We start from the raw sequence: 72,089 nt of genomic DNA, 5'->3' as shown, positions 1-72,089 counted from the left end.
AACTCCTGTCTCCAACTCTCCTGGGGCCTTCCTGTTGTCAGGCAACCTAAGTGGTTCACATTTTACAAGTGCAGGCGTTTCCGGGTCGCTTCATCTTCATTACCAAAGATGCTCGTATCACAGATTACTTTACTTTATAGCAGATACGGCACTATTTAAATACCTTTTTTTTTTAATTATACGTACCTATTAACCAAGCAGTTGCGTAGAATAAGTTCGCCGCGCGGTAACAAGTTATTCTACGTAAGTGCTGAAAACGACAATGTAGCGTTTTACTAATTGGTGTAAAACAACCTGTAGACTCTGTAGACTTACACAACATAAGTAGTTAAGTTGTGTTGTGATTGTCACCTCAACTTCAGATGGTTTGAACTTTCAAGCAAATAACTCATTACGTAAAATAATTACTATAGGTATTAACGATAACAGTGAAATCATGTGTATCTATTAAAAGTAATACCTAGAGTCGAACCAAGCTAACTCTGAATGGCATTTGCAATCACAAAGTGTGACAATGTCATCATTAATGTCAAATTTCTATGAAAATATCACGTATATATTTATTTATTTATTTATTTATTTAATCTTTATTGCACAAAAGAAAACCTTATAGTACAAAAGGCGGACTTAATGCCATAAGGCATTCTCTACCAGTCAACCTTAAGGCTAAGCAGAGAGATTGTGAGCGGTGCTACAATTACAACAGCAAAAACAATCAATAAATTACGAATAACATATTAATTACGTATACAAATATACTATGATATATATGTACATGTATATATTATATACCTATATATTATATACCTATATATATATATATATATATATATATATATATATATATATATTTTCACATTGATCAATTCAAATCAGTGCAAAGTTAGCTTAGACAGATTATACCTAGTTATAAATGCTACCGACGCGACGAAACCCTAGTTCGGGCCAAACTAAAACTATTCCAAGTGCGGCCCTAGACCTATTTAAGCAAAAAATATGTGTTCTTGGTCTAAAATTGGTTCATCCTAACACACCTGGAGCCTAAATAAAAGAGAATTTGCCCAGTAATATTACAATGTCCATTTTTAGGGTTCCGTACCTCAAAAGGAAAAAAACGGAACCCTTATAGGATCACTCGTGCTTCTGTCTGTCCGCCTGTCACAGCCTATTTTCTCGGAAACTACTGGACCAATTAAGTTGAAATTTGGTACACGTATGTAAATTAGAGACCCAAAGACGGACATGTAACGTAAACAAATGAATTTTAAACATGGGGGCAACTTTTGGGGGGTAAATGAGAAAGTTAAAAAATAAAGCTTTTCAAACTATATCGTGTTATATATCAAATGAAAGAGCTCATTTTGAAAATTTTAAATATATATATTTTTTATACTTTTAAAATAAATAGGTTAGAAGTTTGACCATTCCCCCCCCCCCTTTATTTCCGAAACTACTGGGTCAACCATTTTTTTAAAAATACACAAAATAGTTCTTTACCTATAGATGACAGGAAAACCTATTAGAAATGTGCAGTCAAGCGTGAGTCGGACTTAATGTACGGAACCCTTGGAACGCGAGTCCGACTCGCACTTGGCCGGTTTTTTTTTAGTGGTGTATCTCATTTTGTTTCATCTAATCTACGCTCTCACCTAATTGCCAATACGACGGCTAAGAGCATCTATTTACTTGCGGCGTCTTTCGATTACGTGCGGCGCGCGATGCGGTGCCTTGTGATATTGAAATCTCAGATCTATAACTTGTAGCAATGGAAATTTATAACTAGGTAAAGTAGCCAATAGCCATTTTAAGATATTGGTTAGTGGCCTGACTTGGTGCCATTCATTTATTACGTAAGACGATTTTGCCAGTTTTTGACTCCCTCCCACACCTTGTAAGAGAAAATATTAAGACTGAAAAATTGTATTTATGATGGGTTTTAACAGTGGCACTTGTGCGTTGCCGACCCTGTAAAAGCCTACATAATTCTGTGAGCAACGAAAATGGAATTATCTACATTTAAAACCCTCGTTTAAAACTTTTGTACAACCTGTGCCCACTGCCTTTGCATTTGCACGTGTTGAATTCTCCGATACCGCCGGAGTGACATAATTGAATATCTCGTAAAGTAAAACTGAACACTATTGACGGAGTTATCTGGCGATAAAGTGCTCTGCACTCAGTTTGCAATATTTTATTAACTTTTGTACCGAAACTCGATATCCTGTCCTTTATTACATACATTATGTTGCATTGACAGCGCAAACTTACAACAAGTCAGATGTTTGTTACATTTTAACATATTTAAAATTTTATTTTTTTATGCAGGCTAAACATAAATTTTCAGTATCACATTAATATCGTCAACATATCAACTGAAAGACGTAATGTGCTCCAAGGAGTTATGAGCGGAACGCGCTTCCCCCGCCCTGTACCCGTTTCTTCACCTCGAAAATACGCAGAAGTCGCAGAACTCGAGATCATAATTATATACTGTCCATTCTAGGCATCGTTATACTAGTAGTTTCTTATTTTAATCGATAAAACGAACTATGATAAATTTTAAACATTAACACAACGTTTCTTCGTTTGAACTCTATAATAACACAAAGTAAAACACAGAACTTTATTCATTAGTCATTACAGTACACGCTGACTGAACTCTTGCAAAATCCACCTCCATTACACACCGATAGAAATCGCTTTAGCCTCATTCGTTGGATTTTATTCTGGACTCTTCCCTAATCCTTGGCTTGCAGTTAAAATGCATATGTCGGATTTAAGCCCGAGCCCCTCGGGGAAATTTTTTATTCTCTATTTGATAGCGGACAGCAAAAACCCAAACACATTTCTGCTGGCGCAAGCTGAATTTCCCGATATTTTCGTAAGAACAGAATTTAATATTCCGATTCTAATAGTTATGTACGAGTGCGGGTATATGCTATATGAGAATTGCCGTAACATTTTATTCTGACGTCGTATTGTGAATTGAAGGATCCTTGAATATGGATAACATTATTCAATTTAGGTTTATAAATCAGGTTATTTTTCTTTCTCATGTGCTATAAAAAGTTTAAACTTATGATAATTGGAGTTGCGATATTTCCAGGTTGTGAAGCTTAATATTTTTTTTATATTAAGAGGCAAACGAGCAGACGAATCGCCTTACTTACTTACTGCTGTGGCGCAGCGACCCGAAGTGTATCTTGGCCTCCGAAACCAAAGACCGCCATGCTTCTCTGTCCAAAGCCGTTTCTGTCCAGACGACGGCGGCGCCGAGTTCGCTAAGGACTACGACGCTAGGGAGAGAATCACCTAATGGTAAGCAATTACCGTCGCCTATGGACACCTGTCACCTCAGAGGGGTTACAAGTGTGTTGTTAGAACACAGGGGCGGGGTTAGAACAATAAAAAAACCGACTGAAGACAGATACGGATTAAATGTAATGATACCCACATTAAAATCCGTTTAGATATTTAGACTGCAGGTTGTACCAAAAAACAGATAAAAAAGATAAAAAAGTGACATTCATACTTTCATGGATGGGATAAATGTATAAAATTCCGGGTATATTTTACTCAAACGACGACTTTCCGTTACCTTCGACAATTACCGGTCTCCACAATGCTCGCAATGACTTCTTTCTTTGCTAGCCCCAGGTACGACTTTGTGATGGAAATAGACTTTTAAAAGTACAAGAAGTGCCTTTGCTAAGTCCTGTAAAACAGGGCTTAGAACAGTAAATTGTTTTTGTGCCCGGGGGCGGTTTGCCGCGTCTGGTCTTATAGGTTTGTGGATGTTTGATGCGACGCACTGTGTTTTTAAATCGCTTAGGTATATACAGCTCCTTATTAGCAGCCAACTTGTGATATGTTAAAGCCATTTCAGTTACGAGTAAATACTGTAGGTGGCGTACATATAATATAATTATCTTGTTATACCTACAAAAAGTAGGTCTCAGTATTTTGCAATTTAGCGTTTAATCCAGGGACCCTTACCGATATAACTAAAAATAAGTTCAAAAACTAAAACCCGACTACTGCAAATCGCGCTCTAAAACATATGAAACAAGATAGAATTCGTATCTGAAATTATCAAACAAGAAATATTATAAACTAGCTGTGCCTGCGGCTCCGCCCGCGTGGAATACGGTCTGTGTCAGTAAGCTGCTAATTTCTAATCCTAATTTCTCTCCCTCTTCCCTGTAGGCGGAACTTGAAGTAAAGTTGACAGATGGATAATTATGCTAGAGGACTGTAGTCCAGATAAAATATTTTACAGTTAGGTACCACTAAATAAAGCTACACTCCAAAATCAATAGGTTTTTTCGCCCTTATTAAAATTTTACACGTGATTTAAACGACAGAGTAGTAGGTGTATATCGGACGATACAGTAAGGTATACGCGCGCGAGCGACGACGAAGCGGCCTGCCTGGCTAGAGCGCCACTCACCGTGGTGTTCTTCAGACTCCTGAGGAAGACCACGTGCCCCTTGTAGCCTCAATGCGTTGCGAGACTTTCGCGAATGATTCGATTTTTTTCGGGAAGACATGGAAATGCGTACAAAATGCGAGTCCCAAATCGTTTGGCTCCGCAAACGCGCGACCAGTGGCGGATTAAGATATTTTGATGCCCTAAGCATTTCTAGACCATGGTGCCCCCTCTCCTTAGGGTCATCAAGATTACATTGAATTATTTTGGTAAATGTGACGTTCATTGCCGCATTACAGCTGAGAATGGAAATCAGTCACATCATTTTATCACGAAAATTGACAGTGCTGCAGCAGTAACGTTGCAACAGAATAATGCTGCTGCAGTCGCCACACAAATGTCACCTTTAACACATCTTAGAAAGTTATTGAAGACGCGAGCGAAGCGAGCGCGAAAATTTTTCGATATAAAAAACGCAATTTGATAGAAAGTTGTATATTTTTACTTTTAGTATGGAAATCAGTCACATCATTTTATAGTTATTGAAAACGCGAGCGAAGCGAGCGCGAAAATTTTTCGATATAAAAAACACAATCTGATAGACAGTTGTACATTTTAACTTTTAGTATGGAAATCAGTCACATCATTGTATAGTTATTGAAAACGCGAGCGAAGCGAGCGCGAAAATTTTTCGATATGAAAAACACAATTTGATAGACAGTTGTACATTTTTACTTTTATTATGGAAATCAGTCACATCATTTTATCACGAAAATTGACAGTGCTGCAGCAGTAACGTTGCAACAGAGTAATGGTGCTGCAGTCGCCGCCCGAATGTCACCTTTACCATATCTTAAAATGTTTTTGAAAACGCGAGCGAAGCAAGCGCGAAATTTTTTCGATATAAAAAACACAATTTGGTAGACAGTTGTACATTTTTACTTTTCGTCCCAACCAGGCGCGAATCCAGGATTTCATACAGAGAAGAGATGGGACAGTTTTTTATCAGCCTAGCTTCGCATAGGGCTCGATATTTAAGGGTCTCAGCGAGGTTGTTTGATGCAAGAGAGATGAAAAGATGCAAGAAAGCAGAGCTTGGAATTGACCAAGTGAATTGAATTGGCGAAGTGTGAGCAAGGCAGAAGGCCCAGCTGCGAAAGAGGAAAGCTTGGATTTGGATCCACGCCCAAGTGTAATTAAGGCAGAAGATCAACTTTGCCGTAAGGCAGAAGACCTCGCATAAGACCTTACGCCGAACTGCAAAAGAGTGGCTTGAAATCGAATCTATGCATGTAATCACGACTCTTCTACTGCTCGCTCTTCGGCTTCACTCGAAAGCGCTACTTGATAGGATGCTTTTAGTTTTCGGCTTTCACGGGGCCCCTTATAACACTTTGACAGTTAGGTCTCAGGATCGCGGCTAAGGAGCAACTCGGCTTGGCCGACAAATCTGGCGCGCAAGAGAGCAAAATTCGCTGTTAAATCGGTAACCTATGTCGAAAAAATCGGCTGGCCGCAAGCCCGAAAGCAAGATATTTTTCCATGACTTTAAGGGCCTCCGCGTAAGGTCAAATCGGAAGCCTACGTTGGAGATGTTCTTACGTACTCTCTTACGTGATCCCTACGACCCTTCGTTATTAGATGGGTACTTGTACACGTATAAAAGTTTCATGTAGGTACCTACTCCACGACGACTGCAATGCTGATGCAGCCTGCGCGTTTTATTGCCTACGGTTTTGGTGCCCCCTAGACGTGGTGCCCTAATCAAGTGCTTATTTTGCTTAAAAGGGTTAATCCGGCACTCCAAATGACAGAGGTCAATGTTTTTTTTTTCAAAGTACCCACCTTCGTGGCCATTATTAAGTGCTGTATACGTATGAATATGGATGCGATATAATTACGATTAGGTATAATCCGTATAATTCATGACGGAGAAAATTAATAATTTTAAATAATTATGCAATTATACGCGTGTTGATATGTGTGTTTATTTTACTCAACTCAAACTCATTTTTAGTTTTCTTGATTACTTAATATTTACTCAGTTCCCCAAAAGATGGCACTGTGCAATGAGGGGCCATTAATTTACTGCCGTTTAATTTTGTTTTATTATTAAATCAACATAATTATTCAATTAAATTTGTTGATATCCGTACCCTCTCTTCTAAACTTAGAGTTAATTTGGCAAAATCCTTCCTCGGTGGCTTATTCATGTCAACACGTATTAAATTCAGCGCCAACTGTTAGTTTACCAGGGTATTCTATAGTGGTAGCACATATTTGAAAAAAGTTTGCCCCTCCTTCCTAAGTAGCGCCATAAGATTCAGGGGCAAACTTAAGTCAATAGAGTGTTGTGGCTACCCCCCCTTTTAGGGGTTGAATTTTTATAGCCTATAACCTGGCCGGGGATGTTCTTGACAGGTTAGTAAAGTTTGAATCAAAATTCGTTCAGCCGTTTTCACGTGATGCGCGTTCAAATAAACAGACAAACAGATAAACAGATAAACAGACAAACAGACAAAAATTCTAAAAACTGTTGGAACGTGTTCTGTTATCGATTCTAAGTATCCCCAGTCAACTTTTTTTCGAATATCTTCCATGTACAGACTTTCGACCCTCTTCAGCTTTATTATATGTATAGAAGATAGATATTATCATTTTTTTAATAAAAAAATACATCGTAATATAATTTACTATTTTTTTTTATATATGTACAGAGATATTCAAAGGATCGCCGTGCTCATATGCCACGATTATAAACTTTAAGGTAAAGTGGCATCCTCCCGATTCTTTTAGTATGAGGGCGCCGTAGGCGCCCAGCTTACAGCGAGCCTCGTACGTCGGGCTACGCCCGACTTTTTTAGTATGAGGGCGCCTTCGGCGCCCGGCTTTGGAACGCGTGAAGCGTGCTTCGTACGTCGGGTTACGCCCGATTCTTTTAGTATGAGAGCGCCGAAGGCGCCCGGCTTTGGAACGCGTACAACGAACCTCGTACGTCGGGCTACGCCCGACTCCTTTAGTATGAGGGCGCCGAGGGCGCCCGGCTTTGGAATGCGTACAGCGAGCCTCGTACGTCGGGCTACGCCCGACAATTCAGTATGAGGGCGCCGAAGGCGCCCGGCTTTGGAACGCGTACAGCGAGCCTCGTACGTCGGGCTACGCCCGACTCTTTTAGTATGAGGGCGCCGAAGGCGCACGGCTTTGGAACGCGTACAGCGTGCCTCGTACGTCGGGCTACGCCAGACTCTTTTAGTATGAGGCGCCTGGCGCCCCGCTTTGGAACGCGTACAGTGTGCCTCGTACGTTTGGCTACGTTTGACTCTATTAGTATGAAGGCGCAGAAGGCGCCCGGCTCTGGACTGCGTACAGCGCGCCACGTACATCGGGCTACGCCTGACCCTTTTAGTGTGGGGGCGTCTTTTGGACCGAGTCCGTTGCGTCACATAGGTACGTTTCAGTAAGCTTCGCCTGACCACCGCAAAGGCGTTTTTTTTGTCCTGCAATATTTTACGAGGTGAATATACAGTGAAACCTGGTTAAGTGGGACCTGGATAAGTGAGAAACCTCTATAGCTGGGACTCATGGTGCGGTCCCGACACTTTTGCACTAAATTACCTCTGTTAGTGAGATAAAACGAACCTCTATAACTGGGATTAGTTGTTGTGATTTTATAATCACATTTACCTCTATAATTGAGACAGAGAGTGTATTTTACCTCTTTTACTGAGACTATATTTATAAGATTACATTTTCCTAATTGTTTTTTAGAATTTTATAGGAATTGACCTCTGTATCTGAGATAACGTCAATCTTAGACCTCTCTAACTTGGACTTTATTGATCAATTTCCGTATTCTTACTAACTCTTAGTCTATCCACAAATTCCGCATTTGCTTAATTGTGTCTAAACGACTTCAAGTTTCATTTAGTTACTTTATGTAGTTAAAACTATCGAAACGAAAGCTGAAATCTTGATAAGTAACACGAATAAACAAATTTTAATTTAATAAAGTTCTAAGACTCAATGAAGTCCGTATCAAATTTAATTTAATTTTAAAATATCTATCCTTTGGAGAATGATTCGAAATAAATTCAAAGAAATAAGATAGATGTAGAAATATTTAAACAGACTTATAAATATTTAGGGACAAGGATTATGTTACCTTATTTATTTTTAAAGATAATTACAAAAAAATACCTTATTAACCACCTCTATAACTGAAATATACTCTATTCTCACCTCTATTAATGGAACCCTCTGTAAATGATATAGAAATTTATTTGTACCTGGCTAACTGAGAGCCTGGGTAAGTGGAATACCTCTTTAAGTGAGACAAATCTGCTCGTCCCTTGAAGTCTCACTTATCCAGGTTTCACTGTATATGTGTACTAAGCAACTTTTACTATGGGACCAAACCCGATCTCGTAATAAAGTTGGCTGTTTCATACATTTTGGCTGCTCTGGATTTCTATACCTACTCACGTTATAAAATATTGCAGGTCATTGAAAAAACACCATGTATATAGCGGCCAAAGATTTGCAAAAACCTTCTTGTATCGCCGTAGTCGCGTAACACGCGGATAGAATCCAGAGCGCTTGTAGATTCGTAGTTCGAATTACCTACCCGATAAATTAATGCTTTATCGGGTGCATGCAAGCAAAACCGGGTGCAAAAGCTAACAATATGTATATATTTGAAATGTGCTAATTGAGCTCTTTCAAATGATATACAACACGTCATCATTGCTTATTTTTATTTTTTTTGGTTCGTGACTTTATGACCTCTAGAGGGCGCCGTGTTAATTTTTTTGTGACGTCATATAGCCTATAACCAGCGGACGATTAAGACGATTCGAATTACACATCGTTTGTCAAATTATAATGAGTAGGTACTTTAGAAGTTATGAGGGAACAGATGAACATACATACATAAATACATACCCACATACATACCGGTCAAAATCATAACCCTCCTTTTCCGTTGCCGTAGTCGGGTAAAAATCTAAATAACAAATAACATTCGCAACATTTCTCTGATATTCTAGAATTATATTTAGGTAAAGACAATGAGTTATCAGATTAGCTACTTAATTGAAATGACGCAGCCCTATTGAGTTTGGCTTGTAAAAGTCATTATATTTATTAATCGGTAGATAATGACTTTGATGTATGTAAAATATGGTAGTCCGTAGTGAATTAAAAGTCCGACTCGTGCCAATGAAATTATCGAAATGTACCGAATATTATTTGTATTTACCAGCACAATCATTTGGAAGATATATGGAGAGAAAATCGGCTTAAAGCCAGCAAACAATAAACAATACCTATACACAATATATACAATACATACATACAATATATTTATTGTATTAAATAAAAATGGTAAAAGAAATTTGTTACTGTTACCTAGTGTAAAATATTGTTCCAACTGTTTTGAACAATATGCAAATATTACAAAAATGTTAGCGGCACTAATCATGAAAAATTTAAGAGAAAGTTTGGATTAGGTAGGGTTTCTACATTTTACCCATACCTGTAAAATGTCTACCGTGTTAAAAGTTGAATGTCCTATTCATCTTTTATGTTTAATAAAATATACTGAACTTGGTTTCAATATAATTAATGAATGAAAACTCTTTTTTCTCAGTCATGGACAGTATGGAACTACATATTTCTTTTAAAACAGACAGAAATTAATTAAACGTCAAACAGCAGCTCTATCATTCTTATTTCTGGTAAAATATTGTTTAACAGTTCATCAAAAAGCACAGTACGTAGGGTTCAAAGGAAGCTACTATCGCCTTTTAGCTTTAAAGTGTATCTCGAGGAGTTTCCGTCGGTTCGGTACATCCCGGACGAGCGCATCCAAGGCGGCGGCGTTTTGTAATTAGCCAACGTCGTACGTAAGGCGGACTACGTGTAGTACGTGTTAGTACCTTGCCGCTTTCAAACCTGTATTTGGAAAATTAAACGGCATGCAAACATGTTAACTACATTTCAGCGAACTCGGTGGCTTTGAAAATCCATTAGACGCTAGGGTTAGTTAGAAATGATTACAGTTGTAGCGCATAATTATTTTCCATCGTATTTTCAAGGAATCGTACGAACGTGTCTTGCTATTTCAGTCAGTCTCGGTAGAAAAAGTACTGAGGTTGACTAAAGTAGCATGACAAATACGCACGTTTCCGTGAAAGTACGATGGAAAACAATAATGCACTACATCTGTATCGTCCGGTCTTACCTATAATGTATTTTTATTATCCTTTCTTTTTCTTATATATGTATTATAATAAATATCATATTTTCTAAGCCGTAATGTATATAATGCCTAATTCTATATACGTTTAAAAAAAAGGTATTTCTTTGCAATTGTTTCTTGTATTCGTAAACTTTTCCTGGTACGTACTAGTAAATTTATTGCAGACAATAAGAAGGAAACTGGAAAGTATCTCGCCTAAAGCCGACGAAGTAGGTAGTTTCTGTAAGCTAGTACATATTTGGCCGCGTAAAATATCTTGTAAACTTAAATGTTAACCGCTTCAATGACGAATTAAGAGATTTCAAGCGATTTGTGTTTATCAGTTTAAGTAGGTAGGTACGTAACTAAACAAAACTGTGATTTTTTTAAATTCCATTAAAACGGAGTCAGCGTTTTAATGTAATTTAATAATCACAGTTTGCTGAATAACAGCATTGTAACTTTCACGCAATTTATGTTTAAATAGAGATGTCTGTAAAAAATAATCTGCACCATTAAGCATGCTGGTATTGATCAAAAACTTAAAAATTGCTACAGGGTCGTGATTACTAACGTCATTTATGTAGATCATGTCTTTGGCATGCCACTACTATCAAGTCAACGTTCGCTCGATAAGGGTCGTGTTGTTATTAATTGCGTTAATGCACCCAGTCTCAAGTTTCCCTGCAATCAGACACCATGCTTCAGGATGTGGTCATCTTCGGAATATTTCGGGAACTATTCTGTAGAGAATTTATCAAGTAGATAGATCGAATTACTGCCACCCCAATAACTAGTTTTCTACGTCATATATTTTATAAAATTTTTACAAAATATGAATTGTTTAAAAAGAAAATGCGTTTTTGCTGCATCCGCTAAAATGTAAAATATGAAGATACACTTTTACTTTACAGCAATAAAAAACCAGTGAAATTTCTTATTTCCCGAGAGTAAAATGCCAACCAAATAATAATATTATACTTACACCGTAACTAGTCAAACCCGTTCCTTGTGGCTTTCGTTGCAAAAGTGGCCATAATGCTCGCAGCATTACAACGCTGGAAGCCTATGGGCAGCCTTTTCACCAGAATATATAAAATCTAAGAAAACACTGATAAGTAGGTACATATGTATAAAAAGTAGCTCCGCTGAAATTATACCCTCGAGATTACGATATCAAAGAAGCCATTCGGACACAACAGGAAATTGGGTGAAGGCATTCAATTTCCCCCTCACAATAAGCATGTCAATATTGAATGAGTAATTGACACCAATATGGCGATACCAGATCTCAAATTCAATATTATTTAGCTGTTCTATGTAATATTGGGCGAAATTAATGAATTATGCTATAGATATTGCATTTCATCGACTACTGATATGCTATGCTATAAGGTACCTACATATATAGTTTATGCGACTGAAAAAAAATGTTTTATTTAGGTACAAGGCGGCGTGTTGTCCCCTTTGTTATTTTCCATTTTCATTAACTCTATCACTTCTAAACTTTCTTCTCACTATCACCTTTATGCCGACGACCTTCAGATTTACTCGCAGGGTGTTACTGGAGATCTACCGTCTATGATCAGTAAGGTAAATGGCGACTTAGAGAGCATCTCGAATTGGAGTCGTAGTTTTGGCCTTAAAGTTAACCCAGCAAAGGCAGCCATTGTAATTGGTAGCCCAAAACTGCTTCCCCGAATTGACTTTGCTGACGTTCCTTCTATTTACTTTAATGGCGTTCTGATTCCATACTCGCAACAAGTAAAGAACCTTGGCATCATCATCGACAGTACTCTATCATGGGGACCTCAAGTGGGCGAGGTCAGCAGGAAGATGTTCGCGGCAGTAGGCTCACTTAGAAGATTACGGAACTTCCTTCCCATCCCCACCGAAATTGCACTCGCACAAACTCTTCTCCTCCCCATTCTGGATTATGCTGACGTGGCTTATCTCGATCTCACTGAGGAGCAACTTAATAAGCTTGAGCGTATCCAAAATGTCTGCAGTCGGTTTATATTTGGGTTACGCAAATATGACCATGTATCTCACTTCCGTTCACAGCTCAAGTGGCTCCCTATCCGTCTTCGTCGTAACTTTCGCGTTTTGTCCCTTCTATATTCTTTTCAACCCTGCAACTCCCCGCTATCTCAAAAATCGCTTCAGTTATCTCTGTTCCGCTAGGTCCGCCCAGAAGTTAATTATTTCTGTCCCCACTTCCGCTTCAAAATTCTATAATAATTCCTATACTTTTCAAGCTGTTCGACTTTGGAATTCTCTGCCTCTTGACCTAAGGTGCGCTCAGTCTCCTAACTCTTTTAAGAGAGTACTTAAACTCCATTTCTTATCTCTTCCTTAATACTTTTATCTGGTTACTCTTTCTCTATGGCTGGCACTGCTATATTATATTTTATTATATATGTATTTATTTATGTATGTATATGAAGTATGTATATGTATTTTTATTTTGTTTATTTTTATTTGCATGGTAATTTGTCTGTTTTCGATGTATTTAGTGATAGGTTTCTTTCATTGCATTTGCAACACCTACTGACATATGTAAATTTATTAATTTCCACTACCCAAAGGTTGTCTGGAAGAGATCGCTTTTTAGCGATAAGACCGCCTGTTGTTTACCTCTGCTTGTATTTCTGTTTTCTTTTGTATTGTCTTCTTTTATTGAGGTGTGCAATAAAGAGTATTTGTATTGTATTGTACAATCAACATTTTTAGAGCACCGTACAAAACTTTGTTCACGGTGCTCTTATTTGAGCTAATTTTGCATTATCTGATAACATGATAAGTTTTCCTGTCACTTATTCATTGGATACAATGCCTCAATGAGGACTTTTTAGTGAGGGACTTGAAACTTCGTAAAAAGGCATGTTATTAAAATGAATTTCACCGTGAGACTTTTCAATTTCAAAGTGGAAGTATCACCATAAACATCAAAAGAGATGTGTAGGGTACCTTTCACAGTAGTACCGGTTAGTACTTTTTAGGGACGAACCACCGTCAGTCAAGCAGCTGCCTTTATGAAGTTTTTTTTTGTATAGTTATGTGGGTGGTAATATAAATAAATAGCCGCAATCGATATAACCTGTTTTAAAAACTTAGGAAAACATTATCACAAGTGTTCAAAAATACGTTTGTAAAGTAGCTGTCAAACAAATAAAGACCAAATTTAACAAGAATTTATTATAACGCAAAATGAACTACCTAAAGGCATTATCCTAACCCGAGTCATTTCCTTTCTTAAGACTAAAATCTGGTCTTAATGTTGCCTTTTCAGCCTATTGTGCGCGCACAGAAGGCTCAATTCATACTGGTTTTACCGGCTTTCAGCAAACTCGAGAAACTAGAAGCTTTTAACTGTAAAGAGATGGAATTGTTGCGTGTAAAGGAGCATGGGATGAACACATTTTAAACACCTTCCCCCTCCATCCATTCGTCTTGGCGCTATTCCGGTTGCATCCTTGAGGAGCCCGGAGTCCATTTAGTAACCTAATTTAAAACATGGCGCACTAGTTTTACCAAAGTAACTGCAAATCTTTCAACCCAGAGTTATTGGGATTTGTTTCCTCACAATGTTGTTTTTTACAGAAAAGCATCTGTCGTCGTAAAACGTTCGCTAAAATGTATTATGAGAAATTTCATAGTAGTACGTCAGTCTGTCAAATGTGCTTGGTGCAACCCGCACCCTGCAGCAGGGTAAATATTACATTATATACTTATGGACAAATTTAAAGGAACGCAGAAAAAAGGTTCGGTTACTGGATTACAGCACTTATAGTAATTTCAAAATTACTAGGTGATTATACTTTTTTTTGCGTTCCTGTAAATTTGTCCATGAGTGTATTTCGAATATACCTGCCCAAGTAACACAAAAGTAGCTGAATATTGTTTGAATAATAGAGCATTCCGTACTGTATGCTGAATAAGGTAGCTGTATAACGTCTGTATAAGCGCTTATACAGACGTTATACAGAAGGTTTGGGCGCAAAGTGGGCTAGCCCACGCCGCTTATTACTGAATAACAGTAATGTAATACATAGCTGTATAAGTGTATGCCCACACATTGAATCGCTGAATAACACTTGTATAGAGGCTGTCAAAAGCTTCTATACCGCTTTTAAACCAAAGTTATCCAGCTTTGTATAGAATGACTCAGTTAGTCACACGTTATGCAGCTTTTGGTTCAAAAGTGCATTGTTACAGAAAATATATTCAGCTATTTGTGTATGATTTGTCTTCCATTTTAATTTGTGAACTCGTGTCAAAGTGTAGTGTCTGAAGTGAATACAAAATAAGGAGGACATTACCCATATATTGATTTGATGTTTACATAATATCAATTTCATTGCGCATGCGACTTTACTGTTAATATATATATACATTTTATTTAAAATTTTAAAGCGCCGCGTAAATAATGCACTGTTTAGAAAGTAAATATAGAAAATGTAGTACTCCACTTTTAAATTTGTAATTTTTTTGCGGTGTTTAGATGTTTTAGTGTTGTTGTGTGTTAACAAGTTATGCTACGATAAAACTAGTTTTATAAATGAATATAAATGGGTTTTTCAGTTCATTTTAAATTCCTATTTAATTTTAGAGGTTAGAATATGAGCAACCGTAATGGCGTTCGACTGTGCTGAATATAAGCTGCTGCCACAGCTATTATGTGCTAAATTTCTGAATAGGCATTCACATTATTCGCTTTACTAAGCTACATGTTAGATAAGAATGGTTTTAGAACAACAAGTTTTGAATAACATCAGTATAATAGTAATTGTTTTCGCAATCTTAAAGCATATTAGGGTTCTATACACAAATGGTAAAAACCACATAGATCCTCACTAGTTTGATGAGAAACATTATAGGTATGTAACACGGGCAATATTCAATCCTACTTCCTACTAATATTATAAACGCGATATAATATTTAAGTTATATGATAAATCTGGGGGCACGGCAGACTACACAGTTATTTTTTCCGTTATCAGTTCCGACAAATATGTAGTAGGTAAAGGTATACGCAAAGATGTACGAAGTGAGTACGAAGATGTGTATAGTATGAGTATGGTGTGGTTACGAGTATGGTATGAATATGAATATGGTATAGGTGCGAAGGTGCGGGTATATTAGTACGGGTATCACGGGTATGAGTACAAGTAGTTTGGTATGGGCAGTATTGTTTAGGTATGAGTACGAGTATAGTGTGGGATGGGTATGAGTAGACCCACTTGAAACCTAAAAATCAAATGAGTTCAAAATCGATTGATCGATTGTGGAGAATCGATTTCGCTATATTTTAATGGGGGTGATTATTTAAATTTTCTCATACCCAGTCGAGTCTACAAGTTTTTAATGCAACAATATCAATAACTAGCATTTGCCACCTTGTTTGCCAACTAGCAACAACCTTAAATGGCCATTGGTAAACTTTATCTCGTTGCAGTAAGGTATGCAAATGGTCAGTTAACAGTGTTTACGATGGTAGCTAGCAATTGTTTTACGTCATTAAAACGATAATGCATCTTGTGTAAAATAACCAATCGAAGAGAATTGTTAAGAAAACTAAACCTCGATTTTTTAAATAATGGTTGGATTAAAGAATAAATACGCAAGATGCGTTCAAAATAAAATAAAAACACGCTCAAGCTCAAAGCAAACAGGCTCAAGTAGCACTGTTGACCGTGTATAAACTTATAAAGCTACGGAACCCTCTCCATCGCGCATTTGTTGATACTAAGCAGTAGTTTGAATAGCGCTGGTCATTACGTTCATTTTGCAGCTTTTAGCAAGAATAGATAGTATATGTGTACTAAAATCGCTATAACTTAAGTATAAGTGTTGATTTAGTATTTATTATTCAGACGTTATGTCTATAAAAGCCATAACTAACCCATATATGCAGCTACTGAATAACAAATAATATGTGGATTTCATTACAGCTTCCAGTAATAGCGTCCACCTTTAATCAAAAACTAGCATTAAAACAGAAACTGCAACCGCTTTTATACAGTTGAAAGTCTTCACCGACGCTTCTTTTCAGCATTTAGTAGCCACTATCACATTTTTCTTAATATTGTCTGCTTAATATCTCACGACACAAAATATATACAGCTAATTGCTGCTAATGCTGCTATTATGCAGCTTTTAGTAACCACAAATGCTTTAAGCTGAATAATGTCTGACTAACTGTGTAAGAAATAAGTATTATTCAGCTTTAATATGCAAAACCGATACTATGCAAAAATTATTCAGCATTTATTGGTATATAGGCCCCACTAGGCCCACATATTTTCTTATTCCGAATTTAGTAATTTCCACCGCTTATACACAAAATTTATACAATCTTAATTTGAATAAGATGACAATTTTACTCTATTATCCTGCTTGTGTGTTACTTGGGTAATTACCTAGGTTCTGGCAAACTGATTGTTAAAATACAAGCTGGGATTACGACTGGCAGGTTGTATTCGTTTGACGAAGTTAGTGCATTTAACCAAACCAACTCAATATAAATGCATCGTTTCATTGCAGAGTGTCCATGACAATATTTCGGCTGTGTTGTCAGAACAATATCTTTAGGCACCAAGTCAAGTCAAGTCCAAATATTCCTTATTCAAGTAGGCCTAGCAACGAGCACATTTACGTTACCTAATATTTTATGCAAAAAAAATCTTATGTTAAGTTTTATGTCGTCTAATAACGTTAAATTTTTATCGTGCAACTGTAGGTAGGTAGGTAGAAAACTTTAAATTTGCGATCCTATCTAAGAGGACACAAACAACATTACGTCCCTATTCCTCGTAATCGCGTCTCCTAGCGGCACATTGTTCCACCTTTATCACGTCTAAATTACGTTTCGGCTTGGCGCTCTACTAGTGATGTAGGATTATGAGGATTATGAGAATTATTCGGTTTTCGTGGACTCTTCTTTTCCATGGGAATATTTTTAAGGTACTTACGCATTAGTAAATAACAAAAATTGATACTACTTGGTACTAGGTAGGTAAGTATTAAAAATAATACATGAATTACTAATAAAATCAGTTCAGTTATTATTAACTATTACATATACCTACTAACAGTTCTAGAGTGCGGCTAAACTAATGCAACCAATTGACAATCGACCGAGTGTAGAAACGCGACTATAGGATATGAAATTCGTATGAAAATACGTTTAAAACAGCGTCTCACTTTCGCTGCAAACTCTGCGAGGTATGTTCAGATAGTAAAAAGTCTTGTTATGGATATGAACAGTCACAGCATGTTGACAGCAAATTAATTACTATCTGAATAGGCCTCCATGTATAGTTAGCTTAGGGGGGTTTTACAGCTGCTTATTAAAGTAACAAAACCCTATTTGTCTGATTTTATTATATTTTGAAGGGAATACCACATCCATATATTTCCAGGAAGTTCGGAGTTGAATTCACTAGGTTACCGAGGAATAACTGCAAATGTTAAATTATCCCATTTCATTTTGAGCCCGAAATATTCTGTGAATCTGCACATCACTACACATCTCCCTTTTCTTCCGTGTTTTACTCAGAAAGACCTATGATCATGAGACCCACGAACAAATTTAGATCCTTTTGATGTCATGCTCGTGTTCCCTACTTTTAGTTTTTAAAGTAGAATTTTGTGTAAATTCAGGGGGAGCATGAGGAAAACGATTTTCAAAGTAGAGGCGAAGCGACAGAAATAAATATTACCTAAGTATGTATAAATATTCTGTTAAAAAGAAAAGTTTTACGACCTCCTACCCTAGTCGGTAGTGAAGCTGCCTACGAAGCAGGGGATAGTTCAAATTCTGGTAACGCCATTTATTTGTGCGTTTATTACAAATATTGATTGTACCTAGAGATGGGTAGGGGTGAGTAATACTGAGTATTTACTCGGTATTTACCCAAAGCACCCGATAAATACCCGTATTTACTCATTTAGGTGGGTAAAAACGATTTCTTATAAAATATTCAAAAAGTGAGATTTAAGAACAAAATTGTATTTTATTGAAGAGTGCTAACGTGTAATAACAATATCTATAAAATAAAATAAAAAGCATATAGGACGCTTAATTTAGGAAAAAAAGGTAATTATTAGTGAGAGGCAAATTGTGATAATGCATAGTTAACAATTATGTTTTAAATAAGAAGGAATTTACTTTAAAAATATGGTATATAAATTCTATCGATGTTCTAGATAACTGCATGTCGCGCAAAAGTGCGTGTTTACGCGGCACTTACGACCTTTTATTAAGGGTTTTTTTAAAGAGAACTCAAAAATGGCTCAACCGATGATGTTCAAAATATTGTTTTTTGTACTCTATTATACGGCTAATCTCCCGATATGTTTTCATATTTTTTTCTGAACTTTGGTTCGAAAGTTATAGAGAGATAAACATTATTTTGGCCTTTCGAAACGGTTTTTTGCCAAAAATATTCAATTTATCCAAAAATGTTCTTAGAAACATTCCAGTTATTGTTAGAGACCCATTTAATGATGTGCAACATGTTGGTGGTTTTTGAGATATTTTTTGTGACAATTAGTTACATGTATGGAGTGCCTCTTTTAAAAATAAATTTTTTTACAATTTTGAGTACTTAATCCAGTAGCGGCTTACAAAATACACCTATATTTCAAATTTATATGCCCCTTTCAGCACTCTAAATAGTTTATACCCACCAATTTGGGTATAAACGAGTAAATACGGGTATATTGAGTAAATACTGAGTATTTACTCGGTATTTACCCGTGAGTATTTACTCACTACCCATCTCTAATTGTACCTGATTCGAAATAGCTTACGAACCACCAGTAGTGTTGTGTTCGCTACAGAAGTATTACGCGCGCTAATTTTAGAATAAACCTTAAGTATTTATTATCTACCTACTTGTTAGATTTATTGTAAATCCCATTTGACACATGTTTGGTGGCCTAGGTATAAGGCAAATATCTAGTGTCTCATTACCCGCAATTTCTGTCGTCCTTACTGTGGCCTGTAACATGAGCAAAAAATTAAACTGTAAGCTGTACTCCTCATACTGACCAACATTTGTTCAGCGACTTTTAAAAATAACTTGTGGTTTGATTTTTATAAGGTACACTTTAAAGTTTATTCTAAGACGCAATGTATTGCGAATTTTGTTATGTTTAAGACGTGACAAGCAACGTCAATCCTTCGTCAATCACAATGATATGGCGTGGCGATGGCGTCCATTGAAGATAATATTTATTATGTATGAAAAATAGGGAGTCTAAATACTTCATAATTTTTAAAAGTTGTTGAAAAGTGTCACCGTTTGAGGAGTACAATCTATGTTTTAATTATTTGCTCATGTTACAGGCCATACCCGGTAGATAAAATACTCACCCCGTCACTATATGACTTCGAGGTACCTAGCTAGCGTACCGCTTGTGTAGTCGTGAAGAGGTATTAGTTACTTCGAGGCAGCGTACTCCAATTCTTAGATTTACATAGTTCGCTTATGAAACTCAGGGAACTTATAAGGATGCAAAATATGAAAACTCTAGAGAGAAAAGCAAAACTCTTTAACATAGTTATGAAAAAAAAACGTTACATAGCGTTTCCCTTATCACGAGTTAAGAAGACAGAGACAAGGATCAAAACGCTTAACCGCACTCTCATTTTAGCTTGTTCCTTAAGCAAATAGCTAATCCTCCCAACACTGTGTCGGGAAGATTTTATTTTTTTATAAGATGAAGGAACAAATGAAACTGCCAAGTGTGTACCGTTCCTGCACAATAAAGGATACGGGATACAGCATCAATATCAGAAACGAAAAATACAATAAAATTATACATTTTACGTTTTAACGTTCAAAGGCAAATTATTTACCTTTATCGTAATACATAAAATAAAATAAAGTTCTTTAATACCTATGCCTATGTTTAAGTCATACATTTCTTTGTGATTGACTCTTGAAAAGAGTGAAAATTATCATACCTATATCTAAAGAAATGTTAAAATGCATATATGGTTCTTAATCCACATGCAAATATTTATACGAAACTTTAACCGCTCGATGTTTAGTAATTTTGGCCATGAAACCATAAAGACAAGAATCTCTGTTCTCAGGAGGAATGTCCTGGCACCATAACAACCTACAATTTGCACAATTTACTTCGGGAATCCGTGCGAAACGGCATGAAAAGAAAGTTGTTTCGAACAATTTCCCAATTGGTACAACTCCAGAGATAATTTAAATTCTGTAAAGAAAAATAGGTTCTTTCCTAATTTTTACTGATCCACTTAAAAGTATTGCTTCGGTTGACTTTTCTAATAACAGAAACTTGTCATTTATTTGATTTAATTTATTCTAACGCAATAATAATCATAATCACACTAGGCGGGCCCGCGGCTCCGCTCGCGTAAATGAAATAAAGAGTTTGTCTTATGTTTCGTTAATTACCGACATTATTATGTACCTATTCAACCCTGCCAGTGTTCATAACTCTGTGATAGGGACTTCTTATTTGTAACCGTTATTTGGATAACTTAATTCGCAAATTTCTCAATAAATGATGTCATTTAATAAGATAAAATGATGGCAAGATTATATTTTTTTAAATTATTATTTATTTTTATAAGCCCAGTCCAGTCAGCAAAAATGTTCATTAGATTAATTTCCGCCTTAAGACAAATTCGGACGACCACCGCCCATATATCGCCTTTTCATACAAACGTAGGTAGTTCCCATTTTTCTTTCTGGACATAACAATACTTACTACGGTGACGCAACGATCCAAAAAGAGTCCTGGGCTCCGATACCAGATCACGCCATCTTTCTCGGTCTTGCGATAGCTCTCGCCAGTCGCTCTGGCCGAGGTTGAGCAGGTCTTGAGCAACGACGTCGTTTCTGCGGTACCTAGGACGTCCAATCGGGTGTCTCCCATTTCGTTGTCCCAAGTACGCTCTCTTCACGGCAAGATCCTCTCCCATTCTCTCTGTGTCCGAGCCACTGAAGCTAAGCCGCTTTGGTCTCTCCAATATATCGGAACACATCCTTATTTCTATGGCAACAAAGTTATATTACGATATATTTGGCTACTTTAGCCTGATCTATTTCATACTGACTGTACATTGGCTTCATGAATGTGTAGTTGCCATTAGATATATATCGTAGCCACCAAGGTCGCTCAAAAATATCTGAACATGCACTTTAAAGTTACATTATAATTTACATTGTTCAGACTTCAGATATTTGTGAATACCTCATCCACTCCGATATATCTGATGGTGACTTTCAGCAAGAAGAAAAATCTTACCTGGTCGAGTCGTATCGTATTACGCGAGAAAACAGTTTCCAAATTGATTAAGTATACCTATCTCTAAAGTCATCCCTTGAACTGATGGACTTCATATTAACGTATCCACTTTGTATTTCTGGCCTATCTCGGCAGCCCGTTCCCCGGACGAATGGCAATGTTTGCCGAAGTCGAATTTCTTTTTGACTTGATTGACTGTGAATTCAAATTGACTCCGAATAATATAACTCAAAATAAATTTAAAACAACAAAATACAAATTATTAATAATATGATAATATTAATTTGATTGATGTCATATTTGGCATAAGTCACTCGTATGGGCGTACACTAAGGTTGAGGTTGACATCACTTTTTATATTACTTCGTATAAAAACACGTAGGAATAACTGTATACCAACATGACAAACATAATTTAGATTACTTTACACCGAAACGAAACGAACCGAGAGTTGCCGAGAAATAGCCGATGTTCATACAATAAAGATTGTTATGAAAATTTCTTTTCCTTTTTGTAAATTAAATACGCATCGAAAGCGGTAGTTTTTACGTTCTAGTTCTATTCCCATATTTAGATAATTAATTTGAACAGTTTTTTCTTATCATACGTGCGTCGTATTCGAGAAACGTGTCAAAAACTTTTTTAGAAATTTGTAAGGCGCCATCTCGCTTCTTCCCTCGTTTTTTATCCCGTTCTGGTTTTTCAATTTTATATATATGATATTGATTAATGAATGTTGCATGATGTTCGGACCCGGGTATGTCCTTAAACTACGTCTAAAAGAGAGGTATGGGCACTGTGAATGACATCTCGCTTTGTGTGGTCGGGCACAGCGCAGCGGATGTCATTCCAGATCTAGAGCAGAGCTCAACTTACAGAAAACCGCAGTCCAATAGCACTAGACCCTACTCATAGTGTTGTGTTCCTGCCGGTGAGTAAGGTTGCCAGAGCTCAACGTGGGAGTGTTAAACGCACATGTAACACCTCTGGAGTTGCAGGCGTCCATAGGCTACGGAGACTGTTTCCATCAGGTGGACCGTAAGCTTGTTTGCCTCCGACGTAGTATAAAAATAAATGATAATATGTTATACATATACGCATTGCCCAAAATACCTCAACACGCCTTGCTGATCGAGTCAGGTTCAGATATTTATTGTGAGCAATTACATGACGTGTCATGGTATTAATTATCAATCAACCATAAGCCAATAATAAACACTACAAAACAGAGATAAAAAATTAGGACCATTTTATATATTATATCTGAATTCTGAAGGTGTTTTTGTTGATGGAGTAAGTGGCAAATTTTGTTTAACCCTCGTGGCCTGAAACTCTCGCAACGCTCAAGATTTCAGTTTTCGAACGTCTCTCTACGCTCGTGGTTCAATTTTGGAATCTTTCGCTTGCTCGGGTATCAGTATTAGCACTAGAGGTTAAACAACAACTATGCCCGTTGTAAATACTATTTCTTGCGACAATCTGGTATGCAGTCGTAGGTAATTGAAATAATTTATCTGTTGTCCTGCAGGTAATATAGGATATATTAGCGGCAATATGCAATGTTAATTCAGAGTCCATACATAACTTCAAGAAGCAATTGAGGTACTGTAATTATTATTTTGTAAAAATGTCGTGCCATTAAGCAATAAATAGGTACAATCAAGTTCAATGATAAAAATACATATAGGTATAATGCCATAAAATATTTACACACATGGTCTTAATAACAAAAAAAAAAACCGCAGAAAAAAAACTAAAAGGATATAAAAAAACCGGCACTAACACGAAACGAGTCGACCAACAAAAACAATAGCGCACTGAAAAGAAAAAAATAATAATTTTGTCTTCAATAACGCAAGTAAATACATATGAACTATGTATATACATACTTCTGAAATCAATCACACAAATCTGCGTATTTATATATTTACAATCTGTTATTTTTGGAGTCGGTGCAGGTGATTCACTAAGGTGCTCACGTTTGTTTGAGGCTGGCACCGACTCCAAAAATAACAGATTGTAAATATATAAATACGCAGATTTGTGTGATTGATTTCAGAAGTATGTATATACATAGTTCATAGGTATTTACTTGCGTTATTGAAGACAAAATTATTATATTTTTCTTTTCAGTGCGCTATTGTTTTTGTTGGTCGACTCGTTTCGTGTTAGTGCCGGTTTTTTTATATCCTTTTAGTTTTTTTTCGGCGGTTTTTTTTTTTGTTAAAAAGTTTTTATTTTATAATTTTCTGTGGCTATAATTTATACAAATTATTACATGCTTAATTTTTGATTACTTTTAAAATAGCTACCTACCTTGCTTTAGCTATTAACTGTTATATTAATAATCCTACTTTAACTATTATTTTGTTTTGTAATATAAATAAATTACCCCTATTTTCCCACCCTTAGGGTAGGATTTTTTTCCAAGTTTTTATTATTATTACGACTACTCTGTAAAAAGTTATGCGTGGTCATACGTTACAATCGGTGAGTGAAAAAATCAATCATCCCCTATTTTCCTTCCCTTAAGGTTGGATTTTTTTTTCCAAATTTATATGGGACCAACTTCGGGGTATACCCTTTCTAATAAAAAAATAATTATCAAAATCGAACATCTCTGTAAAAAGTTATGCGTGGTCATACATAAAAAAAAAAAAAAAATATACGCGTCGACTTGAGAACCTCCTCCGTTTTTTTCGTCGGTTGAAAATAGGACAATATGGAATTGTACAAGACATGTTACATATTTGCCGTGACTTATTTTTCAAAAGTATTTTTCTATAAAAAGACACATCAAGGTTGTTTTTCTAATGCTAAAAAAACGAACTAAGTCTAATGCCGTTATTCATAAACGTCTGTCAAATTTAACAAACTGTTGTTAATCGACTGTCCCTATCCGTCATTTTGACACTTCTGTTTGTTAGAAACGTTAGAAAGAAATACAATTTAACAGAGGTTTTTAAATAAGGAGGCTGGCCATTAAACTTCCACGCCTAGTTTTATTTTTTTTAATTTTCCACCCTTTTTACAGACACGAATTCCTGGCCAGACTCTAACTATTAATTTTATTCTGGCAAAAGGTCGTCGTAGGGAACTTGAGCGAGAAGTTGGTCCAGGTTTTGGACTACGGCCGTGCTCAGAGACTGACAGATGGACGGGCCCACGTCTGCCACTATCTCTCGCCACATTTCGTTTAGGAACCGGTTCACTTGGTCACCTGTAAAATGTAAGAGGATTATTATTAATAAACAAAGCGCCAAAAAGACAATAAAAGGGTAACCTACCTTTAAGTCGGTCATCAGCGACTAAATATTTTTTTTTTAATTAATTCATTTATTCATATAAACAATTACAACCTTACATATATACAATAAATGCGCCAAACTGGAGTAACCAGTTTGTTGGCGCGCCGCACTCAACTCTTACTTAATATTAAGGTAAATGTTTACAATCGTGACTTATTATGCTATTGTTAGTATTTTATTTAAAAAACTTCAGGCATTGTATCGAATTCGTTAAATTTTCTACAACTGAAAAACGCTTGAGTCGGAATTAAATTTTTGTGACTCAACATAATCACACACCTACCATACCTACATACCTACTTAATTAGTAGACATGTAAATGAATATTCTAAAGCATGTTTACAAATACAACCTCACTGTAAACAACTTACTAAATTATAGGTACAAAGAATAGCTGTTAGAAGAATGTTTTAACAGAGTGTGTATTCAATTATGTTGTTTTCGCAAATAAATTCTTGTATGAAAACGCAATGTTTGATGTACACAACAGTTGATGCCTGCTGAATAAAACCACCATGCTTTGTTTGCACCGCCGCCAGTCAACACTAATCGTTGAAACCAGAGACATGAAAATAATATAGACAATATGCTTAACTTTGAAAACCACCGTAGTCCTAAGATTGCTTCTATATTTTTAGTTGTACTGAATGAGTGCCCGGTATTAAATTACCGAAACTATAGTTGAATTTCTTGTCGTTGTAGGTAATAGTTAGCACTGGGAGATGTGTCTGCTGTACATGTTCACCCCTTATTCTCCGTTTAACGACATCTGGGGATAGATATGGTAGAGTCTGGCTACTGAAATATTACACAAATGTTTGGCGGGAAATTAAAAAAAAAATCGGCTGGTCACACTTTGTGTAGTAGGAATTATAGTTATGATACTAGAAAATATTTTTGATTTTCTGTGCACACCTAAGGTACCTAAGTACCCTAAGGATATAAGTTAAATATACGTAGACGTGCACTCAAAGTCAGCTCACATAATTTCTACCACTATGTAAAGTACAGTCAACGATAAACACATATGTTTACACTTTCTCACCATATACCATTGTAACAAGGCGAAAAATGAAATATAGTGTAAATAAGACCTAGCTCGATAATACCGTAATATTAATCCATCACCAAAAATATTACATAAGTTCTATACCAAATATGCTAAATGCTAAGTATCAAAATATTTATAGAGCCCCAACCTCCTAATTTGTTTACATTTGTTTAGGACTTATAAACATTGCAGTTTTTCGTTATACAACGCTACACGTCGACTTCGCACATTGTCGTTATTATTTACGAGCTTAAATTATAGTTTGCGGATCTCACTCAGTATACACATTATTAATATTATGTAAAATAAACCCCTTATAAACCGCAAACAATTTGAATGAATGACATAAATTGACAACTGACTTTTAGATTATTTTTTAAATCATACACAATTGGTGATACAACAACGAAATATCTGTCAACAATTTTTGGCTAGCCAGACTCTATCTTACAAATTAGAGTAGAGATAGTACACACTCGACTCACATGACACTCGGACTCGTATGACAGTTAAATAGATATGGATATGGTTTTTAGATGTGAAGCAAAGCTAAAAGGATAAAAAATCAACACCCTTTGTAAAGAGAATCCTTCTCATTGTTACGCGTCCCCTATTATGTATATCCTATAGGAGGCTGGTGCATTCCCTATTCTTGCCAGTCCTTATTATTTGCACGCTTAATCCCTTGCAATATCTATCGCCAATTAACTAAACTCACATGCTAGCTTGTTGTTTTGTTCATCAATTCGCCCACTTTGTTCATAAATCGTCCAATTTTACTGTTATCGGGTTTCAAATGTTCCCGAGGCGACTATGAATCATAAATCTCGGAGCCCTTTTTTTTTTACCGAAAACCGATTTTTTGGCTATTTATCACATGATGGGACCAAGTAACTTTTGTAATATTGTTATGATTAATTTCACGTTTTGCTTGTATTTTCTATTGAGGTTTATTGACTCTTTGACCGCAGTGCAGTGAACGAATTCGAGATGTTTAACGGCAAGGTGACCATTTGGAACAATTTATAAAGAATAGCATGTCATTGGCGGACTGTTGAACTTAAAAACAAATAAATAAATATTGAACAATTTTAGTCCTACGACCACAGGTAAGTTCAACACGGCTTGGGCTAAGGGTTAGGTACTTACCAGACGACGTTACATAAATAATATCATATATTATGTAGGTAATATAAAATAATTTTTTTTTGGAATTTGATTGGCTGGTTTGAGTTTTTGATGTCTACCCCTAACTTTTTCATAGAGTTTTCGTCGGATTGTTACACAAATATAGTCTGTTTTGACATTTTGCTGATACATCAGTTGTCCGCGAGCAACGCCAGAGTAACTTGCGTCGAAATGTCGGAAATAAAGGTACTTAAACAAATTTACTTCGCGTTAGACTCTCTACAAAAAAAAATTAAGTACGATTCCCACTGACCGGGCGGAGTAGGAGCGCATTTCACATTTGGACGGCCGCAAGCTGGTCGGCTCCTGGCGGACGCGGACGGCTCCGGATGGACTCTATCGCTTCTGCCATACATAATGTATAAGCACATTAAAAATGCGCTCTGCCGCGGCTCGACTCCAGCCGGTCGGTGGGAAACGTACATTAATATGTCGGACTTGCAAATAAACCTTTCGCGTGGCAAACTCCCAAAGCGAAATTGTCTGCATAATATACCTATTTGAAATTAAGTTAATTGACAGAAAGTTATATTTCCAACAACTCAAAAATTATGTATGCTCCCTGAAGAGTTAAGTAGGTACTTTGCACCACACCAGCTCGGAAAGGCTTACTTTTGATTTGATTTCATTTTGTTAGATGTTTTACAGTTGGTATTTTCCTTGCGTTGGTGTGATGAAAAATTTTGTGTTTCACTCGGTGGCAAAATTTGTTTAACCCTCGTGCCTTGAAACTCTCGCAACGCTCAAGATTCCACTTCTCGAACCACTCGCTACGCTCGTGGTTCAATTTTGGAATCTTTCGCTTAGTCGGGTATCAATATTAGCACGAGAGGTTAAACAACAATTTTGCCCCCTTGTAAAACAAATAACTATTTAATGATTGAAATGAGTGGCTATCGCGCGAAAATGCGTATGAACATAGCTTTAAATCAAAGTAGAATTATATTAAATATTCTAAAAAAGCGGTGGCAGTAAGTTACAGTGGCGAGAGGCGAGTCACCATGAATACAAGAGATGAGAGTTCCCATCACGCCATTTTGCTCACGTCTAATACGTGCAGCATTCATGGCGGACCATTTATGTTCAGAGAGTTTACTGTCTTCAGTTCATATACTATGGTGCTTACATTGTCCTAACTGACGCGACCACGCGATAATCCGCGACCGCAACTCATTCATTTTGACAGACGCAATGCAGTACGACAAACGACAATGGCAACTGTTTTTAGACAGTTGCGGACGCATTGCCGCGTGTAGTTAGGATAATTATGATAATGGCTAAGAATCATTATAATCATATTATGATAAAAAAAATCATTACCAATATTCTTATCATTCAGTAAGTTTTCTAGACGAAAACTAGCCTTTTCCACTTCGTATTTAATATCGTGCTTTGTTATTTTCCAATGAATTTTTCCATCGTCTCCATCGACGTGCTCGTACCAGAAGCGAATGTGAAGATTTGCGTTTTCTGAAAAAGATATTCATTTTATTGCGTTTCTGCTCATATGTCAGTAGTGCAGTGCATCCTACTTAAGATGAAAATTAGACTATTTAGGGGACGAATGACTGCCACCTTAGGTCGCGCGTTAATTTCCATATATATATGTATAATGTTTTACGTGACTACATCGAACCAGAGATTTTAGCTAAGAGACGAAACTCCAATCACGAAGGAGAAGCGAATATTTAACGGAACCATTGATCATCTGGCGTCCTGTACAGCAAACTGCAAAAATATAATTATACATGCTTTACAGCTGGTACTTGGGGCCATGGATCGCCTATGCCAATATTTTTATTTTTTTATTCTATAGCCTTGTATCAAAATATGTGACGTATCGTTTGTTTAATTATTTTCCATTGCTAATTATTCTGTGTGCCCTTCGGCAAATGAAAATGCCAAAGATGTTTCTAAATAAGTATACTTACTGAGCTTAATAGAGGAATCGCCAGAGGACTTGATAGGAATTACCAGTAGTTTCCCGCTGAGATCGTATTTGCTCGTGACGTCCAAATTTACCAAAGCATCGGCCATTATCATTTTCTTGTTGAGATCGAACCTGCAAATGAAAACGTGAGACATATCGCATCCATCCATAATAGGTGATGATTAATTTTATAAAATAATATCGATATAAAATCAAATCGTTTCGTCTGTTGGGGAGCTACGATTCCACAGACAGACACATATAACGTTAAATTTATAATTATAAAACTTGTTTTATATGGATGGTTAACAACTAATATGGAAATTGCGCCCAATTTTTTTTTTAAATACATAATTCAAACAAACCGAAAACCTGTTTAAAAGTCAAAACAATCACACATACTTAACTATACATATCACATATGCCTAGGCATAAAATAAGAGATTCATACTTTGCAAATTTACATTCTGCATTTAAACCGGATTTTAGCGTAAACCTTGAATTGTGTAAATGATGTTACTTTTTTTAAATAGAAATGAATTGAATTAATTTTATAATATATTCGAAGTATAATAACATTTATAACTTTTTCATATCTCATGCTCTGAAAGTGGGTCGTTGTTGTTCTAAAAGGTGCGCAGAAAGTGATACGTTTATGCTCTAGCGCAGAAAAGTGGTGTACTCCTCTGCGTCCCCGTCCCATGAACAACTGGGTGGAAACAAAATGGAAAAATAGTGTCTTTATTTCCTCGTCTGGAACAATTGGTAATTCTTTAATTTTACAAATCCCACGTTTATCCTTTTTTTATAAAAAATGATGTAAGTAATTTGTTAAAAACAAATTATTCTTGATTTCTTTCGTTGAATTCTATTTACTCGATTTCATAAAGCGGGAACCAAAAGGAATACACCAAAAATATTTTTTTAAACCTTACGCTTGCGTAAATGAGCAAAGGCAGAATCTTATACAGCCACAGTTAAACGTTTGTACGATATTAAATTGGTTTTTAAAGTTATTTAGAACTATATTCATTAAAATAAAATAAAATACAAGATAAAAGTTTCTTATATTATTAATTAAATTGTTATTTAATATTAAAAATACTTTTATTATATTATGACGTGGTGCGGCGCACCATGGTCGCGGTGCGGTCCGGTAGTCTGTTGCGGCTTTTAGAACGAAAAAGTATAAAATTAAAAAAGTACGAGGCAATCCCGCTGATTTTCATACTATAATGAACAAATTATTTTAAAATTGTTGTAGTTTGTAAAAAAATGTGTGTTTTCGTAAATATTGCAATCTAAATGATTTTCGTTAGGGGTGATTAATCTTCACGCATGTAAAGTCTCCGATTGCAAGTAAGTCCTAAGGAAAAAATCATGGCCGTAGGTTTGTTATGTACTTCAATTACTGATTTTGCGAAATTGCCTTGTCTTGTTTGGTTTCCTCGCATTCGATATGAAAAGTAGAGTGTTTAACTCGGGTGAAAGGCACCGTTTCTGTCTCGGACTATTGGCGCTCTCACTGCGTTCGAGCGCCAAACTACCTCGACAGAAATGGGTGCCTTTCAACCCTTGGTTAACAATCTACTATATATGCGGACGAAGTGAAATGAGTAATAAATGTAATGTTTCACATAAAATATATGTTTATTTCAAAAAATATCTAGGTGTTTATTTAATAAAAAAATGACGTAAGAATGGCAATTGTTATGACTCGATACAGTCACAAGGTTTTGGGGGTAGTTGCTACCATAATTATGAGCGATCCGTAAAAAAAAGAAAAAAAAAGCAGATCATTAGTTTTATATGGACAAATGTCAAATTGTCTAGAATCCATGTCAGTACCTACATCCCTACGGTAAATTGTCATGTTATATTAAATAGGTGAAATAGAGGTTTAGTTGATTTACATACTTGTTCCGTATGCTCGCGTTATTGCCAGTTATTGAAGGAAGACATAGGCTAGGTCAATGTGTTGCTAATTGATTCACTGTACCTATGAAATAATGTACCTAACATTATTTATTTTATATTGTTTCAAATATTAATAAAACTTATTATACAAGTATGACTTTGTCAAATCTATTCTTATTAGAACGTGATTCAGAGTGTCATTAAGTAGCACTTATTGTCACTAGTGGTTACGCGAATACAAAGAGGTATCTCGATAGGAAACCGAATCCTTAACCGCACTAATTGGCATAACTCGCCATAAATGGTGATTCTAGACCCATTTTATCAGTTCTAAGCCCAAATTAATTTTGTATTAAGCAGAAACGTCTGTAAATGAGGCCATAAAGCTTAGAAATAAATTTAAGGTGAAAAAATTCACTATCTCAGGGGAGGCTCGCACTTGCAAATCTGGATCACTAGCCCATCGCTCTGCCAACTGATCTACCGAGAACGAGCTACGAGGTCTTCACTTTTAATTTATTTCTAAGCTTTAGTTCTAAGCCTAATAAAAGAAAAAGGAAGCGCCTAGCGGTAAGAGCATTGACATAGATATCTAGGGACTGGCCTTACGGGCAATAATAATGAGGCAGGACAGGGGCCAGTACAGCGGTGTGACACCGCTACAACGCGATTGGTTGATGAGTTCGCATCACGCGCGCTATTGGTCGCAACTAGTTGCGTTAGACTGCACGATTGGCTGGAATTCGTGAGTGACACCGCTGAACTAGGACCATTTTTAGTGCCCGTAAGGCCAGTCCTTAGATATTATACGTCAATGGGTAAGAGCGTGCGACTTTCAATCCGGAGGTCGCGGGTTTAAACCCCGGCTCGTACCGGAGTTTTTCGGAACTTATGTACGAAATATCATTTGATATTTGCTAGTCGCTTTTCGGTGAAGGAAAACATCGTGAGGAAACCGGACTAATCCCAGGCCTAGTTTCCCCTCTGGGTTGGAAGGTCAGATGACAGTCGCTTTCCTAAAAACTAGTGCCTACTGCCTAGGTACGTCAAATCATGGGATTAGTTGTCAAGCGGACCCCAGGCTTCCATTATTATTGAGCCGTGGCAAAATGCCGGGATAACGCGAGGAAGCAGAAGTTCTAAGCCTAATTACTTACATTATACCCAATGCTTTGTCAATAACCTCAAACTTATCACACTGTTCCGAATCATTTTTCATCCCATTAACCCTTTAGGCCACCGTTCATTGAATCAAGGCTTTGTGCTTAATTATTTAAACGACCTTTACGAAGGCGTTTTCATAATATTCGTAATTAAAAGAGCCAGAGCTAATTGTCCGTGAGTCGTGACGTCGTTAGGCACATAGTTCATTATAGAGCGTAGCGTCAGCGTCATGAAAGGAATAAATTCATGGGATGAAAAGGGAAGTTGCTTTAATAAGCAAATCGTTTAAACTAACCAAACTATGCTTTTCGTAACAAAAACCTTCCTTTTCAACGTTGGTTGGTTGCAAAGCCTATATTACCTATATAACCCGCGTCATTAAGACGAGTCGATTGACAGTTGACACCTTTTTCATGTAAATCGGCTTCAACGTCACGCAACTCATGTTACTTACAAACACACCCGTATAAATAGCATGATTGCGAAATCAATCTCTTCCCGTGAGTTGTATAAAAAATGTTTACAATTTTTTTGTATGTACGTGAGTCTTTTTGAATGTGCATATATTATCTGTTAAATTTTCAAGGATATTTTAATTTCAGATTGCTTAATCACACTATTGCAGCCTGTATGGTGAAAATAAATTTTGTATTAATAAATACAAAATCATACCTTAACCTCAACCTCAAAATAATGAGGTTGGAGGAAAACATCAAAACAAAACTCAAAAAATCTCTCATTTTTCTTTTACGCATTTCACTGCACCGTTAAGAGGGAGCTAAAGAAAAATGTTGTTTTTATATAGTTTTTTAAACATTTTAAACATGAGCGGATGCCATGAAAACATTCACACGGAAAATAGATTAGTAAGACGTATATACAAAAAAACTTAGAAGTTTAAAGTTGGCTCGATAGCATAAAATCAGGAAAACATGTCTAATTTTCTTTAATTTTTAGCTGTATATCGTTACCCTGCATACCTACAATAACTGTATTATTTTAGTATAAAATAGCCGTGATATAGCTGAGGGACCTGACGAGCAAACTGTTAAACAGAAATATATTTTCAGAGTAATTGAGATAAATGGTAAAAACCCGCACGTTGGCCATATTATGTCCCGTTGCAAATTTCACGCGGAGCGCTATATCTTTTGTTCCCTTCTAATTTCCTGGTTTTACGCCCCCTCTTAAATAAACATTTCTTTCAGAAGTTGCAACGTAAGTCTTTTTCAAGCGTTGTAGCCATGATTTTGCAGTCTTTACTCGTTACGGTAATCATAGCGGTTGCTGGAAAATGTTAATTGAATTACTTCCTTCCATGTTTGCACAGTCTACTCTACTTTGAGCTGAACAAATATTGGTAAAATACTTTCGTTTCATATTTGCGGTGTCATGGGCTTGTAGATAGGTACATTTTTAAGCAAAAAAAAATATATACGGTTCCGAGCTTTTTGAAACTGGCATAGCATTAAGCATTTGCATAACCAATTTACATTATTTTTCCAAATGGAAAAATAATGTAATTTGGTTATATTTTATTTAATTTAATCAAGTGACTGATAATGTGTAAAATATCATAAAATACTCTCCTGCTGAAGCGTTGATTTCATATCATTAATACGTCGTCGCTTTCTGCCATTTTGCTATTTGTATTTGATAGAAAGAGACACATTAACAGAATTTAAAATTACATGATTTCAGTTCCATGAAGAGTAAACCTTTTGTAACGCTGAACAGCGCAATATTAACTGTCACGTTGCTCAGTACATACTAATTCTGTAAATTAGAACGGCTACAAATATAATGACCACCAAAAAATACTTTGGTACCCTAAATAAAAAAATCATGTTTATCAAAAAAAATTACTGAACACCAAAAAAATAAGGCCTAAAAATACAAAAGTACCACCGTTTTAATTACGACTGCACTTCAAATTGTATTCAAATACCAAATATATTGAATGATCACCAAAAATCATTAATGATCACCAAATCTTGAACACCAAATTAATGCGATATTTTCACCTAAATAAACCACTATGATTACCAAAAAATGACAGTACCACTCACCACTTACCAAATAAAGACTACACTACTATACACATACATACACACATACATACACACACATACATACATACATACATATACACATACATAGTAGACTATATATACTATACAGGGTGATTCAGGAGACGTGAGCAGGACTAACACTGCGCATATCGTTAATTATAAGCAACTGTTTCTTATTACTATTAGTGAGGTAAACGTTAATTTTCTAGTCGTGTTGAAAAAACAAGTTATTAATTTTTTTACGATGCATGTCACCCTAAAATTAGAATACTAAACTACCGATATTCTGTGTCAAATTCAATGTCATTACTGTCATCACAGTCTGGTTACTTTTGAAAACTCGTAACTCACTCAAGTTTGACAGTTTATTTTCTTCGTAATCAAAATACCATTACGGTTAAAGAGGTTTTATGTTTATTAATTAGGTCCTGTAGGGTGACCATGATTGTTGAGAATTAAATTTGCCCTCACCAAAAAGTTAAAAAATAGGAAAAAGTGTGGTTGTTTCTCCTAAATACGACGGTGATCGATCAATTATCAGTTACTGAGTGTGCAGGATTAGTCCTGCTCACGTCTCATGAATCACATAGTAGACTTTATTTACCAAATAAAGTAAACTGATGCCAAAATTAGCCCCTCCCGCTCAACCCCCCGTACCCCGCACCGCATACCTACTTAACCTAACCTACTTTTTTAGTAGCATTTCGTTATGCTACTAAAAAAGTAGGTTAGACTGCTATCAGTTTGAACTGCTATCAGTTAAATGGGTTAGGTTAGGTTAGCACTGCGACCCTTACAGAAACGAAAAGGTACTAGAAAAATGGGTTAGGTTAGGTTTGAACTGCGACCTTTACAGAAACGAAATGCTACTATAAAAGTGGGTTAGGTTAGGTTAGATCTACGATCCTCACAGAACCGAAATGCTACTAGAAAAGTGGGTTAGGTTAGGTTTCAACTGCGACCCATACAGAAACGAAATGCTACTAGAAAAGTGGGTTAGGTTAGGTTTGAACTGCGACCCATACAGAAACAAAATGTTACTAGAAAAGTGGGTTAGGTTTGAACTGCGACCCTTACAGAAACGAAATCCTACTAGAAAGTGGGGAATATTAGGTTGGAACTGCGACCCTTATAGAAACTAAATGCTACTAGAAAAGTGGGTTAGGTTTGAACTGCGACCCTTACAGAAACGAAGTGCTACTAGAAAAGTGGGTTAGGTTAGGTTTGAACTGCGACCCTTACAGAAACGAAGTGCTACTAGAAAAGTGGGTTAGGTTAGGTTTGAACTGCGACCCTTACAGAAACGAAATGCTATTAGAAAAGTGGGTTAAGTTAGGTTTGAACTGCCACTCTTACAGAACCAAACTGCTATCAGAAAAGTGGGTTAGGTTAGGTTTGAACTGCGACCCTTACAGAAAAGAAATGCTACTAGAAAAGTGGGTTAGGTTAGGTTTGAACTGCGACCCATGCAGAAAAAACATGCTACTAGAAAAGTGGGTTAGGTTAGGTTTGAACTGTGACCCTTACAGAAAAGAAATGCTACTAGAAAAGTGGGTTAGGTTAGGTTTGAACTGCGACCCTTGCAGAAAAGAAATGCTACTAGAAAAGTGGGTTAGGTTAGGTTTGAACTGCGACCCTTGCAGAAAAGAAATGCTACTAGTAAAGTGGGTTAGGTTAGGTTTAAATTGCGACTGTTACAGAAATAAAATGCTACTATAAAAAGGTGACGAAGTGGATTTATTAATTTACTAGGATAACGATATATTAAATATTTGCGCATTTTCAATTAAAATGTGGTTACAATTTTGGTGATCATTTACTATTTTTGGGTTTACAATGATTATTTTGGAGTCATGTGCTTTAATAGGATAGCTCGATTTAAAAATTTGGTTATAATTGTACACTAAAATGGAGTTCTAATTTTGGTGGTCATTTACTATTTTTGGGTTTACAATGATTATTTTGGTGTAATTTTCTTTAATAGGATAGCAAGATGTAAAAATTTGGTTATCATCTCACATTAAAATGGGGTTTGAAATTTGGTAATCATTTACTATTTTTGGGTTAATAATGATTAGTTTGGTGTCATTTCCTTTAATAGGATAGTAAAATGTAATAAAATTGGTAATCATTACACATTAAAATGGTGTTATAGTTTTGGTGATCATTTATTATTTTAGGGTGGTAAAATAGATTTTTTTGGTATTAAATTTTACTAAATCTGGTGATCAGTTAAATAGCAGCCAATTAGAACTGCCTACCCATTAATGAGGCGGATTGTGCTTGCTTAGTACCGATTGTATATTTCTATTGTTGTGCGAACAAACGCGACTAGCTGTATCAGGCAAAAAAATATAACATAACTTCGAAATAACTATACACAAGGCAAATAACACATTTGGGGTTATAACAAAAACATACTTTTTAGATTTAGTAAATAATGAGTACCCCTACGGCATTAAACGCCAGAGACTGCGTCAATTCAAACGCAGTGTATCTCGCTTGCACCAATGCAAAGTCAGGACGAGGGAGATGTATTGTGAGTTAGTTTACGCAGTCGCTAGCGAATATGTCAGTGTCAAACTCGTTGGTAAGAATATAGGTTACAATTTACTTTACAAGCACTTTCGTTCCGAATGGTAGAAACAAAGTGTCCGCAGAATGTATTGTATGAAAAATGTATTCAAATTTAGGGACACTATTTTAAATTACCACCTAGGTATTAAGATTAAAACTAAATTTTCGTGTCTTTAATTATAGATAATTATATTTAATTAAGTAAACAAATAAAAAAAGGAGATTGCTTTTTAGATAGGTTTAAGTATACTGGTACGCCTGGGCTTTCGACTCGTCCGTGTTTGATCAGAGTTCGGAATAACATCCCTGTGTTGTTGTTTATGTATTCGTGCGTTAAGGTTAAGAGTGATTCTCAAAATAGTGGCATTAACCTGTCATCGAGTTTTTGAATTGAATGTATGTTTATTTGCTCTTTTTCATATGAAACGAAAATGTATCTAGATAAACTAAAACAATGTTTATTGAGGCCAAGTCATTATTTTTATTTAAATTTAATACTTATATTTAAAAAATAAAGAGTAGCACTTTTCACTGTAACCTGTCTTGTCCAAAAGCATCGCTCTTCCAGTTTTAGTTCTTTAGATTTTATAAGCACCAATTTATGTAAATAAAATATCGTGCTATATAATAACATAAACAATACCTTTTAAAAGGTACTTTGCACAGGCCTTATATATATTTTTTTTACAACAATATTCAAGCATGAAGTTTGTCCAAGGATATTTTCACTGTTAACCTGTACCAACCTGTACATGCGCGGTATTGCATCTGACTCATACACAGAAAAAAATATTTAGATCATAACTATCATAACTATTTATATTAAAGAAATATTTGAAAGGCAACATAGTAAGCTTTCAGGGACTATCAGAAAGAGTAGCTCTATTAAGAATGTTGATTAACAATCTCAAACTTTCTATTATTCAGGTCTATGCCCCAACTGAAAATGCCTCCGATGAACAAATAAAGATTTTCTACGAAACTGTCAACAAAGCATATGATCAGGCAGACAAGCAAGTGATCATTATGGGTGATTTCAATGCCAAAATTGGACAGCCTAGACCAGAGGAATACCTGATTATGGGAAAGCATGGCTACGGCTCACGGAACCAACGAGGCGAACTACTAATAGACTATTGCTATGAAAAAAAATTAAATATTATGAACACATATTTCATGAAAAATCAGAATCGTAGATGGACATGGATCTCACCTGATAGCTCCATAAAAAATGAAGTTGATTTTATCCTAACAAACCATAAGAAAAATATAAACAATATTGAAATACTCAACAGTGTTAAGTTTTCATCTGACCACCGATTTGTAAGAGCAACATGGATACTTAATCAGCCAAAAAAAAGCAGACACAACTATAGAAAAAAAATTGAAAATAGCTTACAGACTGAAACTGAAATACAAGACTACTTAACCTGCCTTGAAGAACAGAGAGGACCGCTGATGACCCTAACACAAGAGGATTCAACACAAATATTCCACGACAAACTGATCAGCTGTATCCAAACCTCTATAAGGCACTCTCAGAAAAATACCAACACTAATCCCAAAAGTATACTATCAGAAGCTACAAGGCAACTAATAATAAAGAGAACTGAACTACAGAGCATAAAACCCAGAACAAAGGAGACAAGATCTGAGCTAAGTTATATCTACAAAAAAGTCAGTAAAAGCATAAAAGAAGATTATAAAAAACACAGAGAGTTAAAAATAGAAAGCCACCTTCATGCAGCTGGTAGTTTGAAAAAAGCCTATAAAGAACTTAGAACACATAAAAATTGGATACCAGAACTACAAAGATCAGAAAAAACTGCACAATCTCGAGATCAAATACTGGAAATAGCTACAACCTACTATAAAAATTTATACAGCTGTCAAGACCCAGAAACACCACAAATAGACTTACTAAACATAAGTACCAGTGAAGTCCCAGTAATAGACGAAATAGCTATACTGAACCACATCAAAAACTTAAAGACTGGCAAAAGTCCAGGGCCCGATAATATCACTAATGAAATGCTAAAGACTGCCGCTTCTTTGATAGCTACACCATTGGCACACCTATTTAACCTTATTTTAAAAACTGGAATTACACCTAAAGAATGGGCACAGTCAAATATAATTCTGCTATACAAAAAAGGAGACCCAAAGGACATAGGAAACTATAGGCCCATCAGTCTGATGTCTTGCATATATAAACTATTCTCATCAATCATATTATCCCGAATAAGTGAAAAAATTGACAAACATCAACCTTGCGAACAAGCCGGATTTAGGAGCGGTTACTCAACTATGGATCACATCCACACTCTGGAACAGCTTATTGAAAAATATCAGGAACACCGTCAACCTTTATATACAGCATTTATAGACTATGCAAAAGCATTCGACACAATATCACATACATCTATATGGAAAGCTCTGAGTCAGTGCAATATAGAACCAGCATATATAAAAATAATAAAACATATTTATGAAAATAGCACTAGTAAAGTTCAATTAGACAAACTTGGGCAATACATACCAATAAAGAGAGGTGTTAGGCAAGGCGACCCGCTGTCTCCAAAGTTATTTCTAGCCGTACTTGAGACCGTATTAAGCAGCATTAATTGGAAAAAGTTAGGGATAAATATAAATGGTAATTATCTAAACCACCTGAGATTCGCCGACGATTTAATATTATTTTCAGAAAAAGGAGTCCAACTGGAACACATGATACAGACTTTACACGAAGCTAGTGCCAAAGTAGGTTTAAAAATGAACTTCCTAAAAACCAAGCTTATGACCAACAGCATACAAAAGGCTATAACAGTCGACAACACACCTCTGGAGTACGTCGACAGTTTTACTTACCTAGGCAAACAGATATCTTTCAACAGTGAACGGCATGAACAGGAAGTTGACCGTAGAATAAAAATTGCTTGGAATAAGTTCTGGAGCCTAAAAGAAATTTTAAAAAGTAATATGGACATGAAAGTAAAAAAACAAGTTATGGATATGTGCATTTTGCCTTAATTGACGTATGCTAGTCCAACCTGGGTGCTTACTACAAAAATAAAATCAAAAATAATTACATGTCAAAGAGCAATGGAAAGAAGCCTAACAAACATTAGAAGAGTGCAAAAAATACCGCACATAAATATAAGAGCAATAACAAAATTAATAGACGCTTTAAAGCATACCAAAACTCAAAAATGGAGATGGGCTGGACACGTTGCCAGACTTTCAGACTCTCGATGGACCTTAACAGCTACTACCTGGAAGGGGCCCACAGGAAAACGCCGTAAAGGCAAACCAAATAGCCGCTGGGCGGATGACATTAAGAAAATAGCCGGTATAAATTGGAAACATACTGCATTAAATAGGGAAACCTGGAAGTCCTTGGAGGAGGCCTTCACCCGATGAGGGGTTCTGGTCCGACTAACTATATCAGTGTAAATACCTAAATAAAATGTAAGCTTTTCTTGACATACACCTTGTACTTAATTATAACTTTGACATAAGAAACAATGCAATGTAATACTAAAAAACTAGATAAGATTATGTAATCGATGAACCTTCTTACATTTCTCTCCAAATGACTAGAAATAAAGGCTTTTTTATTTTTATTTATTATTTTATCATAACTATGGCAACATATTAGGTAAGTATCAAGCTAACCACCGTAGGGTACCATTATGACCCAAGTGTCGTAGTTTCGTAGAGACAAATGGTTAAAGGCAGAAATCTGGGGTTTTGTAACGGAATATTAACTTTAACTTGTCTCGATTATTTTACGAATTTGGTATGGGGCCTAATGTAATAATATCATATTAATATTGTATGAAGGTTTATTTATCTATGCTAAAAGTGAGACATTCGTATTATTATCCGTTCAAGGGAAAAAATAAAAATGAATGTATTTTTCACTGTAACCTGCTTAACTTTAACCTGTGTTCAATGTATAGGTTATTGTATGTCTTGAAAATAACTTCTTCATTTTCCGTTCCCTTTTGTAAATTTGGGGTTCTTGATGTGGTAAAACATATTTTTCAATCTTAAAAGTAAAAAAAAAAATACAAATAAAATTTTTTCATTATCTTTAACCTGTCGATGCCACTTTCTTGAAAATCACTCTTAAATAAAGCTTCAGATGGCACAAATGTAAAATGGACCTTGAAAGTTGGATGAAATATTGGTTATTATGTTTAATCTTAACAGAGTATCTTCTGTGTTTACAAAATAACGCTCGATTCAGAAGAAACAATGTCTGTTTGAAAAAAATGTCAAAATAGCAGTTCGAGCGGCTCTCACCATAACGATTTAAATACTCACTTCAAATCATCAAGTCGCAGTACTGAAAGCCCGCTAAAGGAATTGTCGCTGAAGACAAGTTTCAGGCCGTTTTCATTGGGAACATAGACTGTCATCACAGGCACGAAAAGCGGGTCCAGCGGGTCTAGACCTCTGTTCGGGTCGCCCATGGAGAATTGGTGGAGAGATTCCCTCGCCGATTTTAGAGCGCACGCGTTCAAATTAGGGTCATTCCTTGAACAAGACTGTATGTACTCGGCTGAAATATATAAAAAAAAAAAACGATATACCTAGAACGTCGTTATAAATAATAAAAAATACGGTGGCCATACTCAAATTGTTTTCACGTCTATCAAAAGCGAGCTGGGTTGTTTTTAACAATATTCCATGTATAAATTGTTTGTGGCTCCTGGGCGCTCGTATTGTTTAGAAAACAATACTTTTGTTACTGCATGTTTTTTTTAAATTTAATTTTAACATGCAGGAACGGCTGCGAACGATGCTATTATGCTTAGAATAAATTTTAAAAGTGGATAAAAATTCTGCCTTGGGTGAGTCTTGAACTCACGGCCTCTGAATCGATACTCCAGCGCGCTTACCCAAGACAGTATTTTTTCCAGTTTTAAAATTTATTCTATGTTTTTTTTTATCCATTATATATAAATCCTTGGAAATCAAACAGTTGACATAAATAAAGGCCACCCGGTCATAATGCGGGTCACAAATAACCGATAAATTAATGCAATTTGATTATATACCTATAAACTTGAGGATAACTAAGGCAAACAACAATCATTGAAAATAACCTTAGCTTGATACCCATAATTACACGATCGAGTAGTTATATTCTATTACATTGAAATATTTACGATACATGTTGACATTATGATCTAAGTATGTATTAATAATAAAAATTGTAATTTATAACTATCTGTATGTATATTTTTTGCCACGAATAAACTATTTCTATATATTCATTTAACGATACAAAAACAGGGTAATTAGGCATATATTTATTAAGAAAGCACAACAAAAAGTAATAAAAATATTCAAAGTGACATATTCTCGTTGCTCTTGAGTGTAGTTACATTTTATAAAGTCCTTCAGACTACTTCAAGGGGAAGGGTAATAGAACAGCAAACGTCAAATTTAATTAACACTTACGTAGACCCAAGCCGGTGGCTGACGCCAAAACGCACAATAACAGGCACAGTTCTAGCATGCTCCCAACAGCACTTGAAGACAGGCTACACTTTCAGTTGCTTGCTACTCGGTTTTATAAACTGCTAATGTTGTAAAATTACATGTTCCAGGGCACTCATCAACCACACACGCCCATACGCAAACGTAAACAATGCATGCAGGAGAGTATAATACAAAACATTGCGTTTTCAAGACTTGTTGTCATGTTTGCTGTTTATTGAGCGGTTAGAACGTGCTGAAATTAATGAAATCTAATGAAGCCTGCAATGTATGCGCTGCACGGAATGGCACGGGATTACATTGCCAATGACATACGATCGCAGAATCTCCGCTTTATCGTATTAAGAGTTTATGAGACTTAGCGACTTTATGACCCTGTGTTAAAACCACATTTACAGTATACATTACACTTTAATGACGCATCTGGTGACGTAAATTACTTTTAAAAATTTAATCGGGGCTTCTTATGCCTGATATTACGATGGTTTAGGTATTATTACAGTCGTTATGAAGCGTTACATATAATTTTACGTAGCAGTGACGTACAACCAAGATAATTTGCACAAAAAGGATACATTATATGATTAGATAAGTTTATTACCAGATTAGTCGTCACCTCAGACGATTCTACGCGATTTTTTGTTCTGGATCAAAATTTTGCAATCACGAATGACTGGTTCTTCTTGCGTAGTCAGTACTAAGGTGACTATTATATTAGGTCATTAGACTAGCAGGCATGTTTTTTTTAACTTATTTGCAAAACTTGAACAAATCGAATTTAAATTATAGCTATTAGTCAAATTTTAGTCATAATTATTAGCATTTGCCTATTATTATTGCGTTATTAGCTAAGTTTACCTAAATAAGATAAAATAAATGATAATTATATCTTTTTATCCCTCATCAGGGACATAGGACTCTCAGAAGGGATTTCCATTTTTCGCGGTCCGGCGCGGCGTCCTCCAGCTCCGTCCAGCCGAGGCCTAGTGCAGCCTCCTTTTCCACTGTGCGCCTCCAGGTGGTACGTGGGCGACCTCGCCCTCTTTTTCCGGGAATTTTCCAATCAAGATAAAATTAATAGGCCGATATAATCCGAATGAAAAATTTAATAATCTTAGAAACTAGACGTGATGAGTCTAGCTAGACTCGGCCCAAGCTAACTCTGCTCAAACTTTATGGTGACAGGAGGGGAATTGTCACAATACTCGTAAATATTAAACTTCAATGAAAACATGACGTTGATAAGTGGCACTTTCACACTTTGTCATTTCAAAGTCGTCGCAGCTTAGACTCTACGTCATGTATATTATTTATCAGTGTCATGTTAAATTTATTTATAAACCTTAAAGGTCTTTTCTTTACATTTATTTTGAATTTCAGCGAGCTTTTTAATATTCAAATATGAGATGGCTAGAACGCAAACTGTCCAATGTCCACTCCACAACCCACTATGAAAAGCAACGTGGATGAAAAATTATACCGCTTAATAAATCATGCGGAAATGCAAATAGAATTGGACAGTGGCAGTAACTGGAGAACATACTCAATTGGGACATTAATCATATTAAAAAAAAGAACTGGAATTAAAAAAGTATTATTTATTTTTATTAGGTTTTAGTAATGATTCCCTGAGTTAACAGGTTAAACACAAGTGCTGTACATATCTGGCTCCTTATTAAAACATATTATTATTATACATACTTCCAAATTTTCAATAACTGAGATGGCGAGTCCACCATAAGAACACTGTTAGGTATTGAAGGAAGTCGTGACTTTTATACAACTTTATTCTTCCATATTAATTATGACTTTTGTTTTCCAACCACGCTCTGCTACCACTGATGGCGGAAAGTCGTGACGGAATGAATAAACGTTTTTTGATACAATAAAAAGTTTATTTATTTTAAAATCTAGGCTCCCGTGAACGATAACATGCACGTAAGAGAATCAAAAATAAACACATACCACTTTAGAAGGCACATTTAAAATATATCCATAGACAGTAAGAGCAGCCAGCACCTTCCAACATGTAATATGTACAGTCGGAATCAGATATAATCGGAGCGGCCAAGGTGCTCACAAATATCTAAACAGCACCTTTGCCGTTCCAATATATCTGATGACGACTGTACATATGCAAAGTGAGTACTAGTAGCGTAATAATGCTTGTTATTTTCTGTGCTAAGATGTGTCTTAAACACTGAAGATGCGACACGGAAAAGTTGATAAAGAGGAGGATCAATCATCTGGTCAAGATCGCAGGAAATCGAAGGATAGAGGCACCTTTGTCCCGCAGTGGTGGTCTGTCAGCTGTTTTTGATGATAATAAATGTTTTATGGTGGAGGTGTAAATATATTGTAATATTTTTATTTCGAGTCATTGGTAAAAATTATTTCATTGTGTTTTATTTTTCAACCGGTAATATTTTTCGCTAGTATTTTCATAGTCTTGTTTTGACAAGACGTCTAAATAGTTTCGCTTCATCTAGTGCCGCATAAGTTGAAAACATGTTATGCTGCACCCATTATAGGTAACAGTATTCATTTTTGTCTTGAATTTAATTTAAAAAAAATATCTTAGTTTTCAATAAGGTTAGGTTAGTACTTAGAGTCGACCCGTTTAAACAATTTCTCACTCTATGTAAAAATTGACATCCGTATTGGCGAAGCGTTGAACATTTTGGGGAGGACCCTGAACGAGAGTTTGGTGTTAAAAACACCTAACTATTACAACCAATAAAGTTAAAGGTAATTTTTCACAGGCGCTGTCTACGCAAGTTTTGGGCATTGCCTGGCAGGATAAATTCACAAATCAGAGTATTCTTGACATAGCACAGCTGCCTATCATGATTGCGCTTCTCAAACGGAAACCCTTGCTATAGCTACGGTGTGTGCACAGGTTGGAGCCATATAAGTAGCCTCGTCGTATCATTGGCGCAATAACTTATGCTAAACAGAACGTTGGAAAAGTAATATTGCGCTATAAAGGCTGCGCTATGGTAGGTTTTGAAAATTGACTTCTGAGTCTGGGAAATGCTTGCTGATGACATGGATGAAGTCTGTGACGAAGCTTGGTTTCAAGCATTAGCTGTAACAAACCGCCACTGGAGAGTCTGTGGTGAACTACTAGTTATATTTTGTCGTCGTGCCGTTCTTGCCTCGGCTTTCATAACCACCAATCAAAACGATGTATCATTGCATCAAGCATTGTCGAAGTATAACTGAATCTTCTTTTTTACTAGAGGCACATTCCGATTTTACATAGGTAAAAAATTCTCAGTTCATCTCGCCCAGAAGGAACGCACTGAGAATTGTACGTATTGTGTGGTATTTTTTTATTAAATTCTGACCCAGCACCACCCTTTCCGGTACCTTTTTTTTTCAACGTCAAATGTGTCACGAAAATAAAAAGTGATAAGTCAAATTCCGGAAACTGGGCACGCCTCATGTTGTTTACCTAACCTTACGGTTCCCTAAAAACTTCATTTTGCGCGATGTAGGTATAACTAAGTACTATGAGCATTATTACCAACAATTTATCAAAGTCATTTAAGCATCCTTTAACGTTGGTTTATAATTATAAATATGCATTTTAGAATAAGTAGGGGACATCGAACACAATAATTGATGGTGATCATAAATTCAACTGTCAATAACTAAGACCTACACCTTAGTGATTACAGCTGGATATTTAATGGGTAAATATCCAAAAGCGAGTGTTTACCTAGTATATGCCCAATATTTACGCGCTCGGAAATGATTTTAAAATCGTAGTACCTACTTCAATTTGTACAATTTAAATTTCGTTCTGCCTGAAAAATTGCCAAAAAAAATATTTTTTTAAATATATGTAAGTATATATGTACTAGAACTGAACTTCAATTCAGAATAAAATTGCCTAAATTATGTCTTGTTACAATCTGTTGCAATAAACTTATTTAGTTCTATAACATTGCTATAAACCAAATACGCCTATTTGGGTCTTATTATATCTGTCTGTCTAACTTAAACTTTGATTTATCTGTTTGTGTAGATATTGATAAGTACTGGAAAAGTATATTTCAACCCGGTATTTATTTGCGTCTATAGATTGGGTATATACCCAGAATGCATCTCTAATCGGTGTAATAAGTAAAGTCGTTAATTACTCTCATATTGTTAGTGTCGCCTACACAAGCTCCGCTAAAATGGTATGACAGTTCATAAAGTAAACACCGACTCTAACTAATTTCCTCTAATGCTCGCTAGTCAGCGGATTTCAGTATAATTAAAAGGGTGATTGCACAATAGGTGGTTTAGTAGCATAGCCAAGAAATGCGGTTATCGAAATGCAACTGCTTTAACGCATGAAACATACAAACTTGTACGTCGAAAAAATGTTGCACTCCAATCGCGCGATAAGCTAGGGTATTCTCAGACATTATAATATAGTAGCAGTATGTTAGTAAGTCATAATCGCCCAGGTCATACTAGTCCATCTCCAGCTGACACAATTTTACTACTAATATAGTCAGCTGACTTTTTTTCAAGATAGTTCCTTATCTGTAATTTGATACATTTTTAATTTGAAAGAAAATACAGCACTTTAATCCGTAGGTAAACGCAGCGGCAGCTGACGTTTACTACTACTTAGTTGCAAGTGTTACAATCTCCACCATTTTATGCTACACCCCATGTTGTAATTTTTCATGTAATTGGTAGTGAGGGTGGCAACTGAAATGACCAGATGCGCTCTCATGCTAAGGTAGAATTGGTTAATGGTCTATCTGGTAGAATGTGATATGTGCTGTAAAGGCAGCAATAAGGTACTTGCTGCTGCAGCGATGATCGTGCGAGTAAATTGCCTAGTGTAAAGGAGCTCTTACTTGCTGCCTTATCTACTAATTATCTAATTGCGGTCGTGTGTTGGAACTAAGTACTGGTTTGAGACATTGTGAGATTCTACAATTTGTTGATGATACCTAGTGACTGTTTTCAAGCTTTGGTTAATTCACAAACAGAGTATATAAGCATACCTTAAGCTACATCTGATATTATAATTATGTTACTACTAAGGTGATTCAGTTAGGCAATGGCCAGCCTAACTGAACGAATGTAACTTTATTGGGATTGTTACGTCGTTATTATATTTTACAAACATAATGCAATTAAAACAAAACACTTTTATTAGGCCCTTTTATTTTGTACAGGTTTATAATATACTTATGAATACTTAAATCAAATTATTCCAAGATTTTTCAAGCTTGTAATTTAGGAATCGATTACTTGATCTTTAACAAAAAAAATGTTTTTGTTTCTCTGGATTTGATTTCAATAGTAGGTTGTTCTTTACTTCTGTGTTTAGGTACTTAGCCTCGTCTATGATCTCTCGTAAGGGGTGAGATCCTCAGTGATGTAGTACTTTATTGGCACGACGTCGTAGAACCTATGGGTGAATATGTAAAAGAATTCCATCGCCTTGTCTATGAAGGAGCGCCCGAAATTCTGGAGGAGGAACTTTCCGTTTTCGTTGAGGAAGGTGGTGACGTATTTGCCTGGAAATAGTAAGAGCGTTAAATGAAAACGGCCTAAACCTTTGTTGAACTTTATTTCGGAATGTTATATTATTATATTGAAGATCAGCCGAGGGGGAATTTGTTAAAAAATACAGTGCCCCCAAAATATTAGTTTTGAAGGGTGATAATGTGATATGCCAAGAAAAGCTTAAAAAATTTCGTGTTGAAAACAATGCCAAGAATATAAAACGTTGTTTTTCAAATTCTCAGCTTTTCAACATAAAGCATTTTACGCATATTCTTATTTGATGATGCCATGCAGTGTCAGCATTCTTTTAACCTTTTATAGAGCTCACTAGATGACGTCCTTAAATAAGAATATGGGGTTAGAAGAATATCAGGATAAAAGGACTATTGTATATCATTCGTTTTTTTATGCCTCTCATAAATAATAAAAAAGTTATGTTAATAATAAATAAAGTAACCGTTCTAACTGAAACTTACTCAAATCTTCATTGCCCAAGTACAAATGGTCGATGTAGAAAAGTGATCGACCGGCTATGTTGTACGTGTACTGCGTCTCATTATGCTTGCACTTAAAGTACAGCTCACCATCCGCACCTCTCTCAATGAAGAAGTCGTAGTCAATTCGGAGGTTTAGTTGCTCTGAAAAAAACAATACGTACCATCACCGACACTGTTAACTGTACATCGGTGGACCTTATGCCTTTTGTAATAAGGTCCACCGATGTACCTACAGTTAGGAGTGTTGCTGTTTGTACCTATCCAATATTAATAATAATATATGCTATGAAACCGCTAAAGGATTGTAGGTCCACATTATTTTTTATTTGTTCCAATATAAAAACGAAACAAATTAAATGGGATATTTAAAAGTACTTAAAGATTAAGTTGGTCGGATATGGAAAATATCTTTATAATTATATATGAATTTTTTTTTTACATAAAGGTGTGAATGTCCGTAGTTGTTTATAGTACTATTAGTATGCCTTTAAACAACAAACACACTTTAAAGCGCTATAAAAATAAAGTAATTTTGTATTCGCAACCTATAATAAAAACACTATGATTATGGGAACCAAGTATCTACGTGTTTATGACTAAACAAGTCACTGGAAACAATAATTACAGAAAATTAGTTAGAAACCACTATGCAACACTGTAACCTTTGTAATGTTAATAATGCAAAATTACGCGTATCTATAAAATTGCTTCACGTTATCGACAACTAGATTTCCTTATGCAAGTCTAGTCTAAAAATAAAACCCTCGTCATTTCACATAGACATAATTATACCAATTTATATGTTTCTCGACAGTACCATGGAGGCCAATTCGACCTTACAATCCAACATCAAAATGACATCATTTTGACATCGTAATTGAGGTTCGAATTGGCGTCATGATTTGTTTGAAAATCGGGTTGATTTTGACTGAACTTTTGACTTATATTTGTACGATATTTTAATGACAAATATATATATTGTCACCTTTACCGAATGACTTTTGACGTCCACAGTAATCAACGGCCTGTGTTTTTTTAATAAGTACATCCACTAATTAGTAATTAACAAACTCACCTAGCTTGACCTTAGCGAATCCATCGCCGTGGATTGATTGTTTTCCAAAAATGGACTTGAGGAGAGGGCTGTCTGAAGCCAGCTTGTAGTGTCCCTTTATGGTAATATCACAAGTAAGATCCATCCACGCATGCCCTTTCTCGATTTCAGTCCTGAAATTTCATATACATCAGTTTCATTATTAATTTATACCTATATACATAGATACTCTACTTTGTAAAGTGTTTACGTGTTAAGATCAGAAGTGAATTTGGTATTCATATGTGTGGATCTAGATGCGCAAGAATTAAATAATATAATAATAACATTGACAAGTATAATCTTGGCAACCAGAGGTCAAACCTAAGTACACTAATTTTATGTAGGTATGAGGTCCTTGTATTATAGGTGTAAATGGTGTAATTATACCCTTTGCAAATGCCAGGTAAAAAATGTGAACTTTGACAATGTCACAGTATTTGTACAATAGTCGATTTTCTTCTTTCCTCTGCAAATATTTGAATTTTGAATGATGCACGAGTATATTGTGAATATAGCATATATATTTCTGGATATATATAGCGCTGTTGGTTTTCCATGTACTAAAATAAAAATAAAATAAATAAAATAAAATATTGAAATCACCTTTTAACTGCTTTGTCTACCTGACGGCGGTTTTGACAAAAAACGAGAAAAGAAGCAGAGCGGATAATCCGTATAATTCGGAAAAAAAAAATGTGCTATGAGTTTATCTTAACTCATACGAACCCGCCACCAAAACGCCGCTTCCAAAAGTATCGCTCTCATTTTAAAACGACTTGCTTTAATTATATGAAACTTGGCAGGAACATTTACGTACCAGCACGTCCAGGTCTAGTGCTTAAGTTTTCATTGGTAAAAACTGTTATGCATATAAAGAATATTTTTTTGGCAAAAATTTCATTTTTGGTACAAGCTGTTATCGCTGACTGTACTTTTGTTACGACAGACAACAAATACTCATCGAGACAATTCTAAAAACCCCTAACACAATTAGGTTGCGTTGTTTCATCACAGAGTTCCTATGGCCACCTCCTGTCTCCATCATCAGATCAGCTCGATGGTACCATAATATTGCATTGTCATCCGATTTATACATGCATGCAAAATTTCAGCTCAATCGGAAACCGGGAAGTGGATCAAATTTAACTTGCAAGATTTGATTACAAACAGACAGACAACGGGACAAGTGAAAGTAAATAAAAGCTTGTAAAATAGATCAAACTAGAAGTTAGTTTTCTATGTAACATGTCATGTTGTTTCGGAATGTCGCTCTGCCCGATTCGAACTTTAAGATACGTCAATTAATAGATCTAGAAACGATATGGATTAGATGTGTCAGTGTCAAAAGTGACGTTTTTGTTTAAAGAAACGTCACATTTGACACTGACATATCTAATCCATATCGTTTCTAGATCTATTAATTGACGTAAGTATCTTAAAGTTCGAATCGGGCCGGCTGTCGTTTTAAAATGAGAGTGTAACTTCGATTATATGGCAGCTTCTAGGTTAGTTCGGCCCTTAAGTAGTAACTTCCCATTAGGGAAGTCTGGGATCTATACCACTAGTCAGTTTAGCAGAAAGTTTTAAAAGAAGCTAAACATACTTGAAGTCGTTGAATATGCAATTCTTTACACCGGTAGCAATGCCATCAACCATCGTCACCTCCAGCTGGTCAAGTACATTAACGGTTACATTTTTCAGCTCGATAGGATCAATGGGTGGTATGGACAACTCCTTGATGCCATTCTTGCCGATATCTTGCAGCACCCTTTGATATAGTTCCCTCAAACATTCTTCATCATTGATTGAACACTTAGTCAGCGTGTCAACTAAAAATAAAGGCTTAATTAATACGAGAGTGTATAATTTAAAGAGACAAGTGATATTTTTGGAGAGAAAAGAAAAGCAGTCTATCATGAAGGATCTCCCTTTTTTCTAAAATCTGAATAATTAGTTAATAAAATAATATTTATTGAATATGGGCACAGGACTCATATCATCTCTGTTCGTAACAAATTGCTTAAATTAGCAAAAAAGTTATTTATTCACCAAGTCAGTTCAGTCTGCCTGTTAATCTATTCAATTAATACAACTTGATAGTATTTAATCCAAATTTTCCACAATATGAAATATCTGATGGAAATAATTAAAGCCTAAAATTAATAAATAATACTTAGGTACTTTTCTTATTTATAAAAGCAAGTTACCTAATAAGTGGTAAATAGTAAATATGATTATGTTTGATGTCCTGTGATTACCTAGGCGTTCTGAGATAATTAAAAAGGTGCATTTCACTTTTTTTATGTAGAATAAAGTGTGTATTGTTAATATCAAATGGGGGTGTTTTGTATATTTAATAAATGGCACCGTAGAGTTTCGTATCTTCGCCTGGGTTTTGACACTTTTCCCAACAAATCTCTCAAACTTGAAAGCATTTTAATCCGTTAAGGCAAAAAAACGTTCTTTAGTACTCTTAACTATCAGTATACACCACTAAAACTTTGAATTTCATCGGTTAAGTTGGTAAAAAATGGCCCCAAAGGCAATAGGCGATGTTTGGGTATTTTTCCCAATCTTCGCCTATGGCATGCCCTGCCGCTAATACCTACTTTTCTGTGACTTACACATGTTAAGCCGTATCTCCTTAAAATGTGCTAATATACTGTGAACCTTAACTACACCAGACTAGGCATATATTTAAAAAACGGGGTAGTAGGCGAAGTTTGGTAACAGTCTGAAGTTGTTTTCATACATTTTCTATAATGAAGCTAGGGCTGCCAAAAATTAACCAACATGCCAAATAAAGAGGAGTAATGGTTTCTAAGTTAAAAAAAATAATTTTCGTAACAAAATTGTTTAATGGTTGCAAAATTGTTGTTATTATCGTAATTGACATTAAATCAACCTTATTTACACAAAGTGAGACATAAAAATACCTATTTGGTACCTACTCAACATCGGTAAGAGTAGAAATAAACATTTACATATAGCGTAAACTAAAATAACCAAACATAAGAAAATATTTAAATTTGGAAACAAGTAATCTCATCCACCAATTAATGTGGTACAAAAAATTTGTCAACCCTAGGGGTAGGCGAAATTTGGCAACAAGATGGACGCAAAGTACCCTCACCAATGTTTTATCCAATTGTGAATTCTAAACGTAAGCTAGCCATTAAATAATAGTTTCATATGAAAAAGAAATAGTTATAGGATATAATCATGTAAAAAGTTTAACATTACCGGGTCCGTATCACCGTTTAAAACTGAAGTTAAAACACAGGTAAAGAAAAACGTGTGGTCGGTGTCACGAAAAAACCTCACTAAAGGTCAACTGTGTGAAGTTAGCCGCAGATTGTTCGAAGAATGTTGACATCCGTAAAAAATACTTTGTATTTAGCAGTTTTATGTAAGGCTTACATTAGAAACATTTTGTTAATGGCAACTTATGTCAAACTAGGCGAACATAGGTAGCGCAGGCAAAGATACGAAACTCTACGGCACCTACCAAAAGCAAATAAAAAATCATATTTCTTCTATGTAAGAATTAAATAATTCTTGTCGTCTTGACAAATAGCATGCATATAAATAGGATATGAAATTTCTTCATTTTGAAAATAGGTAACTAAATTACTTGTGACAGATCGATTCGTTGAGATTAAATATAGACCGTATCGTTAAGTATGGGGACAACTTTACTTAGCCGTTTTTTTTGGTAGTATATTTTTATTTCAAAATTACATATGTGTTTAATTAGTGCTTTAATATGGTACACATTTCGTCCTGGGAGCTCGACGTAAAGCATATGGTTTGGACGAAATTTACCCAATCCTCTCGAGTTACAATAACGACTGTTGACAAATACTACAAGAAAATTTGCGTTTGCGACAAGACAATATTACACAAAAAAAAAATCGTACTATGTAAACAGCAATTACACATGATTCGTATAGCGAAACATCTGGACATAGTCTAATCATTTCTTTTCGTTAAAAAAAAGTTTTGGATCTGTGCATGGTGGCCTTTTAGAGAATATGGCATGTTACTTACGACATCTCTGACTTTGACATATAATATAACTATCATGGAGCGTTTCTATCGACCCGCTCTAGCGATGGATCAACGCCATGAATGTCCGTTAGGCTTTGGTTTTTAGCTTATTCTTCTAGCTGTCTCCGTCATTTCGCTTGCATCAGAAATTGAAGGGATTCCAAAACGTGGGGTGAAAAATCGTTTAAATGTAAATAAAAATTCACCACATTTATTCTGCAGCGGCTCAATTGAGCAATCATGAAGAGGACACTTAGATAACATGTTTTGATGTGAGGACACTTAGATAGCCTTTTGTTACTTTAAATCGTACCAAAGAGTCGGTGAAATAGTCTCAAATTCAGCTCGATAGGCTTGTCCGGACTATATTTGCTATACGGTATTAAAAGCATCCCTAAAATAAAATAAAAAATGTCAAACCTTCTTAAATGAGATATAGCTTAAAAATACCCTCAGATCATACTCTAAGAACATAGTAATATAAAATAATACACATGCCAACAGTTAGACCAGGTTTTATCTGTCCCTATACTTAACGATACGGTCTTAATAGTAAAAGAAAAAAATATGTAAATAAAACAAAACTCACTGAATGCGGATTCACTGACGACAATTGCACACAAAAGGAAAATCGTAGCTTTAAAAGCCATCATCTTATGCAGTTGTCTGACCTAGCGTAGTATTCAAGTTATTATAAGGCGAGATTTACTGAAACTTGTTTTTATATAACCGTAGAGCAGCTATTTGAATCCTTAATTAATACAGGTATAACAAAATGTTTCTGTTGTTTTTATGACCACAAAAAATAACGCAGTGCAGATGACATAAAGTCTGTATTTGTTTATGTATGTCCTTATTTCGAACTTCATATTCCTTATTCTACTCTTCGGTGTTTCAAAATACCTATGTAAGTAAGTGTATATGCAGTTATTTTCCATAATAATTATCGTTATATTTTGCCATTGGCGAACTGTATTTGAAATCATTTTTAAGGTAATGAGCTGTAAGAAAATCTAGTGTTCATGTCAGTGGATTTTGTTTTTAACTTATAAAACTTCGGTGAGACTCGAATATATTTATTAAAATTATTTTAAACGGGGAAAAGATGTTGGTGGATCCTCTGTTAGAGCACCGTCTGTAACAGGTCCTAAATGGGCTGATTTTTAATGTGTAGAAAATGTATTTTTTCGTCAGATATCGATTTAATGTGGTGGATGAATAGAATATTATATTCTGTACAATAAAAGCACAATTTCATCGCTTGTTTTAAAACCTTCCTCAGTGTGTCCGTATGTCCCCTAATACTTATTTATTTATTTATTTTCGGAACAAGTTGTGGTTTCATATTTATTTTACCCGAAGTGAGGAGCTCTTCAAACCAATCAAATTTTATCGAAATCTAATGGAAACATAATCGACAACAAATTAAAATTCGAACCCATAACGAATTATAATGTACATAGTTTCAAATAAAAATATAATTATGTAAGTAGTTGTTGTTTTTGTGACGACCGATATTTACAAAGTAATTCCAAATTTTTTTTTAATTGTGTAAGTATTTATCAATTATAATGAGTATAATTGGTAATAAAAAAAAAAACATTAAAACTAACTATGAATTAAAGATTTAAAAACTAAACTAAAATTAAAATGAACCTACTTTAAAATTTAACTAATACTTATAATATTATATAAAAACTAAAATATACTAATAAAATATATGAAAATAAAAAGAAGTTATAAAGAGAATACCCCTTCTAGAACCTCCGCCTGCGGCATTGAGCCCATAACGCTGGCTGCGTTACCTCTCTGTATTGCCAGCGTCCAAATTTACACATGTATAAGTTAACACGTTCGCGGACGCTCAGTCACACCGGTTGGACACCTAAATTTTGTATGGAAATATTGGGACTGTTATAGCATTCCTGTCACTACAAATATATCTTTTAGGTTTGTATATGACGCGTAATGCTATGCAAGGCGAATGCTATGCAATCCGCGTCAATATGAAGTATATTTTTTATACGCTACGTGACAACAAATGCTATACAATTCGGATGCATAAGCATGTCTGTCACATGACGTAGTCAAGATGGGATCTTATATGACATCGCATGTTATAGCATTCATACATCGTGCTCGATGGACTTAATGGCTGAGACTTCTGACTTCCTAAAGGCGCGATTTTTGCTCTAAGTAAAGACTCATTTGCTGACCTCTTCAAACAATTTTCTTCTTCTGTTTTGTTCCCTCTTTGCTTATCATTGTAATATTGAGTCCATCTCATACATGCCCCATCCCAAGCACGTTCGCTGTTCATTCGACCTCAAATTATGTGATACTACCTACAAACTATGTGTTGGAGACCGGCTCTAATCTAAAGGCCCAGTCATGGGTCTCATAGCATGTTGTAGAGAGCCGAGTGGCAATGATGAGCTCTCTTAAAATGAGAGGTTTGTTCTTCTAGCTGTCCAAGGGGTTCAGGCGGAGTATGTCACTTTCTTAGGACGTCACATTCTGAGGACGTCGCATTCTGAGTTCGTCACTTTCTGAGTACGTCACTTTCTGAGAACGCCACTTTCTGAGTACGTCACTTTCTGAGGACGTCACTTTCTGAGAACGCCACTTTCTGAGGACGTCACTTTCTGAGTAGGTCACGTTTTTTAGCATAGGTACGATATCATCATCATCATCATATTTCCAAGCAGATGAAGTCGCGGGTCGAAGCTAGCGCAACATATTATCTACAGTCCGTTAACTCTCAGAATGACCTTCGGATTTTAGAAAGATACTTACATCGGGTATCGGCGGTAACACGCGAAGGTGATACTGCTGTTCTGCTTTCTTACTCACTCGCAAAAAGTTAGGGATACCTATTGTCTCAATGTAAAACAAGCCCTAATTTAATGACGTTATGCTTAATATTTGGTTGATGACTATATTGCGATTTGACTTTTTGTCATAATCTAAATAAAATAGAATCAGAATTTGAAAGCAGAACGTCACACCGTCATTTACTACTTCTGGCTGAAATTATACAGAGTGGTAATAATAACAGTCACATATTTTTTTGTAGGTAAGTATATTTTTTTATAGTTTGTGTTTTTTTATTTTATCTCTAGTTTTAATTAAAATTTACTTTAATATAAAAAAAAAAAATTGAAACAAAAATTTGTAAATAATTATACAGTACTTAAAAGTCACATATTTTAATATGAATTTAAATATTTACCTACTAGTTATGGTGGTATTAACTACTCTATACAGGGTGGTACAAACCTGATGTCCAAAATTTTGAAGTGAAAACTTCTTTAGCCGCGCTGTGCACTTTTTGTGATGGGGAAAATATGTTAAACTCGCGACAGGTCACGTGACCGTAAGATTCGTAAGACGTAAGACGGACACGTGACCTGATCGAAAAACTGTTACAATGTTATTGAGTTTTCACTTCTGCCGGCACTCCCGGAGTGCAATCCGTTGTTTTTTTTTAGATTCTTCACTACGTGGGCTATCAGATTACTAATTTGGGAACTTTCCACCTCGATTCCTTTGACCGGTGACTCTGTCAAATTATGACTATTGTCACTTTTTTTTACCTTTAAAAAAAACTTTGGGACTAGCAGTTTCTAAAATAACCAAAAGTCGTTGAACTCGCTTGTTTTTTTTTTATTAGGTAAAATCTAAACTTGACCTGCTTGAACGTAAAACTTTGACTTTTGTCTTTTTTTTCCAACTCGCAGCCAAGTGAGGATGCTGATTTTTTTAGCAACTGCGTCGTTTGTAAAGGATTATTTACAAAAAGAAACATTCAAAATGATCAATAGTTTTTTTAAATAAATTAAATGGTTCACCCCGGAATTTCTTAACAAAAGTTAGAAGTTCAAAAATTCATAACTCGAGAACTATGAAAAATAATATAATATATAATATAATATATAATACATACATATTCTATAATTGAATTGAGGAATCAAAAAAAAATTTTGGACGTCGTGGTATATACCACCCTGTATAGTTTGAGTGTTGGATTGCAAGTTGCAACACTTGCAACTAAATCAGTACGACGCTGTCATTTTCTATTACGCGAATACGTCCGATTTTACCCGAAAAACGAAGTTCATTCTGAGAGTTAACGGACTGTAAGTGGTCAATCAAATTTGTCATTAAATAAGAACAATAAAAACTACACTCATCCTTTTCTTTTGGGTGCTAGTACTAGTGTAAGACAAAGATAGTATGTTTATCTCTGTCTATGTTTGAAATGAGACAGTCCTTTGACAAACTATATAACCTTTTTGTAGTTTCGGATTTTAAATAGAAAAAAAATCAGCGATGTCAAATCGGCGACATGATAGATTTTTATTGTCAGGCTAAAAGTACAATGAAATATTAATTTAAAAATTAATCGTGTAACCTATATAGGAAGAAAACAAACAAATAAATTACATTAAATATATGCAGAACATGAGAACTATGAGAGTATGGATCACTCCATACGCTGAAGTGATTGATGGCTGAACATATATTCTGAAATTCGGCAACGATATGAAGAAAAAATCCTTAGACGCCTATTCTCCACAGGTGACACGAGAAGAAACAAAACTTGTCTAAAACAAAACTGCAAGAGCTGATTTTTATACGCAGATATCCAAAATTTACACTATCATCAGCAAAAAACACGTGAGTTTATGGAAACATGACAGAAGACGCGGTATGCTGAAGAATATGTTGTCACGAAAGGAGCGGCAGTCCGTTTAAATGTAAATATGTGGGAATGACCTTCTACTGGTGTCAGCGAGCTTGCCGTGATATCTTCACCAGCTAATCACAGGGGCGAATGATAAAATCATGGTTCCTACTGTGCGAAACATTTATGTGTATTGAATCGAAGCTGTTGCCGGCCTAACTCCAATCTGTGGCTAAATGTTTTGGTGCTTGTAGTTTCTAAGTATTCTGAATTAAATAATCTGATTTAAACATAATTAGATTGTTTTTTTATTATTTATTTGTCTATTTTCACTTTATTGCATGTAACATAGGACGTTTTGCCAAATGGAATTCTCTACCAGTCAGGCGTAAGGCAAACAGAGATTGGTATTGGTATGTAGGATATAAAAGCGACCGTATGTCGAACAGCTAATCTGGTTGCTGGCAGTATACATTTTTCGTGCAGGTATATTATACTGTTAAATCGTACCTATGCTAAAAACGTGATGTACTCAGAAAGTGACGTCCTCAGAAAGTGGTGTTCTCAGAAAGTGACGTCCTCAGAAAGTGACGTACTCAGAAAGTGGCGTTCTCAGAAAGTGACGTACTCAGAAAGTGACGAACTCAGAAAGTGATGTCCTCAGAGAGTGGCGTTCTCATAAAGTGACGTACTCAGAAAGTGACGAACTCAGAATGTGACGTCCTCAGAATGTGACGTCCTCAGAAAGTGGCGTTCTCATAAAGTGACGTACTCAGAAAGTGACGAACTCAGAATGTGACGTCCTCAGAATGTGACGTCCTAAGAAAGTGACATACTCCGCCTGAACCGTCCAAGGTATGAGCAGCATTTTACGCCAACACTACTTCTCAAAAGTGTCAATATGTACCGCATTACACTTTTTGAGTTCCCTGTAACGCACCGCCGCGTTAAGTTCTGGACGTAAAGCGTCCACCACTTTTCCTGCCAAGCGCTGATTCACCCAACTTTATATTCTTTTTCGGATGCATCTGCACCAAATACAAGGCGTGAAATATACACAGAATGATACCACAAATGCGTGTAATAAGGTGCTTACCTTGTGAGAGGTGATCATCGAGCGCCAACAGGCTATAATTCACAATTATATGACCAAAACTATGACTAGTAACGTAATTATTTCAATAATAGGTATACACATTCATGCCTCACTTTTTCACATTAACCGTTATCAAAATTTTACTGTAGTGTAATTAACAGCAAGTAAACACGTTTATTTATTAAAGCACAATGAAAAACCTAAAGAAATTGTAAGAAAATCATTAATTACGATTTTATAAAAATACGTCAAAATCGCTATCGCGCACGAAATTCACCCAAATTACATGTGTCCACTCCCAGACGCACCTGCCGGGCTACTAAGGGAACTGCCATACAAAGACGAATGCTATAGCATCTGCGTCACAGAAAGGGGGGGCAATTTGGAGACGTCACAGGATAATTTTTAACTTCGATAAAATATGTAATATGGCAGTACGCATTATTTGCCTCTGGTGACTGGTAGAGGAAAAGTTGGTGAATAATATTATACTGGGGTTAAGCGCATTGATAAGCATTTCAACGAAGAAATTTAAAAAGAATAACGGATGCAATAGCAGGCGCGTCACCAAGGAAGAGTACAAAAACGGATGCTATGCAACGTGTTGTTTGACATAATTATGTATGAGAAGGTTCATAAGTTCTTCAGGGCAAATAATTTGAATGGGCCAACAATAATAAGATTTTCATAAACGTTTTCAGGTATGGCAATTGACATCGACTGGGTTCTTGAGAAATCTACTTGCAGATTTTTTTTTTAATACGTAGCAACATATGAACATTTTTCGTGTTTTGTTATATTATATCTGTGTAAGAGTTGATACACAAAATATCAACTGCCTATTCTACTACATACTAACTAATCATATAAGTAAGTATTCTAACTGAATTTTGTACTTAAGTATATATTTTTTAATGTACCTCCCGTTTTATCTCCTTGGCACAACCTTAGGTAGTTATTTTTAAATTCGGCTTAAGGATGACTCACGTAAGAACAGGCCGTGTCCGGGCCGGAGCTTCCGACGCATCGTTTTTCATGCAAAGCATCACGTGATCGCCTGTCATGTCATGGAAAGTAATCTCCGGAAGCTCCGGCCCGGACACGGCCCGGACTAACGTGAATCGTCCTTTAATTGTGGACGTAACATAATCTAATTTATATGTTAAATCAATTTTTTTTGAGCATGAACGTTGCGAGGAATACGAAGTAAGCGACACATGAGTCTTGTAACACAGATTTAAAAGCAAAAGTTATTCCTCCTATCAACAAGTTAACAGCTTGTGTCACTGGTAAAATCTTCAACATTGTAATATTTGAACATATTTCATTGGACGTTTTATGTTGGTTACACGATATACATACCTGTATTAGTCACAGTCACATTATTGTCTGACACCTTATTACCGGCTGGCGAGGAACTCGACGTATGCTGGGTATCACTTTCAGCCACAGGAACGCAAATGATGTTATTAATCCGTGTATCGGGTGTAGGCGGTGATGTAAACGTATTCTGCCTACCGTGCAAAAGAGGGTTGTGCCGAAAAGTACAACCATCGACCCCGGTTGCTTTTGCATAATTTCCATAGGTGTGAGTTGTCTTTTAGACATCTATAACAAACTTTGTGTTCACGCAACCAACGCCACCTGCGGTCAACAGATAACGACGTAAATTCAGTGCAAATTTTAATATTGTGGGATTTTTTACAATAAACACACTATCTTACCAGGCCCCGTAGACAACATGCCAATCGCTATCGCTCCGTAGCGATCGAAATGCAACTGTCACTGTCACACTAATATGGAAGAGCGATAGAGAGACACAAAGCGATTCGATGGCGAAGCGCAAGCGGTTGTCACCTTGGCTAGGCCGCCAGTTGTTTTATTTTTGTCATGAGTGACGGCATGTATATTTTCACGTTTAAATGGTTTATTCATTGGAAAATGTACTCGTGATTGTTGTGGTATAGACGTAGAAAGCCCTACTTCTGGCGATAAAGCGAATTTAATATAGCGTTCGTGTTCACGTGTTAGAAAATCAGATAAAAGTTCTAACTTTGACTTGAGATGGTTTGACGTTTCTGATAAATCTGACGCATAATCAGACCATCTCATTTTCATTACAGGGTTAAATTTTCCTAGAATATTATGAAACAGCTCCGGCGATTGTAAATATTCTCGTAGGCCGAGTAATTTCATAGTAGACAAAGAATTGCGTACCTTATTAGCGAAAATACCTATCTCCTTTAGGTCAGGCCCGAGCCGAGGCAGCGTTTTCAAAATCTGAACTTCGCCGAAGACAATAATTTCGGGACAAGCAAATGTACGTTCGAGTGCTGCCATTATATCTTCGGAAGCAGCCGCGGTATTGAGTAAAGAGGCGACGGCCTCCCGGGCGGGCCCGCGGAGTGCGTTATGTAGACGCGCTGTATTTTCTGCGGGGGAATAAGAATTTTTAGTACTATCAAATAAGTATTTAAATTGAAGCCATTGTGACGAGTTGCCATAGAAAGTTGAAAGCTCAATTTTAGCTTTTCTTGGCACGTCTCCAGCAGCCACGGCAGCCGTATCGGCAATAGCTTGTAAAAGCGTGGCAGAGCCGGTTATTGGCTCGGTTTGATCTTGACGGCGGCACTCGTATTTTTTAATTTATTTTATTTTTATCTTTATTTATTTTTCATCTCAAGTTAGGTTATTTATAATATGAATATAAAAGTAAAATATAAAAACACTTACAAAACGATAAAAAATACATATAAACACATTATAAAAAACCTAACCTAGGGTGCCGCCAGCAGCGGGGCAAGGCCCAAGCTACCGGTGGTTAGGGCCGCAGAGAGAGGAACCGGCGGACTATCCGCGCCGTGTCCAAGATCACCGCCTTCTGCATCTGACCCTTGATCCATCCTTATTTTATTTTATTATTAAGGTTCACTAACAGTGGCAACAACAACTTATGCACTAACACACTTGCGTACTATTCAATTGTGATTGCGCCACCAATTACAGGCGAACACAGCATGCATATTACTCTAAACATTTTAATAGGATAAGAAGAATTACAATGATGCCTAATAAGTCTAATAACTAGATAAAAACTAAACAATAAATAAACCTAAAATCTACAAAGTGGAATGTCAAGAGGCACTTCAATCGGGAATCGAAGTAAGTTTCTTTTTGAAACTGCAACTGAGGGGAACATTAACTTGTTCGGCGCTGGTGCCGGTTGTGAGGCACTCGCGAGACGTCCCGGGGATTTGCGGGTCGGAAGCTGCGGATGGTACGGTGGCGTCGGCCGCACCGTGGTCCAACTTTTTGGACTGGCCGAGCCTACCCGTGGCAGGGGTACCCGTTTCCGAGCGCGTCATTGCGCTTTTAGCCGACTGCTTGGTTTTAGTAGATCGCAAGATCATGAGTGAGGAAGAAGGACCAAATGAGAAGGAGGAATTTACCATTTACTTACGCTGGTGCCGAGTTCAGAGCACGCAGAACGATGGTGGTTAAGGGCCACGGATGACGGTGGCGTCTGAAAAGAATGAGGTCCGGCCATTGCGGCTCGTGGACCTTTACTCCAGTAAAGATACGCTTACGTTAAACATTAATTAGTAATAGGCAATTTTTTTTTTATTCCTGTTCTTTAGATCATTTTAAGATACTTTATTTTCGAATCCAAAAAACTTTCTGTCCGGAAGTAGGTAAAAAAAAATAGTTAAAAAAAAGAGCCGTTCTTGTTTGTTAAAAATAGTAATAGTATTTTTAGTTCGTAAACGTGACGAAAATAATATTTATAATGAGTCGACAATGGAATCAGTCAAAATATTAACACGGAAAATAACTCATTCAATAAATGGCGGGGCCTCACGGATATACGTCGTGACTTGATATAAAAAAAAAGTAATAATTAGGTCTTTGATTGAATTACCATAAAACTACCTCATTAAGCTATTTATCCGAGAATCCGACATCAATATTATTTGTATCACTTGTATATATATTTACGCCTTAAACATGCTAGAAAAAATGGTTATAGATATAATTTCTTGCAGACTTAGTTCTGATAACGTTCAAAGTGATATTCAATACATAATCACACAAAAATATGGTCAATGTAATAAATATGTGCATTTTATCAAATTCGCTAAATGAAACTACCAAATTTGAACTCTTTGCGCTAATGCTAAGGATTACATTTCCTTGCGGCGCGCGGGGACAGTTTCAATGCGGGCGGTGGCGGGAGTTCGTGCCAAGGACGCGTGGATAGTATGTAGGTAAGTATGTACTTACCTACAAGTTGCTACAAGTGACAGGCCAATTCAAACGTGCGCGGGCGTCTCGCTCGCACCAAATACACTCGAGTGCAAAGAAATCGGACCACCCCAGCATTTTAAACATTTTTTCAATTTGTATAAAAACTGTAAGCTCGATCATGATAATTTAAATACCACGTGGTAGATAATTTTCTGCCCTATCAAATGACATCAATATTCAGGGGTGGGGATGGATATTTTACAAAATATGGGCCTGGAAATCACCCCCCTCCAACTGCCTCATTAGCGCATGCACTAATTGACCACTTATCATTAGGTATATAACCAGTCATTATCATTGTTTATGCATCTTTCGTGATTGGTACGTCTTCCTGAACACTACTCTCATCGCCTGAACCTGGAAAAACTGGAGAAAAATGTATACTACCCCGACTGAAGCCGGCTAAGCAGTTGTCCTATTCCAGGGAGGACTTAGTCAACGTGCAGTGGCTTGACAACTCAACCTATCGAAGTCATCGGTTCAACGTGTCTTCCAGAGATTCCGCGTAGATGAGACGCTCTCCAGAAGACCCGGAACTGGCAGAACTCGTATCACTTCTGAGAGAGATGACCGTTTCATCGTTATTACCTCGCTACGAAATCGTCGACTGAATGCCGTTCAGCTTCAGCAGAAGCTCCTAGAGACCAGGAATGTGTCTATCAGCCGATGGACAGTTAGAAGACGACTGAAGGAGAAGGAATTGACAGCTCACAGAGCTGCAAATGGCCCAAAACTCACCCCAACACATCGTGGACAGCGACGCGTCTTCGCTCGCGAACATGAAGAATGGACCCTTCAGCAATGGAGTCCCGTATTTTTTTCCGACGAGTGCAGGATAACTTTGTTTGGCAATGACGGACGGGCACGAGTCTACCGAAGACCTGGGGAGCGGTTCTCTCAATGCTGCATCGAGGAACGTGTTGCTTATGGTGGGGGGTCAATCATGGCTGGTATTTCTTTGGAAGTGAAGACGGACATTGTGTTCATCGCAGGGCCAGGTACCAGACCGAATTCAGGCGGTTTGACTGCACGTCGGTACGTGGAGGAAATCCTGGCTGATCATGTGGTCCCATTTGGGGGTTATATCGGCGATGAGTTCATCCTCATGCAAGATAACGCTCGGCCGCATACAGCCCGGATCACTAAGGAGTACCTGGAGGAGGTCGGCATCAGAGTCATGAAGTGCCCAGCCCGCAGTCCTGACCTAAACCCGATCGAGCACATTTGGGACGAGCTGAAAAGAAGAATCCGAGCCAGAAATCCCGCCCCTGAAACCTTACTGGAGCTAAAGACTGCGATCGAAGAAGAATGGGCGGGCATCCCTCAAGACACTGTAAAAAAATTAATAAGATCAATGAAAAACCGTATGACTGCATGTCGTAGGGCTAGAGGAGGCAACACACGGTATTAAAATGCTGAAAATTGTTTTAATTTTTCCTTGATTTCCTTAGAATCGCAGTGTTCCCAGTACGCATTTTTAGGGTGACAAAGTTCTTAGCCCTGAAAGCCTGAAAATATTGGCAGCAAACCTATCAAAGGCACATCAATTTATAGAGGAAAAGCCAACCTTTCATTAGGTATATAATATGTCACAGTAGCCCTTACAGTTTTTACAGAAATTGAAAAAATGTTAAAATGCTGGGGTGGTCCGATTTCTTTGCACCCGAGTGTATTTGTGCGGCCAAGTCAGAGCAAAATGAACGCGCGCGTGAATGATAGCTGATTAAAAATAACTGATATCATATCCAATATTATTGGTTGATGTTCAAATTATATTCGTAATTATATACGTCAATTATGACCCACTACAAAAATAAAAATTGCGCATGACTATCTATCGTTCTTATTTAATTTCAGAATGGCATAGTGTGGAGTGGCATTATAAAAGGAATACTTATTATCGTAGTCATTTGACAGTTTTGGTGACACTTTCACATTCTGTCACAGCGAAGTGTGTAGGCCCACTCTTTAATTTGATATTAACGTCTATCCAACAACTTTGTCAGTAGAAAAAGGCGCGAAATTCAAATTTTGTATGAGACAATAACCCTTCGCGCCTAAGCGTCTGTAGACTTTTTTTTTTCAACAAACGTATTATATTGACTATTTCGTGCTCTTTCAATTCATAGTTTACGTTCCATAATAAGTATAACATAGTAAGTTCCATAATAAGTATAACATAGTATAATAAGAGTCGACGTGAAATATATGTTTACACTTTTGCACCTTACTCCTTTGCAATAAGGCGAAAAGTACGGCTTTAAAATGACAGCGTTTTACACAAAAATAAAACGCTAATTAAATAACTTACCATATTCGGAACCTAAGAATAAATAATATTGAGAGTGGCAACACTGTCGTAGGGGGCTATTCATAAATTTAAGTCATTTCAAATTTGGGGGGGGGGGGGGGGGTCTGGACATCGGATGATGGTAGCATGACGCAGGTGGAAACGGTGTCATTCGAAGCATGATTTTTTGATGATTTTATGGGGGGGGGGGGGGGGCGACAAAAATCGTCAAAAATAGATGACGTCATGTATGGACAGCCCCTAGGTCGTATTGTCTTTTTCTAGCATATACGTCCCTCTCTACCCCACACTCCTACCACACAGGCAGGTTGCTTTGTCAGTTATACAAGACAAATTTTCAAGTCATTGTCTCAATATTATACATATTTGCACCATGCAGGATTAAAAATTTAGGTTCCGAATAGAGATGCACCGGATATTCGGTTACTATCCGGTATCCTATCTCGCCCTTATTTTAATATCCGGACGGATACCGGATACTAAAATAAGGGTACTAAATAACTATGCTTGATATCGGAATATAATCGTACTCGATTATTATTTTAAAACAATTTAAACGTTCCATTCACTAGCTCGCGCACTAATTTCGTACCTAGTGATAGACCTATATACCGCGCGAAAGTTCATTACGAAACAGGCCAAAACTTCCACAATGCGCACCTGAAAAACCTGAATATTTCCGCCGGCCGAATATTCGGCGGCTGAATACTGAATATTCGGCCTATGGTCAGGCCGTACCTCCCGTATCCTGTATGCGGCCAAACAACTATCCGTTGCATCTGTAGTTCCGAATATGATAAGTTATTTAATTAGCGTTTTATTTTTGTGTAAATGCTGTCATTAAACAGTTGTACCGATATTCGGAACCTAAGAATAATATTGAAACATGTTTGTTATCGCCTGGTGGTGGGAAGACGCCAAACCAATGTGATTATACATATCCTATGATATACTTATTATGTGTATGTAATATAATTATATTATGAGTGTTTAATTAATAATGTAGTACGTACACCCTTTATTGTAACACCTGTGAGGAGAGAGATATTTAGTAAAGTATACAATTTGATAGGTACATTTTGTAAAATTAACATTTATTGTATTTATTTATTAATTCAAATAACAAATTGCACCTTACAGCTAATGCCAAAGCAGCACAATTTGGAACACATTAACAACATAAAGCATTTTTAACATTATTTATAACTATACAATATACAGCTAAGACACATGTATTCATTATAATAAAATAAATAATAAATAAATAAATAAATATTATAGGACATTTTTACACAAATTGACTAAGCCCCACGGTAAGCTCAAGAAGGCTTGTGTTGTGGGTACTCAGACAACGATATATATAATATATAAATACTTAAATAAATAGAAAACAACCATGACTCAGGAACAAATGGTATGGTGGATTATGGTATGCTACTCTTAGGCATCTCTCTTTCTAATATCCTCTTGCACTTTCACATCACTATTCCGGATCGTTTTTATTTGCTAGATAATTTAACGGACAACTATAGTACATTGTAGGAGAGGACGGAAAACCGCTAAAAGACGGACGAGTGAGTTTGAGGGCCGACACGTTGGTGGAGGCCCTCGAATAATACGACTCCATCTTTAGCGTTTCCGGCCGAGGCATTACATAGTGCTTTTCACGACTACTGCGAGGAAATAAGGAAACATTTGGATAACTATAAGTACTAGCCCGCGATTTCTCTGGTAGCAAATTACTAGCCACTGCCTGTGCTGTCTCTTGAATTTCGGTAGGCGTCAGCGTAAGAATATCATTTTCTTCACTAGAAGAACTCATTTTTATAGCGAGCGTAGATACGTGTTTCTTATATTTTATAGTACTATCCAATTCAGTGAGAATTTTCCGATCCCGCCTTTTTTCTTTTTTATCACATTTAAGAGGCGTTTTTATGTTGTTTGCTTCAAACGGACTCTAAACTTAGAAGCGTTTTTGCTAAAAAAACCACAAACAGCTACAAAAGTAAAAAACGCCTTAAGCGTGAATCGAATGAACTGACTGAATGAATGAATAGTTTGACATTTCGTTTTTTTTTAAACAAGAAATTGGTCCTATAAATAACCTAAATTTATTTTTGAAGGAAAAGGTTGCGCCAAAAAAGACCTTTTATTGATTTTTATGTTTTAAATTATACTCATTGCTGTAGCGAACTGTCACCAATGACAGATGATGATAATAATGAAACATTGTACACTCGCGTGCAAAAGTATTGCATCACTTTGCATTTTTTCGTCCGCATCCAATATATTTGTAAACTGGTTAATTTCTCTAAATTATTTTAATGTAATCATGTTCCTTGAAGTTTTAGCTTTACGAAAAGTAAAAAAACATGGAAATCGGCCCAGTATTTTTCAAATTATCGGCATTTTCCCGATTTGTGAGCGGTTTCACGTTATCACGCGCACGAGTTGCGTTACCCTTGACCCTTATAAAACGGGGGTAGAGAAGGGGTTGTTATCAGTCACTTATCAGAAGTCGATCGTTACATATCTCCGCGTATTTTCCCGTGAAAAAGACCTGGAAAAATGGAAACCACTGAAGCTGAAGTCCGCCAAATCATCCAGCCCCTGCAAGCGGGGCGTAGCCAACGTTCAGTAGCTGCCGAGCTGAATTTAAGCCAATCTGCAGTTTGCAGAGTTTACCAGAGGTTCCAGGGGACTAGATCCTTTACTCCAAGACCAAGAAGCGGCCGCAGAGAGTGTACATCAGAGAGGGACGACCGCTTCTTTGTCACAACATATCTCCGAGATCGACACCAGACCAGCATTGCCATCCAGCAGCGTCTGCGTGAGGTACGAGGAGTGGCTGCCAGTGAGTAGACAATAAGAAGAAGACTTAAGAAAGCGAACTTGACACCCAGGAGGCCCGCAGCGGTGCCCAGATTGCTGGCGCGACACCGTACAGCCTAAAGAGAGTTTACTGAAAATCACAAGGACTGGACCATTGAGCAATGAACCCCAGTTCTCTTCTTGAAAGAGTGCAGAATGTGTTTGAATGGATGTGACCGAAAAGGAAGAGTCTACAGAAGGCCAGAAGAACAGTTCGCTCAATGTTTCTTCTCCGAAAGGGTCGCCTATGGCGGTGGATCCGTAATGTTCTGGGGCGGCATTTCCTACGACGGGCGGACAGAACTGGTTTTCGTGCCTGGCGGGGGCCGTGACAGTGGATTGACCGCTGCCAAGTACATCACTGATATCCTGGAGGAACATGTTGTTCCTTATGCCGGTATTTTTGATGAGGGGTTCATCCTAATGCAGGATAATGTCCCGTGTCATACCGCTAGGGCCACCGCAGCCTACCTTCTCGAAGTGGGCATCGACACAATGGACTGGCCAGCGATGAGCCCGGACCTTAACCCCATTGAACACGTGTGGGACTACCTAAAAAGGAGGGTTCGAAAGCGGAATCCTGCCCTGGTCAATGTTGAGGAGTTGAAGGGAGCCTTGCTGGAGGAGTGGGACGCTATTCCTCATGATCACATTAGAAAATTAATTACGTCTATGAAAAACCACTTGGTTTGTGAAAGGAGGCCTGTAGGTGGCAATACCAAGTATTAATTTAATAATAATAAACGATATTGTATTAAAAAAATGACTTTTATTCTCAAGTTTCCGGATTTATTTTTGGAGCATTATGCGACTACTTTCAGTTTTATGATTTTTTATAGTCTTCAGATTCGAAATTTCATTGAATTTACCATTTTTCTAATGCGTTACATTATAAGCTTTCAGTTGATACCAACATTTTCAGAATCGGGTATAGAATTACAAAGATATTGGGTGCGGACGAAAAAATGCAAAGTGATGCAATACTTTTGCACGCGAGTGTAGTAGTGGTGGTTCAAGTGCTACAGCTATTGCCTACTTTCCAGCTTGGTTTTAGACCATCTATTGCCACATTTCCGAACAGTGGCGTGAAAAATTTAATTATTTATTTCACACCAGCTCGGAAAGGCTTACTTTGCACTTCAAAGACTGAGAGCAAAGTTTCATTTTATTCACAAGTGAGGCAAAGGAATCAAATGCAAATTTTGAGTTGTTTTCTTATGTTTGCTGGTAGAATTGACTTTTAAATCATAAATATGTAATAAAATTCATTTGTATTTGATTTTGTATGATATTTTTACATTTAATATTTGCTTCGGGTTGGTGTGGTGAAACATTTTGTGTTTCACTTGGGGCAAATTTTGTTTAACCCTCGTGCTTTGAAACCCTCGCAACGCTCAAGATTCCATGTTTCGAATGTTTTACTTGCTCAAGTATCAATATTAGCACGAGCGGTTAAACAACAACTTTGCCCCCTTGTAAAATAAATAACTATTTCAATATAGTCAGTTAAACTGAGGTACAAATTCAAAAACTCACCAGCAGTTTAGCTTCACGACCTTCCAGATGGAAAAACAGCATGCCAATGACTTGAAAATTTGCCTTGTATAACTGACAAAGCAACCTGCCTGTGTGGTGGGAGTGTAGGAGCGAGGGACGTATATGCTAGAAAAGGGCAATACGACCTACGATAGTGTTGCCACTCTCAATTAGAAATGCAATGGATAGTTGTTTGGTCGGATACCGGATATTCGGCCCGACCGTCGGCCAAATATTCGGTATCCGACCGCCGAATCTTCGGCCGGCGGAACAATAAAAAAAATAAAAAATCATTTATTTCAGACCTTGGTTCATACACTTACACCAAAAAACTAATTAACTACAAACTAAATTTAACAATACCTACATTTCGGTTTTTAGGTGCGCATTGTGCAGGTTTTAACCTGTTTCGTGGTGAACATTGGCGCGGACTCATTTCTATGTTCGAAATGAGTAGGTACCTACGCGTGCAAGTGAGTGGATGTTTAAATTGTTTTGAAATAATAAACGAGTAATGTACAATATGACCGTGACTGTTTCTTAAATCCAATTTGTTTACTCTGAAATCAAGCAAAGTTACTATCCGGTATCCGGCCGGGTATATTATTCTGAGGTTCCAAATATCGGTACAGTTGTTTAATTGTTGCTTAATTTGGAGATTGACCCCAATTTCATTTCTGATCAAATCGGTCGATTTGATCATCCCGTCTGGACTTCACTTAACAGCCGTAACACATTACCGCGCCGTTCAGGGTCACGGTGCGCCAAACCATAGCCTGATGTCATGTAGGTATGTATAATGTACTTAGTCCAAAATTATGTTATTTACTAATTATGTTATTTACTAATTATGTTATTTATATGCATTAAACGTTAAATCTGAACCAATTCGATTACTATTCTATAGTGAAACACATTCAGCTTGACTAGAAAAAGCGCGGCAAATTTAAAACATGTATAGCGTTAGGTTTCAATAGCGCTCAGAGACCTGACTTTTATCTCGATATCGTAATTTTCTAGCGACAAATCCATTATCTATACAAAACTGTCGCAAAAATGTTATCGCTTGTATATCGTGGTACAGGATAGGATGGAGCCATATACTTTACTACTTGCTTGCAAGTATCGTAATTAAACAGTGCTAAGTAGTTAAATACGCGCAATGTATTTTTATGTCATAAATAATGTATTTATTTAATGTTAATTTAGTATTAATTATAGTATGTATATTGTTTTATCCACAAATATGAATAATTGTAGTTAATTTACCAATAAAACATAATTTATACGGCCACAAATAAAATATTAAATGCTTCTAAAGTCTGTTTGGTTATTTCTACATGGAAACGAAGTCATTTCAAATTATAAAAACATTAACTGAACACCTTATTGCCGCCTGCAGTCACCGCTCGCCGCTCAGCTATCCGCTGTCGT

General features: G+C 36.4%; 2 protein-coding genes across 2 annotated transcripts; both read right to left on the bottom strand.

Annotated features, from left to right (window-relative positions):
• Positions 1–25,025: 25,025 nt before the first annotated feature.
• LOC134794341 (circadian clock-controlled protein daywake-like) lies at positions 25,026–42,802 on the bottom strand. Its single transcript, XM_063766132.1, has 5 exons — positions 42,645–42,802; positions 41,502–41,739; positions 29,444–29,574; positions 28,833–28,982; positions 25,026–25,185 (listed from the first exon to the last, which is right to left on the bottom strand). Exons 1-5 carry the CDS (start codon positions 42,700–42,702, stop codon positions 25,034–25,036), a joined length of 729 nt encoding a protein of 242 aa, XP_063622202.1. The 5' UTR covers positions 42,703–42,802; the 3' UTR covers positions 25,026–25,033.
• A 5,228-nt stretch (positions 42,803–48,030) lies between these two features.
• Positions 48,031–54,565, bottom strand: LOC134794339 (uncharacterized). The gene is made up of 5 exons (XM_063766131.1): positions 54,439–54,565; positions 51,403–51,628; positions 49,779–49,930; positions 48,683–48,844; positions 48,031–48,217 (listed from the first exon to the last, which is right to left on the bottom strand). The coding sequence occupies exons 1-5, from the start codon at positions 54,500–54,502 to the stop codon at positions 48,042–48,044; spliced, it is 780 nt and encodes a 259-aa protein (XP_063622201.1). The 5' UTR covers positions 54,503–54,565; the 3' UTR covers positions 48,031–48,041.
• Between the last annotated feature and the right edge of the window lie 17,524 nt (positions 54,566–72,089).

This window comes from Cydia splendana, chromosome 10 (assembly GCF_910591565.1).
Source record: "Cydia splendana chromosome 10, ilCydSple1.2, whole genome shotgun sequence".
Taxonomy (NCBI): Eukaryota; Metazoa; Arthropoda; class Insecta; order Lepidoptera; family Tortricidae; genus Cydia; species Cydia splendana.
This window is presented reverse-complemented; position numbering and strand designations above follow the sequence as displayed.

Coding starts and splice junctions, on each gene's coding strand:
- LOC134794341 (XM_063766132.1), bottom strand. CDS start 42,702: ATGCTAGAACTGTGCCTGTTATTGTGCGTTTTGGCGTCAGCCACCGGC. Junction 41,740..42,644: donor AGCCACCGGCTTGGGTCTAC/GTAAGTGTTAAT, acceptor TATATATTTCAG/CCGAGTACATACAGTCTTGT. Junction 28,983..29,443: donor CGATTCCTCTATTAAGCTCA/GTAAGTATACTT, acceptor TATCTTTTTCAG/AAAACGCAAATCTTCACATT.
- LOC134794339 (XM_063766131.1), bottom strand. CDS start 54,502: ATGATGGCTTTTAAAGCTACGATTTTCCTTTTGTGTGCAATTGTCGTC. Junction 51,629..54,438: donor CGTCAGTGAATCCGCATTCA/GTGAGTTTTGTT, acceptor CTTTATTTTTAG/TTGACACGCTGACTAAGTGT. Junction 48,218..48,682: donor CTTGGGCAATGAAGATTTGA/GTAAGTTTCAGT, acceptor TACTATTTCCAG/GCAAATACGTCACCACCTTC.